This window comes from Xenopus tropicalis, chromosome 2 (genome assembly GCF_000004195.4).
Source record: "Xenopus tropicalis strain Nigerian chromosome 2, UCB_Xtro_10.0, whole genome shotgun sequence".
Classification (NCBI taxonomy): Eukaryota; Metazoa; Chordata; class Amphibia; order Anura; family Pipidae; genus Xenopus; species Xenopus tropicalis.
The window spans coordinates 83,082,600-83,154,688 of NC_030678.2; the positions used below are offsets into that span (position 1 = coordinate 83,082,600).

General features: G+C 37.8%; 2 protein-coding genes and 1 long non-coding RNA gene across 4 annotated transcripts; 2 read left to right on the forward strand and 1 right to left on the reverse strand.

Moving 5' to 3' along the window:
• Nucleotides 1-3,292: 3,292 nt before the first annotated feature.
• LOC116408692 lies at nt 3,293-6,229 on the reverse strand. Its single transcript, XR_004221156.1, has 4 exons — nt 6,050-6,229; nt 5,056-5,122; nt 4,308-4,404; nt 3,293-3,512 (listed from the first exon to the last, which is right to left on the reverse strand). It is a non-coding gene; the product is annotated as an uncharacterized LOC116408692 (long non-coding RNA).
• A 6,392-nt stretch (nt 6,230-12,621) lies between these two features.
• laptm5 (lysosomal protein transmembrane 5) lies at nt 12,622-38,576 on the forward strand. 2 transcript variants are annotated; one of them, NM_001195709.1, is given in 8 exon segments: nt 12,622-12,705; nt 27,882-27,954; nt 31,203-31,279; nt 31,755-31,892; nt 31,970-32,092; nt 33,544-33,636; nt 35,687-35,785; nt 36,975-38,575. In NM_001195709.1, coding segments are annotated over 8 exon segments (798 nt in total). In that variant the 5' UTR covers nt 12,622-12,630; the 3' UTR covers nt 37,095-38,575.
• Nucleotides 38,577-41,101: 2,525 nt separating this feature from the next.
• On the forward strand, nt 41,102-51,334 carry matn1 (matrilin 1). The gene is given in 8 exon segments (NM_001030442.1): nt 41,102-41,202; nt 44,673-45,019; nt 47,296-47,518; nt 47,615-47,740; nt 48,161-48,565; nt 48,924-49,076; nt 49,177-49,257; nt 50,096-51,334. Coding segments are annotated over 8 exon segments (1,473 nt in total). The 5' UTR covers nt 41,102-41,117; the 3' UTR covers nt 50,149-51,334.
• Nucleotides 51,335-72,089: the final 20,755 nt, after the last annotated feature.

Consider the following 72,089-nt stretch of genomic DNA (forward strand, 5'->3'; position numbering starts at 1 on the left):
TTTATAATTTGTGGGTTTTTATTAAATAATTAGCTCTTTGTTCAGCAGTTCTTCAGTTGAATTTCTGCAGCCATCTGGTTGCTAGGGTGCAAATTACCCTAGCAACCAGGCAAAGAAGGATAAGTAATAACAAAGGACAATAAAATTGTAGCCTCACTGAGCAATAGGGGCAGTGACCCCCATTTGGAAGCTTAAAAGAGAAAGAAAAGGCAAATAATTAAAAAACTATTAAAAAATAGAAAATGAAGACCAATTGAAAAGTTTCTAAGAATTGGGCATTCTATGACATACTAAAAGTTAACCTGTAGGTGACCTACCCCTTTAAGGGTAGATTTATCAAAGGTCAATATACAACTTTTATTTCTTCTTCAAAAAAAAGATATCATTCCTCTTGCAAAACTCATTTTTTATTCATTTTTCCAGAATCTATGTTAGGGCTGAGGTGATCACAATTAAATGTAAATGCAGCCCTGCAACATGAATTTATTAGACATGTCCCTGAATTTTCAAGCTATCTGGTCACACTAATCTATGTGTCTGTTCGCTGGTGTTTCTATCACTTGAACCTCCTGAATTTTTTCAGCAGGAAAAAAATATTTTGCATTCGTATTTTGACTACAACTTTTTAAAATGTTGTAAATAGCAGTAGCAAAGAATCTTTTCCATACACTTCTTTCTATTTTGTTTGAATTCTATAATTTAAAATAGGAACAACACAATAAGCATGAACATCATGTTTTCTCCCAAGTAGTGTACCCCACTGATTAACCTTGCCCAAATGCAGCTGCAAGCAACTGGTGCCACTCAAGATCTCACTGCCAATAAGCTCCCCATTCACAGATCACAAGTCATCTCACCTTGGACCTGTCAGCTTTTTTTGCCCCCAGTGTGGGTCATAACTTTACACCCAGTTCTGTTGGTTTCCCTTAAAGGATTCTGTCATGATTTTTATGATGTACTTTTTGTTTCTAAATTACACTGTTTACATAGCAAATAATTCTCTCTACCATTTAAAATTTTATTCTCGAACCAACATTTAGTTGTAATATTGGTTGGTAGGCAGCCATCTCAGTGCATTGTGCCTGAGTCTGAGCTTTCAGAAGGAATCAGTGCTACACATTAGAACTGCTTTCAGGTAACCTATTGTTTCTCCTACTCCCATGTAACTGGAGGAGTCACAATTTGGACTTCTGGATGAGGGCTATTCTGATATCTACTGGGAGCTGCTATCTTGCTACATTCCCATTGTTCTGCTGATCGGCTGCTGGGAGGAGAGGATGGGGTGGTCATATCACTCCAACTTGCAGCTCAGCAGTAAAGTGTGACTGAAGTTTATCAGCCCAATGTGAAATGTTAAAATGAAATATATATATATATATATATATTTAATATTTGAAAAACAGATTTCAATTCCATAACAGTATTCCTTTAATCAGATCTTTTTGTATTCGTACCCCCACTTGACAGATAAGTTCTGATGCATGAGGAATGAGTACTGCTGAAAAAGCTTATTTCTGATTGGCCACTCCTGCTGACCTATACCAAACTTTCCCCCTGCAGCTGAACAAACTTGTGCTGGTTTAATAAATCATTACTGGTACCCTTTAAACCACCATTCTGTATATAACTTAGAACTTTCATAATACTCTAGTTGATTAGGCTCCACCATTGTTCCTTTGCCAGTTGTCATTATAAGTCTGCCAAGTGATCATATATGTATGCTAGAAATTATAATAACCTAGAAACAAACTTATGCATCTAAGAGGAAGTATCTATGATCTTCTCAGCAAATCAGTTCTTGATTACAATATATAACACACAGTAATTTTGATCTCCACAGGACATTTAAAATCAGTGAAATTAGATCTCATGCTGTGATCACACTTCACATTTGTGGGCAATATACATGGGGATGCTGGAAAAATGTTTATAGCTGTCAGGTTCCATGTACATACCATACACTTAAGTGATCAGTCTTCACATCTGGATGTATTTGATCCTACCGTCTTTAATTGAAAACATGAACCTAAAAGAATATGTGTAGCATAACTTTGGCTTGGAGCATCTGCTGGAACTGCTAGGCAAATCCTGTCAATAGGGTTATCTGCATCAGGGAAACTATAACATTGAGGAAGCACTGCAATAAACCATTTAGACCTCAAAACAACTATAAGGAAATAATAATAATAACAATAAAAACAGCTTTAGGCCTTTGGAACACCAGGTTGTTTTTCCACCTCTGTAGAAACACAGACAGAGAAAGATTCCATCCAAGCCCATCCAATCTTTGCTGTAAATGTACTGACAGGCACAAGGTTGGCATGTGTGCAGAGGCACTCCTGCTATGAGGTGGGGGAGAACTTTGCCTCAGGCTGCACAAGTTACCAGGACCACTCAAAGTAACTTTAAGACCAAATTTCCTGTTAATAAAATGGAAATTCATCTCTTTTATTGCAGCTCACCCTGGACTACCTTCCAGAGTAGGAAGTGCTAGTGGCTGAGGGGGAAGCATTGCAAGAGCTGCCTCACAGAGGCTCAGTGGTTAATCACCCCTGTGTAAGGGGGGCATAATTGCAGAGATGCCTCAGAGAGGCTCAGTGGCTAGAATCGCCCCTGGGTAAAGGGGGTGGCATTACAAGAGCTGCCTCAGAGAGGCTTAGTGGCTAGAATCACTCCTACGTGCAAGTGTGCTGTCTATTAATGCAGGGGGCTCTGGGAACACTGGAGCTGCTGTCACATTTGGAAGTGGCGGTAGCGCCAATGTACTTCGGCTTTAATAGGCGCAGGACAGATTCAGTAGTGCCAAGCACAACTATACTGTTTTCATACCACTGAATATGGGAAAACTTGCACAATTGCAACTGCATTTAATGTTTCAGACCCATCTTGTCCATTCATTAGGCTGCTCTTCACTATACAATAAACTCTGTATCTATAACCTTTCTTTTGAGGCAGTAGTGTGCATTGTGCCCCAGGTTAAGAAGTGCATAGAATTAAATACAAAATAAAAAGGGAAGGTTGGGGATGATTCTATCCCCTTTAAAGTTTGTTAGAATGAAGATTGTATGTGGGCTTGGCAGACAAAAGCTACCAGGACATAAAAATGTAATTGAAAAGCGAAGTGGCGTAGAATTTGGTGTGTAAGTACTGTAGATGAGTATCAGTAAAGGCAGTAGAAATATTTCACTGAAATTGCTTTGATCACACTGTGAAGTTCTGATAGAGAGAAACTTTGCATTAAATTCCTACCTGTGGGTGGCCTCGCCGAATAAACAGAAACAAGGAAAACAAATGAAATTACAACATTTTATGGTGTTAGGATTTAGTTGGAAGTTAAATGAAAACAAAATGTATCTTCTCCAAAGCATCACATTATAATATCATATCTGAATTTTCCCATGGTGTATTTTCCTGTACTTTGTACCATACATTCTTCCTTCTGCTTTAACAAGATGCCCAGGCACCGCTAATAAAAAGCAATCCAACAGCTTGATGGCACCACTACCATTTCACTGTAGGTTAGAAAAAGCATATTAAGATATCTCATAAACATTAGCCTAGGGAGGCACAAAAAAAAGCATTGCTGAAAAAGAACCATATTAAAGTGATACTGACACTACAAAACTTCTTCAAAACATGAATGTACATTAAAAGTTACCTATAGGTCATGTTCATGGTTTTTGGCAAATAGGGCTGCTTTTGTTACTGTTACTCGAATTCCTAAACCTGACTGTTCTGCCAACCTGACTGTCCCTTCTCAGTCAGTTATAGCTTCTAATGCTAATGGATTCCTGTTGCACAAATATGGTGGCCCCCTCATATAGGAATATGGGGGATCAGACAGGTTTTGTTAAATCATTGGGTAAATACTTATATGGTAAAATTTAAATAGCATACAAAGACAATGTTATGATAAAATGAAAATGAATGAAATGAAAAAAGATTTAATTTCTGGTGTTGGTATCTCTTTAAAGTACACCTGAAGTGTACCAAAGCACATAAGAGAGACCCAGCTAAGATGTGTGTTTTGGTCAGATAGGAACTAGGCAGAGATTTCTGGCTGAAATTCAAAGCTATATGTGTGGTGCAAATTTAACAGTGCCCAAACACTATACTACTATGAACTATGTTGGTAGTAGCATCATTATATAGCTCTACTTTTATCAGTGGGGACTGGTGATCTTTATAATACTGAAGGTAGAATAGGGGCTCTGGATCAGTAACAGAGATTATGGGAAGGTGCAGAATGACTTGGCTAGGAAGGTCAGAAAGTGATGCATAGGACAGGTACAAATAACAATACTTACTTTGTCTTTGGATGGTCACAATGGCCATGAAACAACATCCTTCACACCCATCCCATTTTTTGTAGCCTGTTTTTGGGCTGTTGTTGGGTTTTGATTTCTGAAAGTTAGATTTTTTTAACATTGTCACAGCTCATTGTGAAACATTTGCTATTCGGGGGGTTTGGCCCATTATTATTATGGCTAAGTATCTGACTGGTATGGATACTGGTTTGCTGTAGTTAGGGGCCCCTTAACGGGTGACAATTGGTTCCTGACATCAATTGCCACCTGACCCCCTGATTAAGTAGCCTTAAAGGTGCTTTTTGGTTACTTTCACAAGTATCCCTTAGGTGGGTTCCTTTGGATTAAACCATTGAGTATTTGCAAGTTATTTGCATCTGCTGTTAAAAATTTATTTTTAGAGTATTTTCCGCACAAGCCCTGTTAATTGTACTTATGTTGAAAAGGAGTATTCTGGCCCCTTAATTATACATTTTTAGTGGCTTTATAGTTATTTTATAAATGTAATTGCTGTTAAAATCATTGTCTTTCTCCTAAACAATGTAGCATTCACCAGCAGATTACCAGACCTGGAGAGGAACTGACATATGCTACACTGTTTCAAGAGCTAGAATCAGACAGATAAGGCAACAAATGCTGCTTTCAACTGCAATTAAAACTCTGAGCAATAACATCCACTGAAAATGAATGCTAGGAAACATTGTGTAGTACTCCCACAGAGCGACCCCTACCCAGGAGTACTGCTTACATGATCATCATAGGCAGAAGCAAGAGCTCTTCTCTCTTCCTGTGGTCACACTGGGTGGGGGGCTAGGCTAGAGAAAGAATAAAAGCAGTACTCAAGACTTTTGAATGTCTATGGAAGGATCGCTCCTCCAGCCCAGTGTGATTGATGCAGCAAGGTTTCTGCTACCGGGACCTTAGGCATTGTCACAGCTGCGGTACGTACTGCTAGACTGGAGGCAGTTTGGAGGAACTATGGAAAAAAAATATAGAGCCCATTCTTTTTAGTAGTACTGCCATGTTCCTATAGCTTTTTATGGGAACATGTTGGTACAGAAGGGATGCAGGACAGGGGATAGAAACATGGACAGAAAAAAACTAGCTTTTAGGGTTTTTGCATGCAATGGGCATAAATAAAGGCCTATTGTTTCTCACATTTTCAAAGTAAAGGTTATTAGAGACCCTTGTCAAATTGTGCCCCCACTAAAGTCTTATACAGTCTCCAATGTCCACAGGGCCAAACATGGTACAGCTGCTTTTCTATTGTCTGACTGTTCATGCAAAGCATGAGGTATGTGTCAACTTTTCCTTGTCATACAGTGGAATACTGGTCAGAGAGCATAATAGACAAAGGGAGGTTTCTGTTTAGGGCCAGTTAAAGAGACCAATGGACAAGATATCATTTTTATTATGGCTTCTGTATAGTGTTACTCTTGTAGTGGATTAAAGCATTTCTGCAAAGGTGGTTTAGTAACGAGAGAGGGTTAACATGTATAAATGGCTAAAATGTGCAGCCTGATTGAATGTGAAGTGTATAAACTGTCTCGCAAGCTGCTTGTCCATAGGGGCAAATATAGGTCCTGTTTTAGTTGTAAATATAGAATTGGGATTAGATTGCACAAAAAATAGACATTGGCCATTTTCAGATATAGCACTGCAAAATATGAACCTGTCTGCTCAATTCCCCTTTTTATTCTCTTACATATGGAAAGCTGAACCACAGGAAAGTTTCTATTTACCCTTGCAATTATTAAAGAGTTGAGAATTCAGTCTGTGGTCCTCCTGAAATACTTCCTGGCTCTGATCCTCTTCCAGATTTACAGGCACAGCTTGTCTCCCCAGACTGGGGCAAGGCAGAGAGGTGAAACACACAGCACATTCACATTCCAAATGAGGCACAGGTCGTTCCTCCACCTCTCGCACCTAAGAGAAATATTTAGGGGCCCATGTACAAATAAATGGTGTTAGCTAGTTTAGCTTTCATAACAGAATCTCAAAATATAATGTTTTACCTGTTTATTGGCAGTTGTGTTGCTGCAGTTAGTAAGTTTATTTTACCAGAGGGCACCTGATCAATTCCTGATAATGTTTTGTTCGAATGTCATAAGCTGATATGGACAAGGCTGAGTCATATATTATAATGCCTGTATAATGCCTGTAGTTTAAACACATCATCCCACTTAGTCAGTACAAAGCATTGCCTTGCTGCAGATACATGCCAATGTTGGAACTATTAAACAGACTCACTGCACTCAGGTCAGAAAATGGAGGACCCATAAAACTACTATTGGTAAAGATTAAAGTAGTAGTTAGTAAATAGGTATCCTACAGCAAGATAAGAAGGTAAACTGAAGGCCACAGTGCTTGTTAATGGATGAACAACTAAGTGTTCTATTAAAGAAACTGGCACTTTCACATCTAATTTCCTGGCATAACATGTAGTTTAAAGGACATGTTGGGCAGTGGATGCTAGCACAGTGTGCTATGCCCCATTTTGTGCTCAGGTCATGATCAAGCAGCCTTCTTAGGGGTTCTTCTTGGATGGGACACTTTGCACATTTGGCTCAAACCTTATTCTGTCATTAGAGCCAGATTAATAGAACATACTTACCTGCAGCTTCAATTCATTTCCAAAATGAAGCACAGCCAATGTGCACTTCTGCATGTCCCGCAGTGCAGAACACAACTTGTATAAGTTTGAATATCACGTTGCTGGTTAACATGAACATAACATAAATCAATTTAGGGAAGAGGGCTATCAGATGTTTGAGCTCCAGGACTATAAAACTTTACACTGGGTATTTGACAGGGGCAAATCTGCATCCAACCATTCAGCCTAGTGCAAGCATACTAACCTTGGTACAGTTAGTATGCTAACTGTTAGAAGGCTCACATTTTTTACAGTTAGGTAGACATGGTAATATAACATTTCTACAATATATATTATACGCTCGGTTCTCCATATAGAGCAATTTTTGTGCTATGGCTTTTATGAATAGCATTTCTTAGACTACTTTCATGTTCCTAATCCTAGCAACAGCTTATTTACCTGTTGGATCAATGTTCCCATAGTTACACATGTAATGTTTTATGTTACATATTGCAATGTATTCCTCTATTAGTTAGCCTAAGTAGAAACCTGAGGGATCTCTCTAGACATTTACTAATACTCTTCCTGAATTGGAATTGCCAATATTTGTCATCAATAGCCAGGTAAAGCCAGCTCAGCTCCTTTATGCTGATACGGAATTTACAGAATTTTAGTAAGCGCAGTAGAACCCAAACAATCCAAGATTTATTATAAGAACCAGCACAAGATATATTACTTTTTATTTTATCTCATGGGCATAGAACATGGCTAGTACTGTAAACAGTATTTAAATGTTAAGTATTTAAATATCTAAATATATATATAAAATTAATATTCACATTTTCATCTTACTGGACTATGAATCATACAGTTGCTACTGAATACGTATTATGAGACATATGGGAGATGACAGAAAGGCCAGTTGCTATAAGCATTCAAAATTGATGTACCACTCATAAAAACATGGAAACTCATAAACAGAATGTTACAATATGAATATTAGACAATTTTCTGCATAACCTTGATAGCCCCCTTTTCCCTATGAAGCAGTTTGGTGTTCCATGATAATATTCAAGTCATTGAAATTTTATATGAACAAAAATCTGTACAAAATTGTTATAAGTAGTAAAACTTATTCTGGTACAGGGCCTAAATTACACATGCCTCATTCATAGTATGACATGAACATTGAACACGCTGTAGAAAAATGAATTGGCCCACTACATGTAATGTAGTTGGACAACACTATCCTAGGCCACTCACCCAGAATTACATTGCCACTTTTTATGAAATGTAAAATGATGCATAGTTGTAATGATATTATGTGACTGTGTAACTGTAGATGAGTATAAAAGTCTGGTGTAAGTGAGGTCTCATCTTAAAAAAGAAGCAGCAGCAGTGATTGCCCTCTCTCTTTATACAGCATTTTAAATCACACTTCAGATTTTACGTTTCTGGGCCTCTCTTCAATCTATGTCGCCCCAGGTATTTATTGGCAACAACCTGCCAAACTAGATTAAAGAGAAGCTGGCACAAAAGGGTTAGAATTATGCCCACTGATGTAATAAGGGAAGCAATAGAATAGGCTTTTTACTGTTTCACTTTATATCAATAATAGTCTTTTCCGTTTTCCCTGAAATCTGGGATCTTAATTCATTACTACATTCGATAAAGTAGCAGCATTTTGAAATCAAATTTTGTTGTTTATTACATAATACATAGTCATTTAAAGGACTACTGCTCAATTTCATACTAGAATATACTACTGTTTTTGTAAAGTATTTAATGTTATCTCCATTTTCCTTTCTGGAGAATGCCATTTAGACATTGTGATTCTTAAGGTTATGGACTTGGGCAGTGTGCAGTATACAAATACATATAGAAAGAGGCATACAAACAGATAAAAGAGAGGAAATGAGAGTAAACCTGTAAATCAAGTTATAGCAACAAAACAGTACAGTTCTTGAATTATTGTATCAGCTGCCACAGATTATGAGCTGGATGATGTGGGCTGCAGGTAAATATTCTGCGTTAAGAACCTGTGGTCTCCAGAACAAGACTTATGTACTATTACAAGGTACTGGCAATCACCGATGTTTTTTTAAGTATGCAAATGCCAAGTTAATTTTTTAGTTGGCTTTAGCTTATGTTTCCCTAGCTGTCAGAGAACTGCCGCCTGGTCCACTTGAATAAATACATTAGCTTTGGCAAACTTAGCACAGGAGGAGATAAAGAGCCTCTTTGGTTCCTTCCAGGGTTCCTTAACCCCTTGATAAACTGAGATGGCATGTCTGGGATAAAAAATATAGTTAGAGTTGGGATAAAAATATAGTTGTATATTTTTAACTATATATATATATATATTTTTTTTTTTTTTTGGAATATTTATGTTTGTCATGTATTTGGAAGATCTTAGTATAAGACCACATGTACATTTTCTATTTTTCCTATATATATATATATATATATATATATATATAAATGAATAAATGTCAGCACTCTAAGGATTTTCCCATAACTGGTCAAAGAAGTCATCAAGGCTAGTATATTTGCAAAGGTGAGTATTTATTACCAACGTTTCAGTCCTCGCTGGGACTTTCGTGACGAAAGTCCCAGCGAGGACTGAAACGTTGGTAATAAATACTCACCTTTGCAAATATACTAGCCTTGATGACTTCTTTGACCAGTTATGGAAAATCCTTAGAGTGCTGACATTTATTCCATTTGAAGATTGCTCTGCTCTAGCACCAAGGTATAGAAAATCTTTTTTGGAGTGCTCCCTATTCTGGACTTTATATATATATATATATATATATATATATATATATATAATACATAAAATAAAGGTGGTCTGCACTCCAATATCCATATTTCTTAAAAATATTTCTTATGTACATAAGTTAGCATAACCCTGTTCTCCATTGCAAGTTCTACTGAGCAGGGCCCTCTTTACCTCATATTCATTATCGGTTTCGAACATTTGCCACAACCCAGCAGCCACTAAAGGGCCAACCAGCCACTGCTGCTCCCCACTCTCACTCTGCCCCCAGTCACCACTGCTGCACTACTTATTTGGTGTTAAAAAATAAAGATGGCTGTGCTTTCAACAGTGGAACACACGTCAGCTAAGCAGCGAGCAGTGGTGCCCGACTTGAGGACAAGTGTGAAAGCCCAACAGGCTGAGGTCCATCTGGATTTTTCCCAGTGGCCTAGCGGGCCAGCCCTGCATACACCCTTCTGATGTACACCACTGAAAAATATGTTGCCACTCTATAATAATAATCACAATCATATTAACGTGTTGCTGTTGCTCTTGTTAGTTATACAAAATAATATCCTGTAGAACAGCCTACATGCAAAAATGTACTTGTATGTAGTGTTGTCATTAAAGAAAAGCAATACTCTATCATTAACAGTTCTGGAGTGTTCTAAGCACCTGTGGGGCTGTGCTGTGTTAGTAATTCTGAAACTGTACATATGTATTTAAGCCATAGCTCTAATCAAGCAAGCCTGTAATGTTAAACAACTCCCCCCTGTTAAAGATTCCATCTCTGAATATTATGGTATTTGAAAAAAGGAAACATGTACTGTACATTTCATCTAAAAGCCCTTATTCAGCTGTTCAGGATATTGGCTAAACTAGGAGCAGACTGTCACACCCAAGATGCTCTAATCTCCTGACCTGCTTTTAGACAGTAAGTATCTTATCTATAAACCAGGCAGAGGTTTAGGGTCTTATTTAGATGTAGAGGACAAACCATTGATTGAGAGAACTGGCCAAGGCCTGATGGATGCCTTTTCCTAAACAAACATCTGGGAAAATCTCTTGAGCCCAGCTATTTCCTACCGCACTGAGCAGCCATTACCCACCTTGGGGGCTCAGGAATGTGCAAACCCTGTAGACACAGAGAACTCACTCATCCATTTAGGTAATGCGACAGGCTAAGCTACGTGGCTTAAACACAAGAAGCTTCTATGTGCAGCTGTGATAGAGAAACAGAGGTGCCCACTACTGCATCTTAGTGTGAATGATCAACTCTGAACCTAACAAATAGGCCTAGACTTCAGGCAGGAAAATTTCCTATATTATTTTATGAAGCCAACTTTTGAGTTATATACAAACACAGAGAAGGAAAATGTAGAGCTTTTCATCACAAGATTTCATTTCAGCACTTCATAATATCAATTCTATATTGTAAATATTTACCATGGCGGCAAACATTGATTCTAAGTGTATGCTTGTGTGCATCTCTGTCCAGCACAGAATGGTCATTATTATAGCCAACTGGGCTTAATTCAAGGCGAGACTCTACAAATCTAAGGCAATGTTGTTGTTTCATACTGGGATGGTTTTAGGGTCACGGAGAGTGCACTGATCCCAAGCTTCTGAGTGCACCATATTGGGCTGAAACTATCCTTAGTCAAATCACAAAATATGCATCAATAGAAAAAGACATATATTTTTGGGGAGTAATATCATAGCTGCCAAACATATAGCCCTCCAGCTCTTGATAAGCTGCAACTTAATTTTTAATATTATGCCTCATTCATTATTTTCCAATATAGACTGCAGACCCAGTGGCTGCTGGGATACCTTAGGTGTAAAGAAGCTCAGTGCCATATAGCAGGCAATAAGTACAGGGCCCTGTTGGAGCCTGCATCCATTACACTCTCATCTGAACGGTTGTACATCCATATAAATGGTTGTACATCTGAATGATGCACAATTTAGGGATGGGTAGGAGGGGAATGACAATGTGGAATTTTGCAGAAAACTCCATGCCTGGCGAAAAATTTTGCTCATCACTAGTTGACATCATCAATAACTTGTAATACACAATACAAAGCAAGCTTGTAATACACAATACAAACCCCACTTCACTACAAGTCAATTAAAGGCTTCTCTCAATAAAAAATTATAATTTTAACTATATTAAAAAAAAAAGATAGTTTGACCTAACTTGTCTATAAAACCATGCTGATCGTTACTTATTTGGCCATTGTTTAAAACTTAGATGTAGATATGTTCTCTTAACAAACCCTCAAGTGACTTCCTTGAAACATTCAGGTTAATGACAAGGTTGGGACAATAAAACCTTTATGAAGGTCATGGCAGCATAACCTTTCCTCCAGTCCATTAGCAACTAAATGGAGAATCTAAGTTGCTTAGAAACAATGACTGGCCTGAAACTGAGCTTTGTTTTCATTTTGTCTTGTTAATTGTTCAACTTTTCACAGGTCAAAAGTGTTTTTTCTGACCTACTATAATTTAAGGTCTCAGAGACCTTGCCATATTTATACTACTAATAGACTTTTTGGTCTACTTTGTACTGCAGGAAACCTCTTCTATTTCCTATTCTTGTCTTCTTGACTGATATTTACAACATTTGTCATCTTGATAGTTGCTTAATGTTAAAAGGTAAGGCACTACAATAGGCCAAATGGAGGCCTTAAAAAGCTGAATCATTAGCCACTGTAATACTCAAGCTAGGGCTGTGTCATGCTATATATATATAGTGTGTGCTCCTTATTAAAATGCTGCCTTATAGTTTAAAGAAAAACCACAACTGATGTTTTTGTTTCCTCTTTCTGTATGCCACATTGATAATCAGCCTTGATGCGTCTATACTACTTCTTTATGCAAAGCGAACTGGTACAGGAAGGAAGTGAGGCAGAATAAACAAAGTATCAGAAACAAGCTGAAACAGTCATCAAGCAAGAGGAGAAGCTATGACACCAAATTCTAAGATGCCTAGCTGCTTTAATTCCCGTACTGTAGCTCAGACCCTGTCCCTCTACCATTTGGTAAGTAAAAGAAGTTATAAAAGCCAATAAGCTCTCTCTAGGCTAGGGCCCTGGGTTGGGGCCTATAATACTGGCACTCTTTGCTAAATTTCACACTGAATAAATAACACACTGAATAGTTGATCCAAACTTGTATGTGTGATTCCAGTTAGTAATAATTACAGCTGGTCTAGGCGGGGCTTGTCAAAAAGGGAGCGTTCTTGTTGAGAAATGTCCAGACTAACCATAGGAAAAAGGCAATAGAATGGACAGGTTGAAATATATGTTCAAGTGGTAAAAAGTGATTAAATTTATAACTGAATGAACAGTAAAAAATATGTTGATTACGTAAAATAATAAGCAATCAAATAACAAAATTATAGTATGTTGATATGATGTTATAAATGATACGGTAAGTGCTAAGTAGATCAGACCTGGGTGATATAGGATGTATGTATTTTATACTGCATTGAACCAATAAAGCTTCCTTCAAAATGCAGCTTTCAAACAAGGTTACCCAAGTTTCTTCGAATCTAGGTAAAATATGCAAAACCAACAAAGTTGAGCCCAACTGAGAGACTTGTTCATCCGTAAAGAATAGGACCATATATTTTTCTGAAGGTATTGCTCACATTTTAATAGGCTACATAAATATCAATGTAGACATATACACACAAACATACACTTAAACACCTTACATAATTTTATTGTTGCTTTTGCATTGATGTGGCATTTGATTTGGATAGAGGAAAGGGAGTCTGTGCTTTTATCCTATACCTTTTGACGTGACAAGTAAGACACCATGTGACTGTATAACTATCAGGTAACAGCACTCCAACAGAAAATCATCTGATGGATTATGTAGTAGTAACAGTATTAGGGGACAGTGCAGATAAGCACCTGATATCTTACATTAGACATCTTATTAAATGAGGGACCGTTAAATAGGAGAGGCTATCAGATCTTCCCTATTCATTGTACTTGTCCTGACCTAGTACCCTGCATATTTTTAATATACAGAGGGCTAAAACAGTTCCAACCCAATACTGGTCCATGATGTCAAATATTTACTTAAAACATTGAAATAAGAATGATTCCACTATATGATTCTGCTACCATGTAAGACAACATCATAACCAAAAAGGCAATTTAATCTAGGAACCAATTAATATTTTTATTTTTATGCTACATCTTTGAGGGATTTAGCAAAAACAAGTGGATGACAGATTTACTTATGCTGTAAGCAGTGTGCCTTGCTAAGTCTCTTTCCTCCTACGCTTTTATTCACCATGCCCTCTGTATTGTACAATGCAACATATTATTATCTTGTCCTGCTCTACCTACCCGGATTTTTCTATGCAGGTTCTAATTCGTTAATCTTACTTTATCATGAATAATAAACATGCCATTTTTCTTGTAAATGAGAAAATTCACAAACTGTACTAATTCATCATGTATTTACAGACCTGACAGATACTGAATTTTTGAATGTCTTATTTTATACATGTGATGTAATGTCTTCTAATTATTTATTTTCCTTTGCAAAATTCTTCACATACAGTTTTGCTAAAAAGCTGAGTCTAAGATAGTTAACCACTTGCCTATTCAGAAAGGAATCAGTCTGGAAATTAGACATCGTGAAAGAGTTTCTTTATTCTACAGCTTGAAAGGCTGTCTATTTCACATATATTTTCTCCCAAACTCCAAATGTAAACTGCTTAAAGCGTTTGTTCATCCAGAGGATGTTATGTTGAAAAATGAGAGCTTGAAAGTCCCCTTAGTCTTATCCCAAATATCAAGGTAAAATGTTCTTTCCGAACCCTACATACAGTATGGTGAGGCGCATTCAAATCTTTCTAATTCTGCCCAGTGTCCACCAGTGTTCCCTGTAGTATTCAAAAAATTTGGGATATTTTCGTTGCCTTGGAATTGTTTCAAAATCTTTGGTACAATAACTCCTTTGGTTTTGAAATAAACGACTGTATGTGCCAGCCATTTTTTTTCTCATTTTTATAATTACAAAGATGAGTACACTTTAGGACAGCTCTGCCGTTCATATTAAATAATAAAAGGTTTTAAATTGAATTTCTTAGGGTTATAGGCAACGACCCTAAGTCCCATTTTTTTGTGTGTTTGAAACTATTTTTTACCAGATTTGTCATACTTCCACTACAGTTCACTTATACCGTATATAGTAATTCAACAGATCCTTTGTATTTTTTACAGTGATATAGGGCATACACTATACAGGATATGTGCCTTTAGCGCTGTAAACTGAAGACCATGCATGTAAAGATCCACTGCAGATCTTTGTTTGCTTTGACCAGCTATGTTCTGGGTCAGATTGGACCCTGGTTGGCAACTGAGCTAACAATTGTATTATAATGGGCACTATGCAAACCTGGGAGAAGGAGAGGACCATATCTGCATGCCCTGTGCAACCCATACATGTGTCAATAAGACACTGAGTCCAGTTTGGCAAGTTTAGGCATAGGTTATAGCAAATAAACAATGAGCTGTATTTTTAATAAGTATACCTAATAACAGTATGTGTTTAGAATAAGGTCTCTTCCTGCATTCCTTATAAATCCTTATGAATTTAAGTCAGGGGTGTGATGCTTTAATTTGCACCCACGTCGGCTCAAGCAAAATATGAAGTGGCCATCTTTTGAGAACTTTACAATAAGCAATTCCCCTCATTTAAACTGTGAATGATTAGCATTCAAATGACCGTAAAAGAATGATAAATAGCACAGATGACTTATTTTTAGTTTAAAAACTCAGGTCTACCTCTCCCAGTACAAATGATTCAAGATTTGCCATATTGCCATATGATTACTTATGAGGCCCCCCCCTTACATACAAGGCTATTGTCTCCTGTATAGCATGCTTATTTCCCCTGGGTTGTGGTACTGAAACTAAATGTCATTTATTGTACGTGCACCACTGAGCTGGAGAGTGAAACAAATTCCCATAAATGAAAACACTGAAATGATGAGGACAATGCATACAAGTAACAGCTATGATACTGCGAGTGATTTATCAGTCAATCAAGCCCTCAGTCATTTTTTACTTTGAAATAGATTTAACATTTAACTAGCCTTCTGATAAGCCTTTCCGAAAATATCTGCAATTCAGCAGTGTTCTGAAATCTCATTCCTTATACAAGTGTGTCATTAAATTTTTTTCTAATTAGTTTACCACTCATTTGAGAACTGCTCAGCTAATTTGTCTATTACTAAATTGTGAAAAAGAGACATGATCCAATAAATACTGTTTTTGTGCATAATGCAATTTACTAATTAGTTTTAATACTTTGCAAATGTTTAGCAAAAACATTTCTTGCTACATTTTTCCACTCTGCACTATATTTATCAAAATAAAGCAGAAACTATCAATAGGTAATCAGGGAGCGATATCTATAAAAGCGTTTGGGAATTAACTGGGAAAATTTACTGCTCAAGATTCATAAAGTTATGCTTAGAACATTGCTTTATAAAGAGACCTACTTTACCGACAATATAAAGATACCATTATTTATCCTTACTAATCACTACAGCCATGGGCTTAAATTCAGGATGCTTGGCATATACTGTGCCCCAGCTGTTTGGATATAGTATAAAATTGTCACAAACCGGCATTTTTTTTTTTTACAAAACTTTACTTAACATAGGTCAGGCCTGATCTGAAAATCAGTGGATTCTAGCAAATGCCAGAGGGACTGCTGTAAGATGCCATAGACAGTCACTATTTATTGGAATTGTGGGGGCTGTTTGGGCCTCTGTGTACTTAAAATTCCAGGGCCTATTTTAAATCCCAGACTGATTGTGTGCCTCTTGCCAAGGGCCATGTGATGACATAATGAAACAATCTGAGTAACATACCTTGGTCCTCATTTCATTCACATTAGTTGATAACGTTGACCAGACTTCCATATATTGTAAATCAATTAACTTATATAGTTTGAGAAAGAATGCCTGTCTATGCCAGCACAGACATTTTTATAAACCCTTGCAAATCACTTAAAAGAGAATTTCAGGCCAAGAATAAAGTGGCACTGAAATGGGTATTGACCTAACATATGTCTTCCCATTAGTCATGGTTACAAGTTTACAAGTTCCGACAACAGCTGGTTCCTGTAATGACATAAAAGCGATACCATGAAAAACATCAGTTTGTCTTAAAAATAACTTGCTATTTCCCCAGAGATACAGACTTAAAGTAAATTGTAACAAAGAATGGAAACATGTTATGCTGTCAAATTTTTGGAAATTCAAAAACCTTCCAAAATTTATAACTGAAGAGAAAACATGGCAATGAGTCTATACTAATGTTTACTAATGTTCAAAAATGAGAATGTTAACTAGAAAGGGAAGTTTGAGAACAAACTTCATGTTGGGTTGAAAAACATGAAATCTGATTGGCTGTTGTTGGCTCCGCCCACTTTTTCTAACCTTTGACCACAGTTATATAGTAAAAACCACTGAGCAAAGTTTGGGAACCCTGGTTTTAATAATGTCTGAATGGCAGCAATTTAAATTTCCCCACTGAAAGTCAATGAGTGACATCTGATTGGCGATCGGTGGCTCCGCTCACTTTTTCTAACCTGTAACTGCAGTTACCCAGTGACTAACTCTGCAAAGTTTAGGGACCCTAGGATTAATAGTTAGTTTTAAATTTAAACCATTAAAGTCAATAGGTAAATTGTGATTGGTGGGTGTAACCACTTTTACGTAGTCAGCCAGTGACTGATTGTGCAAAGTTTAGGAACCCTGATATCAATTTAAACCAAAAAAATTCAATAGGTGAAGTCTGATTGGCTGTTGGTGGCTCCACCCACTTTTTAAAAACCTAAAAATCTAGTCCCTTGGTGACCCTGGTGTTAATACTGTGAGAATGGCAGCAGGTTGGATTTTCCCATTGAAAATCAATAGTTAAAATCTGATTGGCTGTTGGTGGCTCCACCCACTTTTTCTACCGCTGAACCGCAGTTACCTGGTGACTAGCTCTGCAAAGTTTGGAGACCTTAGTATTAATATTAAAAGAATGGCCGCAGTTTAAATTTAAACATATGAAGTCTATAGGTGAAATCTGATGTTTTTTCTGTTGTTGGCCCTGCCCACTTTTCTAAACTTGGAACATAGTCACCCAGTGACAAACTGTGCAAAGTTTGGGGACCCCGACATTAAACATGTGAGAATGGCTGCAGTTAAAATTTCCCCACTGAAAACAATGAAAGAAACGTGATTGACTTTTGGCGGCCCCGCCCTCTGTTTCTAACCTTGAGTACGTAGTCACGCAGTGACTTACTGTGCAAAGTTTGGGAACCAAATCAAACCAATAAAAATCAATAGGTGAAATTTGATTGGCTGTTGGTGGCCCCACCCACTTTTCAAAACTAAAACTGCAAGTTTGGGGATCCTGGTGTTAATTTTGTGAGAATGGCAGCAGGTTGAATTTCACCACTGAAAGTCAATAGGTAAAATCTGATTGGCTGTTGGTGGCTCCGCCTACTTTTTCTAACCTTGAACTGCAGTTACCTGGTGCCTAACCCTGGCGTTTGGGGACCCTGGTGTTATTACTGTGAGAATGGCAGCAGGTTGAATTTCCACCAAGTCAATAGGTAAAATCTGATTGGCTGTTCACAGCTCCGCCTACTTTTTGGCATCCAACTTTCATCATATTTTCATTCAGGCTGACCCCATGACTATGTGATTCAAGTTTGGGGAGTGTAGCCTCAAAGCTGTAAGATTGGCAGCAGTTTCAATTTCCCCAAAGTCAATGGATGAAATTTGATTTGCCTGTTGTTGGCCCCTCCCACTTTGAGGCCATCCAACAAATGTCACTGTTTCATTCGGGGTGACCTCATTATTATGTTATTCAAGTTTGGGGGGTGTAGCTTTTAAGCTGTAAGCGTGGCAGCAGTTTGAAAATATTCCCTGTCAAAGTCAATGGGAAAATTGGGGGGTTCGGAGCGGCGCCACAAAAAGACGGGGGGGCACAACCGCTTAGAAAAGCACAAGCAACCTGCTCTGCCATAGGGCGAAGAAGTGTGGGGAGTTTGGGTGTTGTACCCCTAAAACTGTAGGAGGAGTAGCGTTTAGAAAATGGGGGGCGCTAAGAATAATAATAAGAAGCGGAAGAATAAGCCAAAGTCGAAGGACAGTATGTTGGGGTTTTCAACCCAACATAATAAATGAGTCTCTTAATTTATACACAAGTGCACACACACACGCAGACACACACACAACTAGATCAAATTCTACTGAAGTATGTTGCAACAAAATAAATGATGGACACCATTATAATCAAATAATTCAAATGTTATAAAATGACTTCCTTTTTCTCTGTAATAACTAAACGTGCCTTGTACTTGATCCCACCAAAGATATGTGTAATACTTTTTTAAAGTCAAACTGTCCTATTGAGTTTATATTATAATTAAAGGATTTTCTAGTAGACTTAGGGTACGGAGATCCAAATGACAAAAAGACCCCTTATCCAGAAAACACCTGGTCCCAAAAATTCTGGATAACAGGTCCCACACCAATGTATATCATTATATATTTTCAATGTTTGTGCAATTTCAAAAGCAACAATCTCTCTGCTCCATATATCTACAGTTTGAAAGTCTGCTCCAACCTCTTTTTATACTATTGCTTTGGAACTGTGATTTTAAAGTCTTGTGGTTTTCTGCACAGTTAGAGTTGGATCTAATTTTCATGGTAAGAAGAATTTATAGCAAGCTATACCTGCGGTATGGTCTGCCAAATGATCCCATTTTGTGCAGCTCTTACTAAATAAATATGTTTTAATGTATGTTCAGAGTAAAATAGATTGGTGATGTTACTTTTTCTTGTTGTTTACAACAAAATTTAGAAGCTGGCATAAGAGATGACTGATTTCTCAACAACAGTATCTGACTTTAAGCCATCCATGTTAAGATTACTGGTGTACCTTTACAGGGACACCTATGAAAGAATACTTTGAACTCTGGCATTACCTGTAGAGGTTGCATTAAAAGGGGAGGCCTGTGACTGGTAGATGGATACTAAGATATACAGCTCTTCTTAAATATATTTATTCCTTTGTGTATTGCCGAGTTCCCCAAATTCTGCAATACTTTCCAGTGGTTAAAATAATATAAGGATTTCTGCAGGGACACAGTGTGCACATAGTGCTAAATTGGTGAACTGGGAATTGATTTATTTGGTTTTATCAGTGGGGAGATTCTGTTTTGCTTGTTTCTTTTTGTCTTGTTTTTCTTTTTTTTGTTTGTTTTTACTGGAGGAGCTGTCAAGTCAGATAATTAGGTGAAAATCTATAAGTCTGATTATGTCTATGGCAGAAAGCTATCCACAGAATACTCACAGGAGCGAATCCATTGATATCTACAGTAAAAATACAGATATTGTTTATACCAGGGCAGTAAGGCAAGGGATTTATGGATTATTTAGCTGAGAGGAAGACATAATAATTATAGCCAAAAGCAAAGCAAGGATATAGCGCTGGAAAAAATACTTTAATTTTAACGAGCTGGAGCAAGAAAGAATAAAACTGAAAAATTTAACACTTATCGAAAAATAAATTTTAAAAGATCTGCTTTATATATATGCCTCCCTGTACACTGGTGTGTGCCAGTCACAAGGTGAACCATCATTCTTAGTTCACATGTTTGTTTCATGGGCTTATGATTTAATCCATGGAATAGAAGAGCTGACCACACTGAGCTGCCTAATTGGTAAAGCTGGTACTTTTGAATGAGTTATAGTACGACTAGGAGGCTGTAGAGCTCATTTATGTCTGCAGATGCAGTGGGCAACTTGTTTCCCCACAGTGAGTTGTGCATAAAACCAAGTACTTGCATTACTTCTGTATAGTTGCGCTCAGTGCCACTCAGTCCTACCTGCTTTCTATTCCAATAAGGCGCTGCTGCACCTGTTGACATAGGGGAATCCTGGAGTTACCGCCAGCTCCTTACCAGGTTGTAGCTTCAGAGTTCCCTTCATGCCCTGTGTAAATAGGCACAGCTGAATCGAGTGCAGACATTACACACACATCAAACACAGGAAATAACACCAGGCAGACTTCAAAAATATTCAACTCAGCTGTGGGAAATTTACGACAAAGCACATATAATTGCATCAGGTTTAGTGCCTGCTTGCAGCTGAAATGACTCTTGCATTCTGGGAAAAATGATGCATTGTGGGGGAAAAAAAACATGGCGATTGTGCTTGAAATTGCACTTTGCAATCACTGTGTCTGTTAACATAAATAAGCCCTTGTGTCCAAGACCGGAACTAGGGGTAGGCAGAAGAGGCACCTGCCTAGGGCACAAAATTGGGGGGCGCCAGGCAGGAACCTCTCCTGCCTACCCCTAGGCCGCAATCCCTCCTCTTTGCCCTCCGTGCCCATGGGGGCAACGACTCTCTCCCACCCCCGCTCCTTCCTCGACGGAACTGCGCATGCGCGCACATGCGAGGGGGGGGGTGCAGGGGTGAGGTGGCCGACTGGGTTGCCTTGGGCGCCCGGTCGGCTTGGCCCACCCTGCTTGAGTCTGGTAATGCTGCTTTGCTGTGAATCATCTCTACGTGTTTTTTAGCCGAGGCAATTCTCAGTATTGTCTATGGCAGGGTATTTTCTGGCATTTAGTAGTCTTGACAAGAAGGTGCTTCTAAGTAGCTTTGTGTGTCTTTACCCTGAGATTACCTTATGCCCAGGGCTGATGTTTTATTGTCAATTCCCTAGATAGTATGAAACCAACATAAATTACATGCTAACTGGTATATGAGTCATAGAAATGTGATACCACTTAATATGACAGGGACTGTAGCACCATAATAGCTAAGAAGGAAGACAGATGGAAGTAAAATGTAAGACATCCAAAGTAATTCCATGATGCTGACCCCATGGGAAAATTTAAAGAAGAAGGAAAAGACAGAAGAGAACAGGTCAACGCACATTTATATTTTTCATATTTGTGAATACTCTACATAACACCAGACTTAAAAGGAGAGCTTAAGAAAAATTTAGTAAATTAGCATTTCTAATCTCTACATCTGCTTAGAAACTTGAATGCAGATTCCAGCCAAGTCACTGCCAGGAAAACTTGTGTCATTTGCTAGTTCTATGTGAGACCCAGCACAACAGCCAGATGCATCTGGGTAGAATACAATCAGCTTAAATTCATGGAAAAGCACAGACACACATGCAGGGACAGATTTTTGTGATTTAGAGGGTATAAGAAGTTGTAGGAATCAATATTTTCTTCCAGAAAAGGGCAATGAGAAACATGGCACCCAGAAGAATAACATTTCATAATTAGTTTTAGGTTTAGGTTAGTGTTAGAATAAACGTGTTAGAGTGAAGGTTACTGATTAAGCTGTATAGCACAGTGGGCACATTTTTAAAATGTTGCAAAGTAATTTTCTACATAATCTGCTTTATCATTTTATGCAGAAAAGCATTTGCACTCATTACCCACCTGGATATGTTTATTTAGCCAAATGCAGGAGTTGTGCCCCCTTTGTAAGCTGGTAATGAATGATACTAAAGCTGGGCGTCATGGTATTTCTGCTCAGCCTCAACCAGGGCAGTAATCTGTGAGGTTAGCATTAGCAATGGAATTTCTTCTGCATTTTAACGGTTGGTGTTTTGCTGTACTGAAATAGCATGTTTCTGGGTAGCTGTCACTTGCAACCAAGCCTTAACCACATCCTTTACACAGACTGGTGTTGCCTGCATTCTCCACCTAATTATGAACTGGGGGCTATACTGTGTACTAACTAAAATCCAAAATGATTTCACATTTTAACTCACAGATGTCTGATATGTTCAGTTCACCTATATGCAACCTTGTCTTCCACAGCAAAGCTCAAAGAGGCTACAACCTGTGCTTATTAATAAGTGAACCCCTGAGGTTCCAATTCCATAGGAAGGCAACCAAACAGTACAAATAGGCATCAATTGAAAGTCAATAGAATTCACCATCAAGCACCAGGTCCTGCCTACTGACAGCCACATGTTGCTTGGGTGAAAAAAACCTCAAAATCCTTACAACAGGAATCTGTATTCTCCCCCCTACAATTTTTTTGTGCTGCATATATATATATATATATATATATATACATACATTATATAAAGGTATATATAAAACAAGGTTGCCACCCTAGTATAATCCTAGGACTCCTTAGTTAGTTGTGAGTTACATAAAGAGCACTATACAATTAGAATGAAGTGCAGTAAATTTCAGCAGATTTACACCAAGTTCAGCAGATTTACACCATGATGCTGAAGGACAGCATGGCTAAGCAAGAGAGTTTTGTTGATGTAAAAGACATGTCCATTAAAGATAAATGCCTGGTGATCCTGTCAAATAAATATAAATATAGACCAGGGAAAAGAAAGATGAGGAGACCAGACAAACTGTGTCATGTACATGTCATTTACTGTCTGTGACAAAGCAAGTTTAATCGTTTCAAAGGGGTGATTCAGAAGGAGACAGAGTGTGAAATGCAAGATGAGAATGTTTCATGTTTGCAGAAAAGAAAGGGGTGTAAAAAAAAAGGAAGTGTAGCAGCAACTTCACTGTTCAGTCCTTGACAAATGTTATTGTAAATTGAAGTTGTTGCACTGTAGCTGCTAGGAGCTCACATAAAGTAGTACAGTTAAGCTGCTGACCATTGGGTAATGATGTGATTGTGCTTACTGTATTACTGCAGGTTCCTATTGCCCCCTGCAGTACATGTGACATCCTCCCATTACTTTCTACCCCTGCTTATGTGACTTTCATGTATATGGGAGAAGGTGGAAATATATCACCAGTTCCTAAAAGTGCTCTGTGTGCCGAGTTCATCATTATTCTTGGAAAAGGGCACTTGATATGCTCTGAGTACTACAGATGACTGCAAGTGTTATATGAAGAATTTATTTTACAGTGATACACTTCTTCCATCCTATCTTATTATTATTTTCTGAATGTATTAGACTATTTAAATCAGGTGAAAATGCCCTTAAATAAAAATCTTCAACCGGCATAAATTCTGTCCTTTAAAATCTGAAGCACATCAGGATAAATATACAATATATGCAGTACCCTGCCCTAAGGCTAAAAACTGAGCAGACTATACTGCAGGGTTAATAATGGGAAGGATGTGGATTCAGGCCACATAGCACAGGTTGGAGATAAAATGAAAAACTTCAATATAACTGCATGAGCCAGAAATGAGTCTGACAGCTGAGAGATATCTGTTGCAGAGCCATTTGAAGCTTGCAAATAAAGAGTGGGGTAGGAAAATAGAAAAGAACTAAAGAAAGGATGCAATGCGCAGAGTAAGAAAAGAGAGTTCAAAATATACTTACAGACTTAAAAGTATTGTTAGACAAAGAAAACTCTATATAGTGAGAATACAAATATATTGACATGATGTGGATAATCCTCAAAGAGGGCAGAGATGAAGGTAAGGACATTACAAGACTGTAAGAAATGTGGTCATAAAAAAGAATGGTTGGAGTGGCATTTTGAACTGTATACTCTTTGTTTGGACGTTCTGTTACAGGAGCACAAAACCCCAGAATACAAATGTCTTCATGCTGTCTGGGGTGTTTTGTAGTATAGACAAACTGTAACTATATTGCTATATAAAAGGGAAAGCAGAAAAAATTCAGGAACAGATTTATCAAAATGTGAGTTAAGAGCTTAATACATAAAAACTCACCCATGTTCTATTTATTCCTAAGGGATTTTTAGAAGCATATTTATCAAATGGGGAACTCTAAGGGGCACATTTACTAAGCAGTTTTGAGATAAAGTTGGATATTTTCTTACTTCTAGATCATTTCGAGATTTATGAATGGGTTTTTGTGTTGTTCCCTGAAATATTCGAGTTTTCCTGAAAATAACTCACATAATTTGTGATTTATTAATGTTTAATTAAATTTCTTTTGAAAAAAAGAAATTAAACAGGTTTGATCTGTTGAGCACCTCTGAGTCCTATGGAGGTTTAGAATAGTAGAGGAATAAAATAGTCAGTGACAGCCTGTCCTTGACACATTTTCAAGGACAAATGAATCCCTAGATTCAAGGGGAACATAATCCCTTTATTGTTTTCAGTTTCACCCAGCTTCAAGGGTAACTTAATCCCCTCATTGTTCTCTATTTCACACTTTTCAAGGGGAAGTTTGCCCCTCATTGTTTTCTGTTTCACCCATCTTCAAGGGTAACTTAATCCCCTCATTCTATTTCACGCTTTTCAAGGGGAAGTAAATCCTATAACTGTTTTCAGTTTCACCCTGTATCAAGTGAAACTTAAACACATTGGGGCCGATTCACTAAAGGTCGATAAAACAAGCGTTATTTTTAGCATGCGTTAAAAATGTTATTGCTTCTTATTTTATGGGACTTAACGCTCGATTCACTAAAATGACACGTGTCATAATTAATTATAATTAAGTGATGTTCTTTGCATTATTTAACTCACGATGAGCGCTTTTCTTGCATTATTTTCAGTATATTTCGTTGCGTGCTATATTTGCGCACAATTTTACGCACGTAACCATTACTTTCGGAAAACTACTGTTCTGAAAATGACCCTGCAAACTGGAGGATGCATCACTCTAGGGCCAACACATACTTGAATAAATAACACTGCAATGTCCATGTTGTGTTGCTCACGAACCACAATTCCTTCCAAGTGAGTACAACCATTAGTATCAGTTATTTAAATGGCCTTTTACCTTTTTTTTCATTCTGAGATCCTCCATAAAATAAAGTCTTACTTATCATATGCAAAGAATCATTTGTAATTCATTTATGAATAGCTGAAACTGAATGACTTGGCAGCAAGAAGCTTTGCCCAGAGTTTCACTGCTCTGCAGAGAAGTGTTTATGTGGGTTTCCTCCTTGGGCTCTAGCTTCCTCCCACACTTCAAAAACATGCATTTGTATGTCACTGATACGAACATTAGACCAGTGGTGATCAGACATTTTTTAATAACAATGTAACAGGTATATGCACACATTGTTGTATCAGCCCTAACTCATAGTTCCAAGAAAATCCTTGACGGCCAATTTTATTCACCCTAAATCTCACACAACGTGCCCTTCAAGGAGAATCTAGGAAAGTAACTAGGCATTTTCTCCCAATCTCAAAATTAGATTGCCCCCCCAAGTCAATGCTTTATTTCCCACGGTTTAGGGACCACACCATTGAACTGTGTTCTCCACTGTGGATGGGACTAATGTAAATGATTAATGATTTCTGTAATGAACTGCAGAATATGTCATTACATAAATAAAAGATAGCATTCATGAATTTGCTTTATTAACTCTTTCTTACTTTATTATTAGTCTTAAAAATGCCAGGACCTGGACCTGAGTTCAATATGATGGGGTAATACTCGAAATTTTCTGGAATCTCAACAGTACAAGATTATTTTTTAGAAATGTTTCAAAAGGGCCTGTATGGTACCACCTAGATATTGATCAGACTGGCTGAACTACATCAGGTTGGGACACAGTTTTCTCTCTACAGGCCTTTAATGTAGTTTTATCAATGACCTGGGGGTTAAAAGATCACATCAGCCCAATTCTACCCATCAAACATACAGATCTTAGGGCATATAGTTAATTTAAGAAAATGGATTTATGCACATATTTGTATACCGTCTTCACATATTATACAGGTATATATATATATACATTGTTTTATATTCGTTACTTATCCAAGTAAGTTTGTTTCTAAAAAGTTTGCTTTTCTTAATTTTCACTTGTTATAAAGTGTTTTGCCAAGGAAATGTAAATCTGTATCTAGGTAAGCTACTCAAGTGGAAGCATTATGATTTGAATCTGTCTTCATTTTATAATCTGAACCTGTTTACATACCAAATGATATTACATCAAATTATGTTGCCAGGAAACAATGCCTTGAGGGGAAACAAAATATTCAGAGAAGCCTCTATGACACTGTTCCCCCACAAGAAGCACAAGATTTGTAATAAGGAGCTGTGTCCATGATGTTCATCATTGCTCTATAAAATCATGTCGTCCGTAAGGGCTAACAAAATTGTGCAGTACAACTTAAGATACAGCAGCACTTAGCTCATAATGTGAAGATGCAGACATATATTTTTACACAAACACTCAATATTCAGCATATCTAGTTCTATTTTAGCTGTAAGAAAGCATGGGCAATCTGCAGACAACCAGTCTTTGCCTGACAGATAGATGCTAAGAATTAGGATTCAGAGGAGAGCTGCTGTGGAGCACAAAACCCACCACTTGGTTTTGGTAAGTCTCTTGTTATAGGTCATAGAAATGCTGTAGTATGTCCTAGGTATTGCAGCCCTATATATGTTATTATATACTATAGACATTCCTTGCGAGCTCACCCTTTTGTTTTCAATTGCCTGCCTGGGACTGCCCAATGTTGCTGATGCACTGTGAGTGAGCGCACTTGCCTCCTACAACTGCAGACAAGGAATTGCATTGGCTTTTAGTCCTAGTTGCATAATAGGAAGGACGATAGCCAAGGCTGGGAGATATTTGGTCTATCTGCTGTTATTAATATACAATTTACTCTGCACACTTACTAAAGGCAAAATAAACAAAGGTGGTATGCTTCTGCAGCTAAATTTCATTTTAACTTTTTGTATAGAAACAATACAACAAACTTACATACAAAACCTTTTCACAAGTGTATAGCAGTACATATGCACCACCCAGCAAATGGAAAGTAAGCTACCAGAAATCAGATATTGTTGGGCAAATGATAACCATCCCAATGTTTTAGCATGAGTCTTTGTCAACAACATGTGCCCTATACCCCATAACATGATTCTCCACTATAACTAACTTATGTTTTTTGTAGTTTTTTAAATATACTAATACTACTAATACTAATAGTTATTTGGTCATTGCCTTTTAACATTTACATTTAATGGGAATGTCTCATTCAACAACATCTACAATGGCAGTAAAGCCATTAGAGGGCATTAGAGACATTAGAAATGGTTTGGCTGATGTACAGTATATCCCAATGTGAATGCACTTTAATGCATATTTACTGTATTACTGAATTATCAGACCTAAGATGATGAACAGAAGATTTCCTTTTTTTTTAACAGTCAATTCACTTCAAGCTTCATAGTTTTTTTTATGATGAGTGACTTGTTCAACCTTTATTCTTTGCTTTGTTCAGGTGATGAGCATTTTTCTTTTGGTTGAAAAAACTCTTGATGTGAACAAGAAGAGCGACAGATACAATTCTACTGGTAAGGCTAAGGGTAATCTAGCTCCACGCCTCACAGTTAATTTCAGTCATTTGATACGAATAAATTATTTCTATAGCCGAGCATAAATTGTGTATATTTTATTCATCGATAAGAAGGCACAATTATTAAAAATAGTTTTAAAATGGTGTCAAACTGGAGCACACAACTGCCACTTTCTAGATGCCCCTGGTAGTTTTTGACAGGAACACAAAGCTTTTAATAGTAATCAACATCAATTAGTAAAAAAAATATTTACTTAATGCGTATATATATCAAAAGGTTTATTAAAGCAGGGTTCACTCGGACTGTATTTAATATGGAAATATTGTCTGATGGTTGTACCTTTGCTAGAATGCGCCTACATTAAAGAGAAGATTTTTTAAAAGGGTAATTATAGAGGAAAGATGTAAGTACATGTTTTGAGACATTTCTGACTAAGTACTCAGTTTAAATGTCAAAAAAGGCAACTGTGTTGGTTGGAAAGGAATTTTTTTATCCAGGTACCTCTTCTAAATGGTATTCCCTATCTGATGGTAAGCTCAAAAACAAACTGGGAGCTGGTGACTTCAGTTTTCCTTGGAATTCAGGAAAAGAAAACATCCATGAAAATGTAGAAACATTCCTACTTTGCTTAGCCACAGAAAACACCCATAACATCTGCCCAAGCTATGTAAAACCACAAAATGGCATTTATAGGGGTATGGAGCAGACCAGGCAACTGTTCTGTCCCTCTCTATATAAACATACAAATTAACTGCCCTGAATGTTTCTGCGCAGTACATGAACAACTGCAACCTATTTAAAGCTCTGAACAAACTATTAGTTCTCTAGTATTACTGTTCTATATGCCTTGGTAGTGTCCACACAAGGCTTAGGTGTCAAAAGGGCAGCTATACTGTCTAGCTACTGCTATAAGCTTTGTCGCTGAAAACAAAACAATCCTAAAAAAAGGTTCTGTGATGCTTTGTGTATGAATAAAAAAGTAAACTCTATGTAATCACTTTGTTCATCCTGGTAAGATATTTTGCTATTATAGCTATAGGTTTACTTTGATGATTATAAGGTCCTGAACCAGCCGTTAGGTCAATATGGTGCATGGTGATGTGTCCCTATGTGGAGGCATGTCCTTCCTGTTACACGGTTATCAATGTTATTGCTTCTTGCATAGCTCCTCAGTTAAAAGGATGCTTTTTACTCAGGCCTTGGTAATAAAGTTCTACTTGCTCTCCTAATATTTCACCTGATTCCGACCTGCCTGTCATTCCTGAACGCAAGCTGCCTGCCCAGACTTGGACCAGTTTGGCGTTAAAGTCTGTTTATCCCTGGTACCTAATTTTTGGCTCTCCAGCTGCTGTGCTTTCTGTATTCAACCCCAGACAACCCTTTAGCTAGTGTGAAGTTTTTGTGAGCCTTTATCTCAGCTACCTGCAGCTTGACGCTGATATTTTCAGTGATAATTTTCCAGATAATACACTTGAAAAGATTTCTGCAAAAACTACCCACATATTATAGGTGGGGTATATTCAAAATCATTCTGTTTCATCATAATTTGAGATTCATTGGCAAAATCTGTAACAAGCCCCCTTTTACTCCCCAAATACCTATGTAAACATCTATGTGCCCAATGACCTTCTGTATCTTACTCCCACCTATTCCCAATTCATAAGCCCCTAAATGAAGGATTGTAATTAGTCCCCTTTCCTACAGGTTTGACCCTTATATGGTTACATTTTTGTTTATAGGGCCTGGATGAAGTTACAGTGTATGCAACCCTTGAAGCCATGTCCCTGTCATTTTACAACTCTATTTCAAAATGCTATAGTAGACCATGGGGCTGATTTACTAACCCACGAATCCGACCCGAATTGGAAAAGTTCCGACTTGAAAACGAACATTTTGCGACTTTTTCGTATTTGTTGCGATTTTTTCGGCTTCTTTACGAATTTTTCGTTACCAATACGATTTTTGCGTAAAAACGCGAGTTTTTCGTAGCCATTACGAAAGTTGCGTAAAAAGTTGCGCTTTTTGCGTAGCATTAAAACTTACGCGAAAAGTTGCGCCTTTTTCGTAGCGTTAAAACTTAAATGGTGCAAAGTTTCGCGCAAGTTTTAACGCTACGAAAAATTGCCAGATTTTACGCAACTTTCGTAATGGCTACGAAAAACTCGTGTTTTTACGCAAAAATCGTATTGGTAACGAAAAATTCGTAAAGAAGCCGAAAAAATCGCAAAAAATACGAAAAAAATCGCAAAATACCGATCATTACGAAAAAAACGCAATCGGACTCATTTCGACCCGTTCGTGGGTTAGTAAATGTGCCCCCATATATTGTAAAAGCCCCTTACCAGTAGAAGAGATGACCAAAGATACTTTTTTTTAATGAATATAGCAACCATTTTCTGTATAGGTTGAAAGATTGTGTGGCGTAAAGGGGAATATTTACATATTTAAAGATGTGTATTTAAAAAGCTTTAAAATTATATTCTTTAATGGTTTGCCTGTGTGTAAAATTCTGGTATAAAATAAATTCTCATAAATTTGTACCTTTGACAATGATTTACCTTAGGTCTAGAGTAGAATGTGAAGTAGTAATGGTGTAAAATATTGGCATCATTTTAGGTGTGAAGCCTGGCAAAATACATATCTTTTTTAATATGTTGATGAGTTCTTTGTAATAAATGAGTTCTGTGATTGCAAAGCACTGTGTAAATCCATGCCTAAGGACTACAACATCTTTATTAATATGTTGATGTTATTTTCAGTATTTGGGGGCTCATAGTAGGGTTCATCATCAGCAAAAGGTAGCTATGGTGGACTGGGTTAGGCATAGGTACTACACAAATTTTCACCAACTTTTACAGCATTTTGTTTAAAGCAAAATGATTTTCCCACTGATATAAATATGCCCCTACAGACATGAGATAGATGAGATTAGATGTCAGACAACTACTATAGGTCATGCAACATTACAATGATTGTTGTACCACCTGTAACTGATCTCATCTTCATTCTTTAGCAACCTATGTAAGTTTAATTGACTTGTTACACTCCATTAATTGCCTTGAAAACAACAACTATATCACCGTTTAACATTTCATATTAATATGTCATAAAGTCTGGATAGCTGCCTCAACAATATCTAAGTTGTAACTCTGTTTAGTGAAATCATTTGAAATTCTCTATGTACTACATAATCTTGTTTTCATTGCTATATGTATTAATAAATCTGAAATGTGTCCTTTTTCCAGCTGAGGTTCTTTCCAGTTACATACTCTTGGCCATCCTATTTGTGATCAGCCTCTTGCTCTCATGTGGAATACTAATGGTATGTCAAACATTTATATATTTTTTTCCAACAGATTCAAATGAATAGCATTTATGGATGTGTGCACTAATTTCCAACCACTTAATAAAGTAGATGGATGGAAACAGGGTAGGAAGCAGAGAAGTGGCTCATCATGAAAAACTGATAATGAAATTAAATAAGAGCAATAAGTTAATGAAACAGGAGCAATAACGTAAAAATAGGTCTGCTCAGATGCTAATATTGAGCCTAAGCTCACCACTGTGCTAGCTTGCCAGCCAAACTTCACTTTCCACCTCTTTCCCTCCCTGTAAGGATAAACTTAACATGGAAATAGGACCAGGCTTGCCCTAAATGACAGAATAAATATTCTCTATAAAGGAATCTGAATTATCATGAATGAAATATACCTTCACATCAGCTATGACAATATTTCTGCATTCTTACTTTTGATAGCACTTACATGAATTTATGCCAGATTATGGTCCTTTCATAGAAACGTGGTCCCCTGGTTATCCCATTTCTGGCCCTGCAGTTCTTGGACCTTATCAGCAGTTCACTGATGTTCTGCAGCGTTTATATTGAACAACCTTCATTCCAAGCCTCTGAAGGAGTAAAAATGAAAGACAAAATGGTGGGTGACCTCAATTAATTTAGAAACTCTGTAGGTCCTTAATATGTGATCTTAAAACCCATGTTCCTGTATTACAGTCAGAGCGCCTGCTTCAAGCTCCAGCACAAATGGCCTTTGACATATGCCTCAACCTGCTGATTCAGTGCAGTTCTTTCTCTGTATTCCCATCTTACTTAAAGCTTGAGTATATCAACCCCATGGTAAGTAGAGGTCAATAACTTCCTTTGATGCTGTGTTTACAGACCTATCATACTGTCACTTTCGAGGTTACCCTTAAAAGCAGCATAATTTGTGATTCTGGTGGCTGTAGATTGGGAGCACTGATCCACAGCAAGTATTAAGCCTGTGATTTATTTCAGAATGCACTCTCTCAGCATTACTGAAACAGTCTTACTGTGCATAATGCTAATGTTATTGTCTATGCAGAAAAAAAAAATCAGCTGGAATGTTGAAAGAGTAATATTCCGTTTGTTAAGGTTCGGAGGTTCGGATCCCCTCTATAAAATACAGCTAGCAAGTTTAGTATTCATAACATTGCCATTGTCTCAAGTCTGTTTTGGATTGAATGGTAAAGTAACAACGATGCAATCTGCCATACTGGTTGTTTTAATGATATCTCATTCACAAACTCACATAAAATGTGTGCTTACATGAAGTATATGTAACTAGCCCTTCAGGAAAGGCATATAAACATACATATTTCAATATCTACTATTGGTCAGTATAGTTTTATTGCCCTTTAAGCAGTGAAGATCTAAACTGTACATGTTCTATGCTGCTGTCAGTTACTGAGCTAAGGGACAGACTCATAATATATTACATAGTACATAGAGAATGTAAATGTCACAATATAAGGCTGATAAGTAATTAAAATAGATAATTATTACATGGCAACTCTGAAACCAGTGCAACTAGCGTCAGAATTTAATATTCATCTTATATGATAGGCAAACTTCATTTTTTGCTTGATAATTTGCTACAACCCCTAAACTTAGCTTCTCAACAGCTGCTCAGAGCGCACTGAGCATGTGTGTGTCACTGACACTTCTAACAAAATTCAAGATGGGGAGCTCCTGTGACGATTGTAAAGGCCTGGATCATTGCTGCTATAGAGATGCTGAACCTTTAGGCTGGTGCATTAGCACACTGATTTTTTTGCTGCCATTTTGCAGTTTATGAGAAAACTGAAACATAACATGTTTAATATAGACTTCCTTTACAACTGATACAGGCACTAAGCATGTTTCAATAGAGCACCAAGGGCTGTTAAACAAGCCCATACACAGGGTACTGTACCAGTGGTGGGTACAAACTCTGCCCTATGCTTTATGCTTGTATAAGCAACAGTGAGCAGCTCAAACAGCTGCAAGTTACCTAGTAAGCACATGGTTCCTTTTGACGAGAATCATCTGGTGTTCCTGTCTTAACATTTTGGAATGATGTTCAAGGTTGAGTTGTGCCTGGGGACACATCCTGCCCACACCCTGCCCATTTAGCTATCAGCAATGGCAGGTGCTGCCAACACAAATGGGCAACTTTGTGCCACATTCGGCCTATTCATATTACGCACACATCTCAGGAGAGCAAGTACAAAGTTAAAAAACAGATGGTGCTAATGAAGCCCAATAATGATCCATGTTTGTTTTTTTAGAATGATTTTCCTAAGAAAAATATGTCTTCCAAGAAATACGTCCTGGACCTGGTTCTCTTTAACATCATGTACATTTCTGTTCTCATTTTAAAGGTAAATTGTCTACCCATTAACTCCTATGCACATGCATCCACGTTTTCTGGGGAAATTAGACCCTCAGCATGATTTTCAGCCTAATAACATTTTTAGGAGCAAAATCATCAGCATGCGTTTTAGGAGAAGCTGCAATTTTCTGTTCAACGGAAGGCATGTTTAAAGCTGATCTTCTCTCCATTTAAATATATAGCGTTTCCATTATTAGTCAACACAAAATCAAGGAGAAAGCAATGTCAACTGATTATACAACATGTTGCAAGCAATTTTCTCACAAAGAGGTTAAATGAATAGCTTGAATATCACTGCGTGTATCCTCCTAGCTACCTTCGCTGTGGATGATTTGAAAAGCAAATGTACTGCTCCATTAGCAGGGAATAAGCACAACACTGCATTTTAGTAGAAGGAAACTAATTTTGGACAAAGACTCTTCACATTGTTAGATTTTAAAAAAATTATATGGATTGAACTCTTTCTTTTGTGTGTGTGTGTGTGTGTGTGTGTTGCAGAACACTCCACCAATAAATATTTATATAAATATATAGAAAAATAGGTGTTGATTGGCACTGGTTGGGTATATCTAGAATGACAAAAACTGTCTACTACTTCCATAAACACTTGTAGAATATACTTGCAGGGCTAGAACCTATCATGACTGACTAATAGGTTAGTTGATATTTTCACAGCAATAGCACATTTCACAAAAATATTTTTCTTTGCTCCATGTTGTGTCCTGAGATTGAAGCATGATATTTCTCAAAGAGAAGGTTCCTTTTGAAACAGTATTAATAGTGCAGACCAGCCACTGGATTTTATTGAAAGAAGACTTGTTTGTGTGTTTGGGTCTCAGCACCTTCAGACTTGTTTATATGGAAAGTAACACAAAGTCCTTTCTACACATGTCATTGTGTCATCCTACTGTGGAGATGACAGAAGCCATGTACCAAAGCAGACTTTTATCACTGCTTCGTTCTGCAATAGAAGTGGCAAATACTGTGTATCATAAGTCTTTTCTGTCTGCTTTGCTTTGGCCTGATTCAGTGGCAGTGACAGCTTACATGGAGAAAATATGTATTTGAAAACATGATTTTGATTTCAAAATTCTTTCAAAGCATTTCTTTTCCTTAGCTGTTTATCAGACTGTCTCATTTTGCTATTTAATAGCACATCAATATCAGGAAGAAGCAATGCAAGAACAAGGGAACTAATACCCTTATATCCTACAGAGCATTATGGTAAACATACACATACTGAACAAGCCCCAGTCAGATATTGATCAGGGAGGCCATAGTTTTGGGTCAATGCATGGGCCAACTAGCTTGCAACTTGGTCCAGAGTGTCTGTGTATTTGCCCTTGTATGGGTCCTGTGTACCAGCATAGGTGTAAGATTCCACTAAGGCTTTAATTGAGATCTGGGGCCTTTGGCTCTGCATGTCTAGTTGTTGATTACAGGCCATACCCCCCATTATTCTCTGAATCCTGGCCCTATTTTTTCCTTTGTTCTGTGAAATGATATCTACTTATTTTTTTAAAATAATGTTTGACTTCCCAGTGTGTATTTTCCTGTATTTTAAAATTGTACAAAAAAAAAATTAAGTTATACATACATACAAGGTGCCCCTTTTTAATCCATTTGTTGTATCTGTGTGATTTGGAAACAAAAAATATTTTATTACCAGCCTCTCCTAATTCATACTTCTGAATTTTCATATGCATTATATGCATTATATATGCATTATTATATGCAGTATATATGCATTATTATATGCATTATATTTCATATGCATTGTAAGCTATGCTTTTCTCAATGAATTGCATCTGGCCCATTGCTGGCTAAAGGGCATTGTTTTTTTTTTGTTTTTTTATGTACGGGCCGACCAGCTTAATTCAGTCTGTAGAGGGTTATTAGCAGCTAGTATCTACCTATGTATGGACATCTTAAAAGACATGTAAAACATCTTGTTTGCTTTTAAAGCTCCATAAATGCTCAGCATAATATCCCTTAAGTTGCTTGTATGCAATTTGTAATAGCTTTGCTTCTGCCTCTAGGCAATTTTTATTTCACACATATGGAGAGTCTTTGTATCCCTTCATCATAAAAAATCTTCCAAAGATGAAGATGCTCAAAAGCAGCAGGAAATCTCAAAGGTGAGAAAGTTAAAATGTTGTCTAATGAACTGTAAGAATCTGTCTGGGATCAGGAGGACTATATTCATATCATTTCTTTTGTTAGCACATCATTCTGAAACGGCTGAACACTTCAGCGGTTACCTACGTCAGAGCCTGTTTTGTCTTCCCAGCCTCTGTCTGCTGGGTACACCTGTGTTCCAGAACACAAAAATCTACAGCTAAAATGCAAGATGTTTTCATAACATTACAAAATCTATATTCAATACGAAGAGTGCACTACACGAGGTTCTTTTATAAAGAAATGGCAGCACTGAAAACCACTATAGGGCTGTGCCTCTATATTTCTTGACATGCTACTTAATCCCATTCTTAGCAGACAAATCTAAAAAAATTGACCAATTTTTCCTGAAGGGTTTTGGAAACTCTATTTTCAGGGTCTATATTCAACTTAATATAAAATGCTGCAACTTGGGGGGGAGTGGGACTTAGCACTACCTAAGAAGAGCTAAGAAGGTTCAGCTGCTGTTAAAGTACAACTCCCAACAACCCACTGGCAGCCAAAAGCTTCTATATTTTGTACTGGAAGACAGATCCAACTGCTCCAATCTTTAGAATAAAAATCTGCAGATTGTTTCTTGCAGTGATGTCACTAGTGATGAGTGAATCTTTCCCGTTTTGCTTCCCTGAAAAAATTTGCAAAAGCGCATGGAAGTCAATAGGCGACTTTTTTTAAGCACAACAAATCATTTATGTGGGTGACATTTTTTACGAGCAACTTTTTTCAAGTCAGTGGGTGGTTTTTCTCACTCCAAATGCATTAAAGTCAATAGGCGTTTTTTTTTTTTTTTTGCTAACTTTTTTGTCTCTGCGACATCACTAGATGTCACCAGTTGTCCATCAGATAAGTTTTACCATGAAAGTTCAATTGATACAAACTCACCAGTTGAAATTTTGGGTGTCTGGCCCCCTACAGGGAAATCCAACTATGACTTTTCAATAAAGTAAAAACGTATATATATTATTACATTATTGCATTTCCTGCTATAATGCACTTCATCATAGGCTATGTAATGGAGCACATGTTGATAACAACTCTAGACTTGGTGGTTGAACTATAAATACCGACCAATTTACTTTGCTTATTGTGTTGTAACTTTCTAATTTTCACTTCTCTATGTACCCACAATTTTATCTCTTTTTGTTACAGGGAGTTTTGCCCTCTTATGAGGAAGCAGTCAGATCACAAGCCATTAAATTCCCCGTTCTTAAGTCTGCCACAGAGCCAAACAAGCAGTCCGTGTCAGATACTGGCCCCACCCTTTGCTAGGATGGAAGAAGACAGACAATAAGCAGACCAACGTGCAAAGAGAAAAGAGCAATGGAATATTCATGTCTTCCCTATAAATTCATTAAGGGAATATATATATATACGTACACTTATCACACTTGTTAGGCCTACACACACCTAGGAAACATGGAGGACACAAAGATAAATATACTAATTGTGAAGTTAGTAGTTTTGGCATTGTATTTAGACTGAGACTAAAAGTGGTTGAACTATTTTTATATGCCAAAATGCTTATGTGAATTATGTGTATGTGAGTTACACATGGGCCAAATTTGTTGCTGAACTCACACTTTCAATTTACTCTTCAATTTACTTCAGCTTTGTACAGAGCCCCAAAAACCCAACTTTAAACCATTCTAATCAAGAATTCTCCTTATATATTAAAAAAAATATAAAATTTCAACTGAATTGCAAAGAATAACATTGTATGTACCTGGCAAGAAAAAACTACAAGGTTCATAAATTCAAGATAAATAAATCATATGACTGAGAGACACTAGGCCTAGCTTTTGAAGCAGTTGAAAAGTAGTCAATTGCAAGCCTTTTGGGTATTCCCATTGCTTTTTGCCCCAGATCCCTATTCAACAAAATAATTGGGAAAACTATACGCTAGATGCTATAGATGTACTAAATCTATATGTTTTTGATTGGCCTTAATACTAGATATACTAGATGGTGGTAAATACAGTAGAGAATAATGTCACTGACATGTGGGAAAGTTAAGAGCTATGCCATATGTACTATAAAATAAGGGACCACAAGTCAAATACTTGAATAAAGAATCATGAGATATGGCACTTACAACAGTTTTGCTTAGTGAGACTCTAGTGCTGTCATACCTTGCTAACTTCACTTCAATTAAAAATAAGGTCACAAAACCTTTGAACCCTCCCACAGGTCCTTGCCGAAGTTCAGAAGTACTTGCTTTTTTATTCTGCATTCCCAACCTACTTTTATGTAGACCTGTTATGGATGAAATGACTGCCTTGTGAATTCACTGATGAATTTAGCAAAAGGCAAATAACCATTTTATCAGCTATAATACAGTTTGGATGATTAGCCATGGAATGCTGCCTTTTGTAATTCTTTCCCACTGAGTAGAGAGTGTAGATCAATCACCCAAAAGTAAAATTCAGAAAGAGAAATATGAATGCAAAATTAACAATTGATATCTACCCTGCTATGTTTGCAGTGTAAAGTATTCAAATTCTGTGGATTTATTTTTAGTTTATGAGATTACCTTTTGTGCAAACTCTTTTGTTGTAACTTCTTCCTGTATAAGAAACTCTGCCCATCTTGTATACAAAATAGTGAATAACCCTCTTAATAGTGTTTATTCCCAGTGCACAAAGAGTCAACGTGAATATTGCCATAGAAAGATATCTATAAATTTTATACAGATACAAAAAAGGGCAATCTGTTTTTTCAAATTCAGTGAAATAAAATGTCACTTTCTAATACTGGGTTGTTTCTCTTGTGATGTTTATTATAAATTAGGTGAGGTTTCTTACTGGAAGTCTCCCATAAAAATATAGGAGCAGTTACAGTAAGAGGCTATGATTTAGGGGTGCTGTATTGGGAGAGGAGGTGTGATTGTATGGCATGACAGAAGGTGTTACAGCAGTCTTACAAATGCATTCAGTTCTGCTATTCAGAGGCCTTAATTAATTCAAATATGCACAGCTCAAATGGCTTTCATTCATGATCTGAATCGTGTACAAAAATATGCATGAATGGAAACCATTTAAACCATGGGCTTTTAGTCTGCAAGTAAATTAGATTTTTTTTCCTTTTTCCAGCCCAAAACACAAAAGGGCATATTTATGAAAGGTATGTAAAAAATGGCATTGAAATACACTAAACATCACCACTTTAACACTGCAAAAGGATGTCTAAAATCATGCATATTTTTAATGCAAATAATTATTCTATGAAAAATTGTTGTCAAGGCTAGATCTAGGGGCAAGCAGATGATGTATCTATCCGGGGCGGGGGGGTCAGTTAGCAATGTACCACCATGCTCTCTCCCCAGCCCCTGTTTAACATTTTATTTTGCACAGCAACACGCTCCATGTATAACTACAAAATTATGTTTAAGGTAAACAATGACATAAAATGGGAAAAGAAAGAAAGGGGGCATTAAGGAAGAATGGCCCGTGGCAAGAAGAATAGAATTGTTTTTGAGTATATATGAGCATACACATACAGTTCTTTGCCTGAATTGGCCAATAACATGCTGAACCAAGTCAGACTCTCCCAGTCACTTGCCCCCCAGATTATTTGGTTCAGCTGCATAATAACAGAGGTCTATGCAGAGCCATCAGGAGAGGATTGCAGTAATTGGCCAAGGCTGTTCTAACTTGACAGGATTTTCTAAGCTGCCGTGTGTTTCACACTTTGTACCCTCTCCTACCATGAGCATTCCACAATGGAGCTGAAGGAGTTACACTTTACAGATGAATACAGTGCTGCCTGCGTCCGGCCCTCAGGTAGGCAGTTGTACAGAGCTGCACTGAACCCACCAGCACTGCGGTCTGCACCTCATGATGGAATTTCAGAGTGCACTGGGACCCAGTAATTGGGTCTGTGATTATGCACCCCCTAGTGCTCTTAGGCATCAGTAAATGGACCCTTTAGTTTCTGCACAGAATTATATAAAAAGCTTTAAAACTAGCATTGAGAGCTGCAGCTTTCAACAGTTTACACAAACAATGGCATGACTTAAAGCATTTAGGCTGTCATAAATTAGCATGATCAGCAAGGAAGTTAAAGAGAGGGATTATATATAGAGATGTGTGTAGAGAAAAGAGGACTATTATAGTGAGTAGAGGTAATATGAAGAAATCAGAAGAGTTATAGGGAGATGGGTGGAGCTATAAGGGGAAGTTATATGAAGAAATATGAGTAGTTATAGGGAGAGGTTATATACAGAGATGGACGAGTTGTCGGGAGGACTTATTTAGAGATTGCAGAATTATAGGGAAAGGGTATATGGGGAGATACAGTGACAGGGGAGCTTTATAGAAAGTTATTCTATAGAAAAATGCATGAAAATCATTGAAGGGGTGAGAGAGATCAGTCATTTGGAGCAGTGACAGGGCATTGAGAGGGATTACAATGAAGCATACAGTGTATGTCAGTGCATGTGACTTACATGTAAGAGGTTATAAGGAGAAAGACAGTGTTGTTTTGGGTATATTTATTGTAAAAAATAAAGATATATGTACAGTGTCAGTTCAAATTCATCAAAGAATATACATTTTAAAGAAAAGTGTAAAAAAGACTTGTTCTAAGGTATAGCAGCAGAGTAAGCACTGTAACTCATGATGCAGAGGGTATGTTGTGCCTTTGCTAGCAGCCTATTGCCTTATGACAGTAAACTCTGGTGTGGATATTTTGTGTACGCACTAGCTGGAATTAGCCCTGCAGCTGAATAGACACCTTTATGTTCTTCTACTAGATACAGGGCTCTTTTATAACACACATTGAAAGGTTCTCATTTAGGGCCCCTCAAACTTATTAACCTATGGTGTGCAGTAGCAGGCAGTGATGAAGGTACAAGTAACATTCTGTGCATTCCAGCTCCCCCCTTCCCAACACTCCTAGATGTGTCCTGACACTGCAGCTGCTGCTGCCCTCTGTACTCTCACTTGCTCTCAGCAGATGTGATGCTCCCTGTAGTATAGGTGGTTAGGGTAACATCCTAAGCAAGGACCATTAATAGCTATTCTTGCTTGGCACTTTTTTAAGTGGCCTCTGTGTTTCTATGTTCAGATAAAACAGTTAACACTGATGTTTTCACAACTTTTAAATTAGATACCTATCCCTCCTCCCCTTACCACACAGCCATGTACTTGGCCCCCACCCATTCCACACACACACCCTCCCAGCTCTATCAATCAATCTGTAGGTGTGTTTAAAGGGGTGTAGGTAGCATACCTTGATACTCACACTCCCCACTCCATCACCCTCACTCTGCTTTCTGACTCCACTACAGACAACATGAGGACTTCTCTGTGTCTCCTGACCACTCTTCTCCTCTGCTATCACCATGCCACTCATGGAGTTTCTCTTCAAGCGCAGAAGGGTGAGTGATTGCCCCAATTAAACCCCCAAATATGCCACACTGAAATCATTAGTAAAGTATAACATTACATACAGTACTAACCACATACTGTAGACAGAGTCCCTTAGGTTAATTACCAATCTAGCCTATTCTCTTCTACCTTATTACAGGAGTGAATAGGTTGTATAAGGATATTATGGCAATTTAACCCATTTTAGAAGCAGCGTACTCCTCAAGTTTATTTTAGTCAATATGAAAGCCTCACTTTAATTACCACAGATTTCTTATTTTTTTTACTGGTTTGTTATATACAAATGCTTTGGAGTTTTGACTTTCTCAAATTATCACTATATTAATATAGTAAAAGTTGACTAAAAGAAAAGTTAGAGGTGAGCTACTGCCAGCATCCCTTGCCATTTCAATTACAGGCATATGCTGGGAGTTGTACTTCTGCAACATCTGGAGTACTGAAGGATGCCTATGTCTGAATTAGATTTTTAAGAAACAGCCTGTTCTAAATTTGATTTGTTCTGCTGATTTAACCTTTGAGTTTAGACCTTGGAAGCTGTAGGGAAAAGGACGATTCTGGCACTGAGGCAAAATGACTGTTTGGATTTCTGCTACGGCCAATATTACATTCCTTTTACAAACTTCATAGTGTTTCACCACACTAAAAGCACAAGCTCAGTGAATCAGTAAATAAAATTAAGACTGGTGTTTTTAGTGTGTTAGTGCAATACTAACATTAATTAACATTAATGCCACAAATCTCCCTAGCAAAAATAGCACAAGAACCATCATTGGCCAGGAGGTGAAATGGAGCCATTCTTGTATTACCGTATGATTGCATATGTCACTTTAAAAATCATAAATTCCCGATGCATTGATGGGGAATGACAAATGAATGTGGTGTATGTGCTTTTTTGTAGATATAATGCATGGAAATAGCAAATAGGAATGAATTGCTGTATTTATTGTATATCTAGAAAATTGAACATAACAGAAGATGCCTTTTTTAATACTGAAGCCTTTTACTTACACACATATATATATATATATAGACAACAACAAGAGATCCTCTGCACTCACCCATTATCAATATATATGGACATTAAGACATTCTGTGCATTAAGCTACTAAGAAATGCCCTCCCCTTTACACAAAACAGGGATTGTTTGTCCATATATTGCAATATACTTCAAGCTGGCCAACTACATCAAAGTCATCCCTTCTGGTCCTACACTGACTTATGGGATTCATTAAGAATTCTACTTCTTCAATATACGTTTAGCAAAGGGACAAAGTTTTACCTGCAACTTACTTGCTTTCAAGGTTAAAACCCCCAAATGGTTGCTCTTTTATTGGCTCCACTGGAATCACCTGACTGTAGCTGGGAAGAGTGGGAGCTACAACATGGAGCTGGCCACTGCTCCTGTATAAACTATAGCAAAAAAGGGAAAGTTGTGCTCAACCACTAAATTTTAAACCATTAGATGGGGGTGCAATGAGGTTGTGACCACAAAATACATATAGACAACAACAAGAGATCCTCTGCACTCACCCATTATCAATATATATAGGACATTAAGACATTCGGTGCATTTAAGCTACTAAGAAATGCCCTCCCCTTTAAACAAAACAGGGATTGTTTGTCCATACATTGCAATATACTTCAAGCTGGCCAACTATGTCAAAGTCATCCCTTCTGGCCAGTCCTACACTGACTTATGCGATTCATTAAGAATTCTACTGCTTCAATATACGTTTATATATATATATATATATTCTGAAAATTATGGCAATCTTAAAAAAAAGTTAGCCTTTTCATTACATAGAAAATGGGGCCATTTATTAAGAAGGCATAGTACAGACACACTATGCTGCCACGTTCCTGTTGCAATATGTGGATTTGTAAAGTGTTGCCATGGAGGAAGAATGGCTAGCACAGATGCAAAAACCTTTTATTCAAAAAGGCACTTGTGCCTATACAAACTCTATTATTAACAGTAGCCTTGAGCTGAAGGTAACTCAGGGTTCCTTACTGGGTTGCACAAGCACATACAACTGACTTGAATCCAGTAACTGGTTCCTAATGCCAAGAGAATTCTGGTAAAAAATATCGCAACATGCATAAAATTAATGGTTATTTGTGCCTGAATATTGGGCTTTGCACATAGTGGTGCATTTGTATATGATCCTTGAGAACATTATTTGCATAAAGCTTGGTATCACTGAACAGTATCACTAAACAGTAGGCATGCAGTTACTGCATTCTCACCTTATTTTCTAGACTACACATAACCCCTTTTTTATTATATATTTGGATAATGCAAGCCATCTTGAATCATCGAAGCTAAGCAACAAATCTGAATGAGAAGCTTAGCAGCAGAATTTCTCACATTTGCGCTGATAGCAATGTAGGTTAAAGGGGTTGTTCAGGTTTGAGTTAATTTTTAGCATGATGTGGAGAGTAATTTTATCAGACAATTTGCAATCCGTCTTCATTTTTTATTATCTGTAGTTTTTTAGTTATTTCATTTTCAGTTCAGAATCTCTCCAGTTTGAAGTTTCAGCAGTTACTTGGTTGCTAGGGTCCAAGTTACCTTGACAACCAGGGAGTTGTTTGGATGAGAGACAGGTATATGAATAGGAGTGGGCCTGAATAGAAAAGAAAATTACAAAAAGTAACAATAACAAAAAAATTGTAGCCTCATAGAGCATTAGTTTTTTGCTGCTGGAGTCAGTGACTCCTATTTAAGACCTAAAAATATTTGGGAGAAGAAGGCAAAATAATCTTAAATATGAACCACCCGTTTAAGATACTCCTTGGCAACAAAGTTTCCTTTTTTTGTATTTCTTTCCATGGGAAAAGATGTACCAACAAAAATGCAAGGAAGTGTTACAAAGTGCTTCCCATTATAGATCATAAATTATTGGGCTTATGGCATATTCAGGTAACTATAGCTGGTACACACAGTCAGGCAATAGCAGCACTATGTAACTGTAGCAAGTGTTAAATTATCTAAAACAAAGTAATGTTGCGTTGTGGGTAAAAACCCAGAAAAGAAATGCTTCTTATAATCTATATACCCACATAATCACACTAACAGCAGCAAACTAACTGTATTAACATTGGGCCTGCTGTCTTAGAAGCAAATGCAGTGAATCATGTTGTGATTAGCAGAGACATGTAGATACACACATTTTCAGGTGTTTGATCCTATGTGTCTGGCATTGCATGTGGCAAGTTTAGGCACATACATTTCTTGAGATTTGTGTGATTGTTTGATTTATAGATGAGCATCCTATGGAGACTTATGGGTAAAAGGCTCATTTCTATGTTTTGAAGTATTTCTGGGGGATCTTCTCAGTTGCAGTCAACTAGATCAAATTAAACTTTTTTCTGTGTTACCTCTTCAAATTTTAACTATTCCATAGGCAAAAATTCTGTGCAATACAGTTATTTTTGTTTTATTTCTTTCCCAAAAAAGGGCCCAATTGTAGAACCCGACCCACCGACATACTGTTCATCATAGACAGCTCACGTAGTGTCCGCCCATCTGAATTTGAGCAAGTCAAGGTCTTCCTGTCCCAGGTCGTCGAGTCACTGGATGTTGGAGCCAATGCGACCAGAGTGGGGTTGGTCAACTATGCCAGTACCGTCAAAAATGAGTTTTCTCTCAAAACACACAAAGCAAAGCCAGCGCTTCTTCAAGCTGTGAAAAAAGTTCAGCCACTCTCAACTGGCACAATGACAGGCCTTGCTATTCAATATGCTATCAACATTGCCTTCACAGAGCCTGAGGGGGCCCGGCTAAAGTCCCCTGGCATCAATAAGGTGAGAAGGTTCAAAGTGATACTATATTCTTTGTTAAAGGAATATATATTGTTCAATATATCAGAATGGTGTGGGGGAAAAAATCAATATTTGGATGAATAGGGCAAAGTATATAGTTGTCTCCTTCCTTTTTTCTAAAAATTGTGTAAGTCTTTTGGGCTTTATACTTGATATTCTAGCTGTCTTTATAACAGCACATTCTAAACTGTCCTCTTCTGTACTGCACAAAACTGATCACTGTGTAGCACAAATACAAGAACCTAAGAAAAGGAAGAGAAAAACAAATGATAATATCTCAAGGTATTAAAAAACTACACAGAACTATTTATTTATGGGGAAAGAAATCCTGCTTGGAGTGTTAAGAATAGAATGCAGTATTATGAGACGATAAGGCCCATAAGTCATAGCTAGGTGAACATATCTTAACAAAAAGAAAATCAGTGAACCTGAACTATTTATCAGTGCTAGTTTAATTAAAGAAATTAAATTAGTACTTTCATCTTGTCAACTGTTTCTACACTCTATTTTGTCGCTATGTTCAAAAATTAAACTTAATGCCAACCCGCTGCAAAGATGCTCAGCTGAAAAATATAACTTTGATAAGGAAAAACAGAGAACAGAGGAGTTTTTATTTGGTTTAGCAAAGCTTGGCAGAGCTGACCCCTGATAATGTGTAGGATTGCTGGATATGTGTATCACAATGTTTTCGGAAACACAGAAACCATTGTTGGCAACTCAGCTTAACAGGGGAAAATAAGGACAAACCAGTGCTACTCACATACTTTATTCTTATCAAAGATTCATGGGACAAAAATAAAGAACAGTATTATAGTATTATTATTATTTATTATATAATAATGAGACAGAAGTGGTTGACTATGGGACATATACAGTTGCTGTAAGACTGCCAAGATATAGGTGAACTTTCTTTCAATTCTCTGAAGGCCTTTTATCAGGATCATCAAAGGTTAGTGTGTGTTTTCTCCAGTAATCTGTAACCTATGGTGCATAATAATTAGGCTAGGCTTGACGCCTGCTGGTATGTATAGGTATATGTACAGCAAAGTAGAAAACAAGATATTATGAGCTTCACTTCATACAAGTAATACTGCTTCTTGGATGAGGAGGTAGTTGACTTATTAAGTATAGGTGGACACCATGCCAGCCTTGTGACAGTTTTTACTAAGGGCACATACAGATCCAAGGCAATAAGAACAATAAAGCGTTTTGTTCAAGTGATGGTTTAGTTAGTACTTTAGTGAAAATGTTCTAATCAGTTTGTTTATAAAAAAAATCCAGTAATCTACAAACACTGTATTGTAAAAAGACATAATCAGTGTTGTTTGATATAGAATTGGGACTGGATAATGCTAGTTCCATAAGTAGCCTATTACACTGGCCTAGAAATTATCATATTTTTTAACACCATTTTCTCACATATCAGAATGTATGACACATAAATGTGCTGCGCATGTGACTGTGCATGTTAATGTTTGTAAGTAACTGAATCATAGAGGTCCAGATGTTTTATTGGGTTTAATTGCACAGGCTGATGTGTTTTGACATGAGGATTTTTAGACAGATGTTTCTTCAAGCGTGACTGGGACTTTTAAGTCGACACATACGGTTGTGTAATGTGATGGATGAAACCCTAGGGGGATCCCAACCTTGATGAGCACATTGACCATTATAATCTATGTCTGTCATATTAAGAGCTCACAGGGGTAAAGATAAACCATTTGGCATGTTTGGGCTAACCAGCTCTTATAGATGCCTGTTTTGTTGTTGTTAGAATAATAAGATAATTATGCTTGTCTCTTTTTAAAAACAATACTGTAAAATTTTGAGCACATTGGTGGTATTGTGTGCAGTCATTATGCTATCTGTATATTTGGCTGGTTTGCATGAATTCCAGTGCAGGTCTTCTTTGTGCAGCTTTATTGCTTATTTTCTATTCCTTATATAAGACAGTGGAAGTAGAGAGCATTTGTGAAAATGGATTGTTTGAAATGACCAGCTTATAAATATCCTTAGGCTTTCTTGCCTGATACAACGTGGGCACCAAGGGAATTTCGAGGGACAGCACAGAGACCAGAGATACATGGTACAACTTGGTAAAACATTAACTTGATTAATAAGTGCTATATGGTCTAATCATTAGATATTGTAGTAAATAAATAAAAATAATGGACTGAAATGGGCAGACAATGAAATCCCACAATTGTATGTAATAGTGCTCCCATAATTTGGATCCCTTCATTTGTCTTTATCTTCAGGTTGCGATCATTGTTACAGATGGCCGACCCCAGGACGCTGTGAAAGATATCTCTGCACGGGCAAGAGAAAGTGGATTAGAAATATATGCTATTGGAGTAGGACGTGTGGATAAGAACACCCTGCGTCAGATTGCCAGTGAACCCTTAGATGAACATGTTGACTATGTGGAAAGTTACAGTTTGATTGAGAAGCTTAGCAAGAAATTTCAGGAAGCATTCTGTGGTGATTAAAGCATGTTTTTACTATATAAAAAGTGGTTATTATATTTTGCATATAGAGCTGTATATTTATTTTGCTATGATTTTTCTTATGTCCCAGTAACGGCTGACCTATGTTCTACTGGAGATCACGACTGTGAACAAATCTGTGTCAGCACCCCAGGTTCCTACACTTGTGCCTGTAGGGATGGTTTCACCCTAAATGAAGATGGCAAGACTTGCAATGGTGAGAAGATAGAGTATACTAACATACAAAAAACAAATGCTTTAAGACTGGGGTTGGTGGAAAATGAACCAGTGGTGGAATAGCAAGCACAAAATCAAAAGCATGATAAAGCACTTGTGCTTTGTAAGGTTCAGCAGGCAGAAGTCCTGTACTTCTGCATATTGCTATGTCCATTGCATTGCACCCAGGATTGCTATCTTTTCCATCCACAAAACCATGCACAACTGAAGGTAGTGGGAGAATAAGCCCACAACCCACCTGTGTGCACCCAGAATTACTCAAGTCCTTGGACCTTTTTACAAACAGATGCATAACTGCCTAGTTTAAGCTTAATGGTGTGAAAAAACATTTGCAACAAATGTTGGTGTATGCTACTGAAGAGATAATATTGATTTATGCTGTTCTTTTATCCTGTTCCAGCCTGCGGAGCTTCTGCTGTTGACTTGGTTTTCCTTATTGATGGCTCTAAGAGTGTACGTCCTGAGAACTTTGAACTCGTCAAGCAGTTCATCAACCAGATTGTGGAGTCTATGGATGTAGGCGACCATAGGGCTCATGTTGGCTTAGTGCAATATTCCAGTTCAGTAAGGCAAGAGTTTCCCCTTGGCAGGTATACTTCTAAAAAAGACATTAAATCTGCAGTAAAGAAAATGTCCTACATGGAAAAGGGTACCATGACAGGTCAGGCCCTGCAGTATCTTATCGACAACAGTTTTGCCATTTCCAGTGGAGGTAGACCAGCTGTACCCAAAGTTGGCATTGTCTTTACTGATGGGCGGTCCCAGGATTACATCAATGATGCTGCTCTCAGAGCCAAGGAGCTAGGTAAGATAGTTCACATTTCCTCAACTGTTGCTTTCTTTTAAATTAAAAAGGGTATTTATTAGAACCACAAATGTATTTCTCAGACAAAACAGGGTGTGATGTACCATATATGTTAACCTACAGTGTAGGTATATTTTGAATTGTGCAATGCATTGCCAAATTACAACAACTTATAGAACCCCTCATTCTTCATACATGCAATACAGCATCATCTATACTTATAGAAAATTGTGGCTGACAAAGTCAATGGAGGGTGGGACAGTTTTCACCAGGGAAAATTTGAAATAGGGTCTATCAACGGGAAACAGGGACTAATGGGAACTTTAACTTAACCACATATTTTTCTGCACTACTGCAGGTTACAAGATGTTTGCTGTTGGCGTTGGCAATGCTGTGGAAGAAGAGCTCAGAATGATTGCTTCTGAACCTGTGGTAGAGCATTCCTTCTACACCGCAGATTTTAAAGCAATGAAGGAGATTGGCAAGAAGCTTCAAATGAAAATTTGTGTGGGTGAGTACATTTTACCAAAATGAAAATAGGCCACTTTTAATGAGAGAATATTAAAGACAGCAGTTGTCTGCAATTAATTTTTGTATTTGTCCAATTGCAGAAGAAAACCCATGCGAGTGTGAGTCCATAGTCAAGTTCCAGACCAAGGTTGAAGATCTCATCCAGCAACTTACAAAAAAGAATATCCTTTCAATATTAACGTAGCATATGTATAAGGCTGTGTCCCCCCAAAAGTGCTGAAGATAGGCCCTGAAACAAATATATCTTTCTTTTTTCCTAGTAGTCAAAAAGTCAATTAGCATGTCACAGGGAGATTAGTCACCAACAATAAATCTTTGTTCCATGGGCGACTAATCTCCCTGTAATGCCATCCCACAGGCAAGAATGTATATCGCCAGTGGGATGGCATAAGCATTGCTTCAATTTCCCAAACTCACCCAAAGTTCAGGCAACTTCGCAAAACTGAAGCAATGTGTATCCCATCCCACCTGCGATTACATTCTTGCTGGTGGGATGGCATTACAGGGAGATTAGTCACCCCCAATAGCAAAGATTTATCATGGGTGACTAATTTGCACATGTGCCACTGCCTTTAAATTGCAACTAAATCCAGTGAAAAAGAAGTTAAGGTTATTTCCACTAAGAGCATACCACTTCCCACAGTTAGCAACCCTGTGTCATATAAGATAGTTCCCCTAATAACTTTCTGGCACAAGTGCTTAGTGCTTGGGGCTATATCATATATGCCTTAAGAGATAAAGTAACCTTTGTTTTTCTTGGGCTTTGGTTGCCCTGTAAAGTAAAACAAACGTAAAGAGAAGATATTATGAAATATTTCATTGTTTAAAAATACATTTATAATTATAAGGAGAAGGGAAAAAAAGGACACAATATTTAGTTTAGTAAAGCTTTCTACCTATGCCTGTGAATTATTTTGTACCAATGCAAGAACATATCAACATGCTAAGCTAAAAGGTAGGTACAAACAATGGGCTTTTTTTCTTTAACTCATATATCACTTGAGGCAGTATCCAAGAAACTTGCTGCTTTGGAAAACAAAATCACAGTGTGAGCCTATCATGCCATGTTGGAATCTCCAGGACCAAAAAGAACCTTCTCAACTCATCTCAACCTTTATCGTCATTTTGAGACTATACCAGCAAGCAAGCAATCCCTTTTGGCTACATAAAACGTGCCTTGAATATCAAAATGCTAACCCACCATGTGGTAAATGCAAAGTGTGAGAGACCTTCTACTTCCAGCTTTAAAATGTCCCTGTTGGTGAAAGGACATACTGCACCATTAGGTGCTGTACTTCTTAGTGTGCAGTAATACATATACTTTTAGAGATACCCATTCACAAACATGCATACATATATTTGTGTATCCAACATATATAAATATGTATAAGCATGTATTTATATGTATATAGAGACATGTATGTACATACATAAGTAATTACACACATACAGATATATAGTACATACAGCATTTCTAAAAAAAAGAACCTTAAACATAATATATATATATATATGTGTGTGTATGTATGCAGTATCCTAATGCAGAACTGGTTACACAATACAAGATATTATCTAGTGACAGATTCATATATTGCTTATGGATTATTACTCCAGCCAACCTATAATGTAACCTGGGCATATCGACTGAGACTAAAGCCTTCTTCTTAAGGCAGGTGTGAAATAAAAATGCACGATTATTTATTAGCGAATACCCATGTGTAGGTACTACATTTGCACATGTGATGAATGTAATGGAAAAAAAAACTGTCTCCAGAAAAAAAAACAATTTCTTATATTATCAGTATAAATAAAATAAATGATTTCCTTTTAGAAGATGAATTCTCAAAATCCCACCGTATCTTCTTGTACTGTGGTTTTCTATAATGCTCTTAAAATGCTTTTTACTGCCCTTTTCTTTAAGTATACAGAATGGAAAGTGCTCAGTAGCTGTGATATCACTATGATGTCATTAATATGATGGTGTCATTCTATTTGAAAGCATTCTACCCTCCCTTAATGCAAATATATCTATGCATGCATATCTGTGTATATAAATATATTTGTTTGTGTCCCAGAATGTTTCTGTGTGCAAATAGCCCCTAAAAAGTAATATATAAAATTGTATATACATTAAATATATTTTAATTTTTTTTAATGCCTATTTTTCCTCAATTTGTGAATCATGTATTCGCTTTTCAATAATTTATTTTCAGATTGAATAAAAAAAAAATATCAGTTTTAAGTTGTAAAATCCTTTGTGGTCGCAAACATTAATGACATTCAATAGTGCATATCGTATAGCACTGTTCTGCCCTCTGGAGTCATAAGTGGTTCTCAGTCTGTGGTCCCTTGTGAACCACAAAGATAAGTAAGTCAATCAAACAGAAAGACAAGGAACCAAAGAAGATATACCATTAAAATGATTCATTACAATTCTTAAGAGCACTCGTTTAAAGATTATACAACTCGTTTAATAATGCCAGCTCAAGTGCAAAGCTAAAAATATCTCCCATTAAAATGCTATTCACCAAAGTCTTTGCCCCTATACACACTCGTCTATATGTGGGTGGGCCTGCTTTTCTGCATAAGATGCTACCTGCAAAATACAGAAAGCACTGAAGCAAGAAAGCCCTGAAATAAACACCTGCCTTGAGGAGATAGGTGTCCATTGTGGTATTGTAATGATGCTTGACACTTATGTTTTAACAAAAAAACAAGTAGCATGAAGGGACCCAAGAAACACACAGAGACTAGTAAGAGGCTTGAGTTTTTCCAATTAGCTGGAACCATTATTGTTACAAATCAGACATGAGAACTCATGCCATCCTTATGACATATGTTATACAGCAGGGATCCCCAACCTTTTATACCCATGAGCCACATTTAAATGGAAAAAGTGTTGAGGAGCAACACAAGTATGAAAAATGTTCCTGAGGGTGCCAATAAGCTATAATTGGCTACTTAATAGCCCCTTTGTGGACTTGCATCCTTTTTATGCAACCAAAACTTGCCTCTTTACCAGAAATTCAAAAATAATCACCGCCTCTGAGGCCACTGGGAGCAACATCCAAGGGGTTGGAGAGCAACATGTTGCTCACGAGCCACTGGTTGGGGATCACTGTTATACAGATATGGGACCTTTTATCCAGAATGCTTGGGATCCGTGGCTTTCCAGATTAGGCATCTGTAATAAGGATCTCCATACCATAAGTCTACTAAAAAATAATTTGAGCATTAATTGAACCCAACAGGATTTTTTTGCCTCCGATAGGGATTCATTGTACGGGTATGGGATTCCTTATCCCATTATCCAGAAAGTTCCGAATTATGGAAAGGCCATCTCCCATAGACTCCATTATAAGCAAATAATTCTAATTTTTAAAATGTATTTTCTTTTTCTCTGTAGTAATAAAACAGTACCTTGTACTTGATCCCAACTAAGATATAAATAATCCTTATTAGATGCAAAACAATCTATGGGGTTTATTCAATATTTAAATGATTTTTATCAGACTTAAGCTATGGAGATCCAAATTACGGAAAGATCCCTTATCTGGAAAACCCCAGGTCCCGAACATTCTGAATAACAGGTCCCATACCTGTATCTTAATTAGAATCAAGTGCAAGGTACTGTTTTGTTATTACTGAGAAATTATTATTAAAAACTTTAATTATTTGATTAAAATTGAGTTTTCCAGATAACAGATCTTAACGTGTACCAATTCTCATAAGTTGGTGTTACTGATATTTTTTTAATTTAAGAAAAGCTTCTGTTATGATAGGATATTATCTACTGTCTGACTGCCCATTCAAACTGCAGAGGCGTTCTCTAATACAGTGGCTAGCAGACTTGTTTCTTGAAGGTTCCTTGAAGGTTGAACTTTTGGCCAGGGCTCCTCTTAGCTCATAACCATTAAGTCACAGTTCACATAATACACATAATAGTTCTATTGACCTTCATACCACCAGTATATAGGAGAGTAAATAAGCATCCTATCCATATCTCACCCTAACTGACCTTAAAGGTGGCCATACTCCTTACAATTTACGATCTTTCCATTGGTTGCACGAAAGATCATTCATTCCCTCCACTGACGTTCATCAGATATGGAGGTAGAAACAATAGGAATTCTAACTCCACCTGACAATTCAGCCCTAAACACAGATTTTGCTCGGGCGCCTTTAACGGCACCCAAGCAAAATCTTTCGCCCTGCCCAATTGATGAGACAACCGATATCCGACACTCTTGCAATATCGGTTGTTTTGTCAATAGCCATACACACACCGAATATTGTACGAAACTAGGCTCATGAAACTTTGCGCAGCTTTGCTGCATTTTTGGCAAAGTGAAACAGGACAGATTCGCTCATCGCTGCATATATAGCATGACCGACATTGTATAGTCATACACAAACACGTGCAGTAAAAATATATATTTTCTATAAAATGTATTCATGTATTGCACTCCCTCCCATAGCAACACCCTCTGCCATGTAAATTCACACTTAGTGCGTCAGTTTGTTAATGGATCCCAGCAGAGATATCACCTCTGTTTTACTTTAGGAAGTCATCAACTAAGAATGAATAATGAGCTCATTACAGTGGTATTACCTTTTGTGTCAGTCATGGAAGCAGATAACTTTCTGCATGCCTTGCTTAAATGAAGCAGAGTACTCCTACTGTATACAGCAATAGAACAGTGCCACCATTAATAGGTACTCTGCATACAAAATACCAGTTTAAAATATATTAACTTTTGAAATGTTTCCCAATGTTAATGTTTCCTTTAATTCTAAACTTTTTCCAGAGCAAAGTACATATTAGCCTTTTGCATTTCTTCTACTCAAATTATAATGTCATTGTTTAATACGTTCTGTACTCTCTGTGTAAGTGTACAGGGTGAGTGCTTTAACCTGCAGCTGGTATTATTCATGCAGCTGATAGTTTTTCCCTGACAGATCAATAAAAGCCTTGAGAGAGGAATAAATAAGAGCTAAATACACAAAAGTAGCGCAGAGAACGAGAGAGGAAATGATGCAGACAGACAGAGACAACCAAAAGGACGCAGGACCCATGTGTGCATCAGATTTGACCAAAAAAGAACTCAAGGGTCCTATAGCAATAAACCAATAATTCACAAGTTATTCTCCATGTGCTATCCTTATATTATAGAATGCATCCCCCTTAAATTAGAAGGGTTAATTTACAAATATAGTCTATTTACAAAATATGGGCAAATTTGCAACAGAGTCAAAACTCATAGCACCTGGCACATTGCTGTGCTGCTTAACCCATGGCCCTGAAACTAAAATCTGTAATCTGTAAAGTAGAAATTGGGGGCTATATAGTATTTAGTGGTTCTTACAATACAGAAGATAACAGGGCTCACTACTACTGACCCAGGAGAACCCTAGATTCCCTTTGTGGCCAACATCAATAGGTGCATCACACTTGGGGCTATAAAATCAGGCACAGACATCATTTACATGCCAAACACTGCCTTTTAGAGCAGGGCATTGAGCCTTCATCCCATTTTGGCAGCATTACATAGCAGCTTCCCAGGGCATAGATGCCATACCTAATATTTACTTGGTAATACAAAACGCCAACCCATAGAAGGCCCTCTTTTAACAGTTGTCAAGGATTAGAAACTCCTTAATATTTAAAGGGATGGCTGTACCTTCCATTATAAATCTAGACAGAATCCCGCTTGCCATAAAAGTGTGTAATGTTTTTTGATGGCATTATGTACTACTCTATATACATAAGGGATCATAACAAATGTTGTGGCCATATTTGTGGCCATTTTGTATGCTTTTCAGCTGCAAGAGCTCTACAAAAATATCGTATATGTTTGAAGAGGACCCAAATGGTCAATTCCTATACAGTCCAGAAGGACCTGGTTCTATAACCAGGAGGGAGGTTTCCATAATTGGCTCAGGGATCTAGTGACCATTTCCTGTCACTAGTTTGTTAAATAGGAAGGAGCACATAGCTTTTTTTCTTTGATCTCCACCAAGCACCGGGGGTGGATGTGATTGGAGCCAGGAGCATAAGCACCTGTATCAAGACTGGAATGTTAAGGAGACCAGCAACCTAACAGAAGTCTTGGAACAGGGACCCCATGAAGAGGGTAAAGGTAATGAATAGTATAAAATAGGCAATACTTGTTGCTATTGCAAAAGGCAATAAAGCTAAAAAGCTTTTGTAAGTCACCGGCGGGATGGCAGACGCGGCGGCGCGATTTCGCGCAAATCGCCCCGCCGCGTCTGCCATCCCACCGGCGACTTACATTGTCGCCGATGGGATGGCAGGGGAAGGCAACTCGGGGAGGTTAGGCGACTAATCTCCCGTGTGCCAGAGCCCTTAGGGCTTTTTGTTATCATTTGTTATCATTCTAATCATTTGATCAGTTGAAAGCAACCAAACAGCAGATAGCATTTACTGATCGCCTGTTTAAAAGCAAACAGTGGTTGCTATAAGGTACTCACAGATGGAATGCTGGAAGTTTGTCTCTCCTGAATCATGCCACACAGCATTATTCCATTTGATGCAAAATGCCAGAGCTAAAGAGACTTTTTATATAAAATGGTGAAGAGTGGAGTTTAACTTCAGATAAAAGAAAAATGTTCTGTCTGGTTCTGACTAATCCTTGACCCTAACATTGTGATTGATCTCCAGCTCTCATGGCATCATCCAACAGCCAGAAAGAAAAGTATACCCAGAGCAATAACAAAACAGTGATATAAATAGAAATTGCTATATCTCTGTGTGTATATAGGCTCCACAATCACAGGTTTCTGCTTTGTATGTTTGAATCATAGCTCCAGTCATACATAACACTAGAATTAACAAAGAAAATGCCTCAAATCTATTGGAATTCACCACAGCCCAACATTGTGTCATGGCATTAAAAATATCAACAATGATGTATTTCTTGACCATAAAATACACATGGTATATGTACCTAATGTATAGTGAATTAGCAGCACACGACTGTGGAACACTTGTGAGGTTTGCAAAATTTCACTTGGATACTTATGGCCAGCAACATTCTTCTTTAATCATTTTTGTAGGTCATCCGTCTATCATTGTCAATGTCACTTCAGACTCATTTTGCCAATTACACGAATACCCTGCAGCCACAAAACAAAAGCATCCTTTTCTCTATACTATTACAAAGGACAAGTCAAAAGAGCAGGTAAAATTAAGAGAATTGGCAGATTCCCCAGAAAGCAAAGGTTAAAAAAAAGAAAAGCATTCAGCAACAAATGTAAGAAAAAGCAAAGTTTGCTTTGGTCTTTTCATATGAGTACTGTCTGTTTTTACAAATGTTTTCATTGTATTTTATGTACAGTAGTAGGCTTTAACCCCCCAACTTATGGGTCTGCCATGTGAAAAAAAAGTTTTAATTTTCTACTCACAAGGCATATAATCGGTGGTCATGGCTGGCAGAGTTTAGCTATACCAAATATTGTGAAAGAAGTGATTCCCTAGTCCCATCCCTAGGCCCAGACTAGGTTCTGGTAAATGCTAAAGGGGCTGTTGTAAGATGCCATAGACAGTCACTAAGTAGTGGGCCTGATGGGGGGCCGTTTGGGTATCTGTGTAATTGAAATGCCAGGGCCTATTTTGACTCCCAGCCTGGACCTCCCCCCCCCCCCCCAACTTTAGTTATCATTCTGCCAATTGCAATATGCAGCATTTCCAACATGTGAATGAAATGTGCTGTGTTTTAGATGAACCTCACTGATACAGTATGCAAGTGGGAGGGGTGGCAACATGATAAAATGTGTTTTTCACACCATTCAATAGATTATTAGTGAAATGATTTGCAAAATGTTAAGATTATCTGAACAAACTGAAAGAAACAGTTTTCTCTGTGTCCTGCTGGGAAGCATGCCAACAAACAGTCAAAAGCAGGTGTTCAGTGCATGGACTCTATTATGGACACCTCTTCTCTGTGCTTGTAAGAGAAGGGAAGGTGTTGCCTGAGTCAGAAAGCCCTTAGGCTTTATTGACCACCACAAATAGCAGCAACAGATAGGTGCCATATATACTGTACATCAAAAATATTTCTTTGTTTCATTGGGCATCAATAACACTATAATTATCAGTGGCCTAAATCTGTATGTATGTTATGACTGTTAGTACTGAGGAAATTTAAAACTCCTGCCCAATCATTTAGTGCTTGTTATGCTTCCTTCCCCACATTTCCATGTCATGGTGGGTGTTCAGGGAGCCAACAACCTCCTTTTTAAAAAAAAAAAATCCAGAATAATCCTGGTTTGGGGTCCTCTATTATTCTATGTTTTGAAGCTGTAACCTCTATTTCAGCTCAATAGCTGCTTTCCCGGACTAGTACCAGTAGAACATGGGTTACACTGTACTCTCTTACCCAGAATGGGCCTTCGCTAAGTGGAAGAGGAAGGTGAGGGTGTTGTGCAACTACACCTCTCTTGCTGCTATGCAGAAAAATGAAACCAGAGGGCGCCAGAGGTTCTTGCAAATAACAAAATGATAAGTGTTTATTGAACATCCACAGGGTTTACTTACAATACAGCTTCAGAGGCCATTGGTACATGCAACATATACCGAGTGTATATTCAGACTGACACTCTCCTGCGGGCAGACTGGCAGGAATCTCCCTTCACCTCTGCGACACACCCTGTAGTGGATCCCTCAGGGAATTCTCTATCCTGATTCCCTATTCACTTGGATCCCTACACTACAGGCAATGTGGCCTGGGAGAACTATCTCCAGAAAAACTGCAAATCCTATGCAGGAGCTCATGCTGCTCATTCTATCTCAGCCCTAACTGCCTTACACTCCTAGGGGCTGATTTACTAACCCACGAATCCGACCCGAATTGGAAAAGTTCCGACTTGAAAACGAACATTTTGCGACTTTTTCGTATGTTTTGCGATTTTTTCGGATTCTTTACGAATTTTTCGTTACCAATACGATTTTTGCGTAAAAACGCGAGTTTTTCGTATCCATTACGAAAGTTGCGTAAAAAGTTGCGCATTTTTTGTAGCGTTAAAACTTACGCGAAAAGTTGCGCATTTTTCGTAGCGTTAAAACTTAAAAGGTGCAAAGTTTCGCGTAAGTTTTAACGCTGCGAAAAAAGCGCAACTTTTTGCGCAAGTTTTAACGCTACGAAAAATCGCCAGATTTTACGCAACTTTCGTAATGGCTACGAAAAACTCGCGTTTTTACGCAAAAATCGTATTGGTAACGAAAAATTCGTAAAGAATCCGAAAAAATCGCAAAAAATACGAAAAAATCGCAAAATACCGATCATTACGAAAAAAACGCAATCGGACTCATTTCGACCCGTTCGTGGGTAAGTAAATCAGCCCCCTAGAGTGTACTATGAAGGGAGCTACACCTGCCACAATCTAATGCCTCATTCACGGGGCCCTGTTCCCCGACTTCACTGGGCCTGGGCCCATGCCCTGGGCTCTCAGCACACATCCACCTTGTCCCTAAGGTGGAAGCAAACAACAGGAAGGTGCCACTCCTCTCCCAACACTATACCAAAGTCAGGCAGGATGTGGTCACTATACCTTCTAACCAATAGCACACATGTTAATGAACTCACTTAGATACATTCCCTTCTGCCCAGCAACTAAGGGAACTGAACCTGTAGGGATTTAAAGCCATAGGGACCATTTAACCCTATGGGTCCCTACAAAGCATTCCTGATAGTGGGTATGTCCAGTACCTATATAAGAAAGATTATAAAGGCTTCCTCTCACGTTTAGAGATATATTTTGAAAATTTTGAAACAAACAAGACCTCATTTTTTTAATAGTGGAGGAATTCTAGGGTAAAATGATGTAGCAAAAAATACCTCTGGTAACTTTAGAAGCCAGATTTCCATTTTTTAAAATTGAAAGTTGGCTCTACTAGAGTGCAAGATGTAAGCATGGAGCAGGAGAGTGGGGGTGGCAGAAGAATTACGGAAAGACCCCAGGTTCCAAGCATTCTGGATAATACATCCTATACCTATATAATAAAGCTTCAGGCCAGCACTCTTTATGTATCTAAACCGGTATTTGCCAGGAATTGTTTCTTAATATAGTTTATTTACACTGGCCTGATTTCCCAGTCAAAAGTTGACAGGATATTATTGCACATGTAAAGGACTTAACACCATAAATGTAGACATCAGTGTTTTGACAGTTGATTGCTGGATGTGCCATAACCACAGAAGTTTTTAAAGATATTGCCTAGTATTTTGTCCTGGTGACTTTTCATTGTGAAAAATTGCCCCACGCATCAATGCATTCCAATAATGAGTTTTTGGAAAGTACAGCAGTTAGGAGTGCTGGGGGATATTAGAGCACAGATATCTCCCAAATAATGGGAAATAAAGAATTTGGCCTAGTTTTCAGTGGCGTGATTTACTGCATTTTGTTTTCACATGGTACCTTTCATTACATGATCACCCAGCAATGTCAGAAAAGTTCTCCATATTTCAAGAAAGGATAAAAAAAATCATTAAAGTTCTGTTAGGCTTCTGGTACAGAATGCAGCTAGGAAATACCATGCAGTTGAGGCATACTATTATAACTCATTCATTTTGCCACTATATTGAGGACACGGAAACAAACATTTGCTAAAACTGGAGATATAGAGAGACTTGCTCTTAGCAACTATTCAGTTGGTCTTATTAGTATTATTTTTGCATTCTATTTAAATTATTATTATTTTTATTCTGCTGCACCTTAAAAATCTCCCCTCTTCTATCCATCTTTCATGTGGCTGAAAAAACTCTGCCTGGTGGGAAGGGTAATTAAGCACTAACAAACAGATAGCAGGTGATATTATAAACATAAGAACAACTGGAGACTAATTGCACTTTGACCTCTTATTTTTGCATCTGCTGTCCTTGTTTTAAATTTGCCTTCTTGGTCTCAGCCATGTAGGACCATGGTAAAGGTGGTATCCACCTTTAATTTAAGTAGTCCTTATAAAGGGCTGGTCTTGTTTCCGAGGAGGTTTTGGGAGGGGTAAGCTATTTGCCTTTTCAGATAGTTAGGAATGCAGCCAAATATTCCATCAAGGAGAAAAGAAAGACTTAGTACCCTGGTTGTAACTCCTCAGCTGCCATTCTCAAGGGCAGGGAGACCTGTGGAGGAGCATTGGTGTGAGGGCCTTGCACTCTGGGGACTGGAGACTTGCTTGAATTCTGTTAAGAGAACTAAATATGTGAACTTATATGAATCATTTGGGCACAACAATTTTATAATGCGTAGTGGGCCAGTCTCTGCCCACAGCCCTCCCAGCCAGCAGCATTAGCTTGCCCCTATTCCTCTGATGTTGCTTATCTATATACTAACATCGGCCATACCCCACCGCTGACATCAGACGGTGCAAGCCAAATGTAGATATTAGTGATGAGTGAAATTTTTCAGCAGGTATGGATTTGCTTTAAAATTCCACATTTCGTCACTGGCAAGAAAAAGTTGCAGTTGCATAAAGAAAAAAGCAGCACGTGTCAAAAAAGTCACGCAGTAGCCACATTTCACAAAAATGTCTTCGATTTTTTATATTTCTTATCTGCCCATACTGACGGAGGTGCATCCATGCATTGGGCATTTCAGCCTGGCTCCCCTGAGGTAGAACGCAGAAGAAATCCACTGCAGGGTGAAAAGCCCTTATAATATTAGTTCCAGGTATTTGAGCAGGACTGTCTGGTTCCATTCCTGTTCTGTAATTATTCTTTGTAAATTAATTGTAAGACCCCTGTTTATTTTATATATATAAATAAATATCTAAATGTATATGTTGCTACAATAAACTTTTTTGTTTTCATAAGTCCTGTGTGAAGCGGTCCAGGTTCCTCGGTTTAAATATATATATATATATATATATATATATATATATATATATATATATATATTAAGCACTGCATGACTTGCTGGTGCTATATAAATTGATGATGATAACCTGTAGATAGCAGGCCCAAAGGGGTCCCTGATGGTTGACCAGCTTTAATATTATTTTTTAGGGGTGCAGTCTGAAAAAGATTTTACTGTGGAAGCCAGGGTATCTAGTTATCACAAGTATCTTTTATAAATTAAGGATAAGGAGCTGTAAGAACCACTTTCACAGTACCTGAGCTTGTAATAGGCAGGAGGTTTGTGACTTGCTTGTTTTCTACATGGGTGTTGGAGCTTTCTTCTTCGTAGAATATCAGAATATATTGTAAAATGCTCTTCTCCATTTTAGGATGCATAGTTTTTAGTATTTTGCAATTGTAACCTATTGAAATGAAAATATTGAGGTCCTAGGGATCAACATAGTATTTTTCCGACAGTACTAGTGCTTTAAAAAAATTTACATATAAAATATACAAATATTACAAAATGACAAAAATTTGGAAAAAATAGTCATTAACAATATACTATGTAAATGAACTTAATGAGATTTCAGGACAGAGGCTTAGGGAAATGAGCCTTAATGGCAGAAAAGGGTGGCCATTTGCCATGCAGAGAGACCACTGTATCTAGAAGCAATGTCATTTACACAGCCAAAGCCTGTGGTAGTGAGAAAAACAGTTTTATTAACTAAACCTTGCAAGCGGCGTACGGTAGGAAATTATAGGCAGAGTGCAATAACGAAAAAGGGGACATTTATTTAATTGCTAATTACTCTCTAATTACACTGCAGTCTGTAAAAAGAAGCAAGTGTTTACTCTGCACAGTCAGCTGGAGGGTAAGAATTGCTTAAAAGAGATTTTAAAGGGACCTTGCAGCATGAAATGACTAAAACATTTCAGGTATAAAGGATTATAAAAGCAATAATCAGAATTAAATCCAAGGTCCATAAAACCAGTACCAAAGAAATGTTACCATGAGGCAAGTTAGTTCAATATATAAGCTGTGTGCAAATGAAATAAAAGACTAAAGGGACAATTATCTGAGAAAACTACAAAGCTCAGGCTTGGAAAGTGAATTAGGATTTAAATTTGAAATGTGATAAAAGTTGCACCAGGTATAGTAACCCATAGCAACTATCGGATGTTTGCTTTCTAACAGGTGACCAACAAAGGGTACCAGCTGATTGGCTGCTGTAAATTACTAGACCTGGTACAAATTTAGAAAAGTTAATTTTATTACCCATTTGGTCAGGGAAACATAGCTTTATCGGTCAAAGCAGTAGAAGAGCTGTCCCGCACCTTACATAGAAATCTAAGTATTCTGGAATTGTTGCCAGGGCTACTGACCATAGTAAAGTTATGGGATTGTGAGCCTATATTTCTCACCTTTTTAGTATAAGCTTTCTACTATTAATTTTCCAATTTCTAATAGTAAAGTGCATATTCAAACAAGATTAGTATAACTGTTACATCATGGTGAGACTATTATAGCTTTCCATCAATTACAAACCTATATGAGATCAAGTGGTTACACCATCATACTCAATATCCCTGGCTTTATGTTAGAATACATGTGGAAGAAACACATAAAAATATACCAAGTGCACAGTTTGTACGACTTGTAGCCCATGTAAAGTGAGTTAGCAGACCTAGTAAGCTGTGTGTTTGTATAAAGTAAGATACAGTGAATACCTCATCTCTGATTAAAAGTACAAGCACAGAAGGAGCTCCACAAACACACACCCCATCACTGTCATAATGTCACATTTCTGCTCACTGGAACTGATGCCTTATCTCAGCAAACACATTCTTGTCACTAGGTCACCTTGCTGCACAGCGCTACTGACTGTTTAACCCACAAATACATGCATAAAATAACATAAATATCCTTTAAAGAATGAAGTATGAGAGATAGCTGTGGATTTGTTTAGATGCAGAATTCCACTTTTCACCACTTGGTGGACTCAGAGAACCACAAACCAAGCGCTAATCTAAATCAATGATTTTTTTTTAGCAGGTCTTTAAAGTCTCCGTTTTGCTTCATTTTCATTTCCCCAAAACTCCTACCACTCTATATAACCACCCATAATTACATTCCCTGTTTGTTCAATATTTTCCCATCTCTCTAGATCCTTTTTCAATTTACTTGGCCTATGAGGGCCAAACATAAAACACAAGAAAGCATGAATTGCTATGGTCTAACCAAGGAAATTATGATACTGACACAACATCTGTGGAGAAGGAAAGGCCATAGACTTCCTTAAATGTTTAACTAATTAGTTAACAAAAAACATTATTTCCAGCTGCTAAAGGACACCAGAGGGTCCAGTTATGGGGCGCAAATATGTATCCTATAGAAATATTCATAGATTTATGTTATTTATGTACATTTTTAGGTCTGATATTGCAACTTCAGATTAAAGCTGGGGTTATAATTACAATCAATTTTCATGTGACAATGTTATACATTTCCTGGAGAAACGTTTTCTACATAGTACTTAGTAAGGACAACCCAAGTTTGAAGGTGGCCATACACTATAAGATCCCCTTGTTAAGCAACGTTACCAAAGAAGCAAATCTTACAACCTATGAACCCACCTAAGGTGGGTGATATCACAGTAATCCAATCAATTGGATTTCGTTGATGGCCAAATAAACCAATCTGGTCCCTGATCCAATGGGAAAATCAAACCTGTCCAATTGACATCTGGTCAATTTTCAACCCGGACAATGGTTGGGTAAGACCATTGGGTGTCACCATACATGGGCAGATAAGCTGCCTTATCAGTCTGAAGGACTAAAATACCTATACCCTGAGAGAACCATGGTTGGTGGGAAACCCCCAGAGCAATTCAAACCTGTCCCATCCACCCTGGTCCAACCAATCAAAACAGATGTGTTTTATTATAGGTAGCCCAGCGGCCATAGCCTACCATGCTACAGTTTGTGATGTTACTAAAGAAACTTTCTTCTGCATCTGCTTTCATATAAACCTTTTCACCTCCCTATTGCTAATGCATCACAAAGCCACAAAGTTTTACCATACATTTCTTTCTTCTTAATTACCCCCTGTAAATCATTATTTAACCCCCCCCCCTGAATGAATGTGTTTAACCATACTCGCTGAAATTGCAACTTCTGCTCCTTTGTCATAAATAAATAAAAGGAAAACATATTTCTTACAATCCTCAGCTATTCAACAAAACAGCTGCAAATCATTTCAACTATTGTGCCATATATTTGTTTCAAAGCACAGAGCAGGAGGAGAACAAGCTGAGCTTCAAATGACATCCAAAACATTGACTTGAACTCTGCAACCACAGATCTCCCAGAATCCTTCTGCAGCTCAGCGCGCAAACAGCCTGCGGGGGAATTTTAGGCTATAGCTGCTTCTTTAGCTAAATCCCTTAAGTAACATATAATGAAGAAAAAAACACAGCTATAAAGCAGCTTGTGTGCTTAATGGTGTGGTGACCGTTTATTAAGATCTGACCCCTTACCATGCCAGAAGGGCCAGAGTTTTATGAGGAGGGATAATGCAGAGAAAGAAAGGAAGACATGATGTGAAAGAGCTAAAGAGAAGGGATAGCAAAGGCATAGGGAGTCTGATATACAAAGATGCGGAGAAGGAAAGGGGTGTAGAGGAATAGAAGAGAAAGAAAAGGAACTGAGTCTTGTAAGAGAGATATAAACTATTTTGTTCTACTGAAAATCACTTACTTACCTACCTTACCTAACCTAATTAATCATGGGCTACCCAATTAATTATGTGGATCTAACATGTGAGCCACATGTATTTAGCACTGCCAAAGCCAGAGACACGCACACGTCCTTCCCCATGAACCTCTCTCAGGCACTGCTCGAACATCACAGGTGATTGCCTGTGGACTGCAGGCTTCTAATCTTGCCACAGAATTGCTAACGGGTAGAAGTCTTATGGGGGAAAGAAATAAGTCGTAAACAGAAACAGAAAAAAAAATGCACACAAATAAGAATAGAAATTTGCATTTCATAATATTGTTCATTAGAATGTTATAGCCTTGCAAATTTTAATTGTGCGTTGTGGACTTTTTAAGGCATGCTTGAAGGTGGCGTAATTTTTTGTAGCAAACTTAACTTCTTATTTCGTTTTATTACATATGCTGCTCACTGTCACAAACAATAAAATTGGCAAACTTTCTTCCACTGTCAGAAGTGATCACTAAACAGTTTCAAGCCCATATTAAATTCGCGCACAGGCAAATTTGTTGACACAGAGACATAAATTTTCGCTTTGCGAATAATTTTTCGGTTGCCAACTTTTATTACATTGCCCCCTAAGGTTTTTGTTTAGCTTTTCTATTAATGCTTTATGTTTGGGATTTGCCCCGCTGCAAAATGAAGCACCTGAGATTAGTGTAACAAGCTAGCTTCTCTGTCATGAACTAAGAAGGGCTCTACTTCAAAAGGATTATACTTAACAGGTAAAACCATGAACAGGTTAAAATGAATATAACCCTACTTATGATTGGATATAAATATTTATATTTTATTATAGAATCCATTCTTTTAGGGGCTTTCCTTTGTGTCAAGAACTCCCTGGTCTAGAACAAGGGACCCAACCTGAGTTTTACTGGCTGCTGTTCCTCTAGGCTGAGACACAAGAGTCAGTGCGGGCTTAGCCCTCCAGTTTTTAAAAAGAACAGTTTTCGGTAGCTTTTCGGTAGGGCTCTTCGGGTCAAAACAACCTGCCTGGTTTCTTGAAGATTGACGTGGCGATTGACCAAATGTCGATCACTGTAATAGCCCCTCCCCATGACGGTGCAGCCTGCAAGGTGGCAACCCTAAATTAAGGGGTTAGTTAACATACCTAATACCCCAGTCCTGTACAGAAAACTTCCTTGGCCCAGGGTTCTTCACAGCAAGCACCATGGAGCGATCCTCTTATTCTACTTATTCTTATCCTTATTCTACATCCTCTTTCTTTAATACCCCGGGGGCAGTAAAATAAAGAGCCAAAGTTTTTGTTGAAGTTCCACTTTATTGTGCATGTACACCTGAGCAAAGAAAGAAGAAGCAGGAAGAGGATTGCTTTGGGTGCTCACTGAGATGAACCCCAGGCCTAGGCAGTTTTCTGCTAACAGGAGCACCCGCCCAGGTTATCATGTAAGTAAATACAATCACTGGTGGGGCACATAACTTTTGGTGTGCCCCCCTCCCCTAGATTTCAACCTTTCTTTCTCCTTTCTTCTCGCCTGTCTCTCCCATAACTGGGTGTTGAATTATTAGCTCTTCTACTTTGTCCAAGCTTTGAGTTCCTGTATTCCTGAGTTCCTGAATGTCCTTTTCCTTATAGATAGTGTTTGCCTGCTGCCTTCCCAGACCAATTGCCTGTTCTTCGGAATTGTTTTCTGCCTGTTACTGTTTTTCCGTTTATCATTATTAAATCTCTAATCTCTAAGCAGTATGTTTTACTCAGCACGTTGGCTGTCTGGTAATTCAGTGGGCAATTCAAACACTTTGTATAATTGAAATACAAAAAATCAAGTGTTTGCAAACTAGTAAATATGAAGAAAACTTGAGAAATGAAAATTACTCTGATATATAAGCGGGTAGTGGTTTGCCTTTTAAAAGCAAACATATGATTGACTATTACTAGAACTTAAGTAAACTTTGCACCTGTTACAACATTAGGCTCGTTAGATCAATAGGTCAATAGACCCATGGAGAGATTTGTTTCCCAAGATAAATCTCTTCTATCGTGGGCAGCTAATGTTTCCTGTTTCCACCGGCAAAAGTATGAATCGCCAGTGGAAAAGCATACACAACACTTAGTTTTTCCGAAGCCAAACAAAGTGTCCACCTGTTGGCAACTTTGCATGACTTCAGAAAACAAAGTGCTACGTTTACCTTTTTCACTGGGGATTCACTTTGTTGCCAGTGGAAAGACATTTCAGAGAGATTGGTCACCTTCAGTAGCAGAGATTTATCATGGGCAACTAATCTCTCCATGGGGCATTAGCCCTACACCACTTCAAGTGACCCTCAGTTTGATACCAACCAGGGCCAAATTCACAAACATTAAGGGGGAGATTTACTAATCCACGAACTGACCGAAAGCGTTCGAATGCGTTTTTTCGTAATGAACGGTATTTATGTGACTTTTTCGTCGCCGTTGTGAATTAGACGTATATTTTCTGCGACTTTTTCATCGCCTTCGCGGAAAAATCGTATTGTCGCAACGAGTACAAAAGTTTCGGATTCATTCAAGCTTCGGAATCTCGACTTTCCTTGGGCCAGGTTGGAGATGCACAGTGCCATTTATTCCTATGGAAGGCTTCCAAAATCATGCAGTCGGAAAGTTTTTTCTGCCATTCACGATCAATACGAAAAAGTTGCGCAAAATACGAAAAAATCACGATGGCGACGAAAAAGTCGCAAAATTTTCGTTTCCAATCCGATTTTTTCCCTTTCGGATTCGTGGATTAGTAAATCTCCCCCTAAGTGTGTGCCTGATATACATGTGAAAGGGAACCTATATTGCAGTTTCACCTGGGAAGGCATTGATGTAAATAGTGAACATTCCCTGTAAAAATAGTGCACAATATAACTTTACTATAGATAAAAATGTAAAAATAATAACCTAAAAGATGTGAAAATGCTTGTGTTTAACACACTCTGTGCAATTGCTCCTAACTGATTATAATAATGAAGCATTCTGGCAGGCAACACAGTTTTATGTGGGAATAACCAGCTCACAAATATATACCCAAAACCTTTTAGTTTCTGTAAATTGTATCATGCTTTGTATGCAATGCACACAGATCTTCACAAGCTGAATAAGTTAGGTGCTTTGCCACACACATAGTTCATGTCTTATAAAGAATCATGTTGTTGTCAGAGCTGCCACATCAAACAGGCCTGCTGAGATGCTGAAACTTAACCCCTTCCTATGTAAAAAAAACATATATATGTCAATACATACTGTATATACATATACGTTCTAAAACCTTAATTGCATCTCAGAAGTGCTACTTCATCATTAAGTAGACAAGAAAAAAACTACCAAACATGCTTTAAATCCTCTTTTATCACAGTTAGGAAGGGGTTAAGTAAAGGGCTTCTGGGTAATATTTCCTGAAATATCAACAGGCATCAGGAGCTTAGATAAAGAAGCTCTTAGCTTAAATCGTGGTGGAACGAGGATGGTCTGGGGTTTAGACGAAATATAGAAGAAGGAAGCAGTGGGAGAATATGTAAATATAAAACCCTCCTCAATGAGAGAAGATTTTAAAAGAGAGATTATTGATCCTGCAGGTTTAACAATGTAAAAATAATGAAAATATGCAGAAACGTAGTTTATAATAAATAGTCTGATAAACTAAGCTCCTATAGCAAATGCAATAGGAGTCTTAAGTAGTCCGGGTTTAATAACAAGAGATTTTTAATTACCTAGAAATGAACTCCAGTATGAATGCCTGAGGTGCAGCTAGAAAATAGGTTTATTGGCATACTGAATTGCTGCTACTAGGTTTAAGCTCTTGAAAGCAAGTTGTGTTTAAGGGATCCAAATAGAGCAACATGGTAACACGTAGGATAAGACTCTCAAAGTAGTGACAGCAGGGCAACATGGAGACAGTAGGGCAAGTCAGTGGCAGTAAAGCAAGGAGGAGAGTGGAGACAGAAGAGTAAAATAGTACCAGTAGTGTAAAATGGTGACATTATATTTTATATGAGTTTTTAACGCAAACTACAGCCTTTCTGTTATGCTCTCTAAGGCAGCTACTGTGTACTCTGCACTAGTGATCCTACCCCAAATCACACAATCATGCAGACCAAGCACAAAAAAGAAAAATGGGTAAGGATGGGTGTCTGCAGCCTCAGGTGCCAAGGAGGACAGAAGTGCTCACATTTTCCCTGGGCTCTGCCACAACTGAATCTGAACGAAGCAAAAATAAAGCTAGTAAAACAAGGCTGTATTTGGTAAATAACTGTCTCATTTAAAATGTGCTTGGAGAAGGTGTTGTATGGGATCAACTAGCATGTTTAATTTTAGAAAAGCTAATTTTACGCTACTCAAGTCATCAATATGGCACATTGATTGGGATGAAATCTTCAAAGCAAGAAAAAAAGCACACAGAGGAAAAATTGACTTTCTTTAAAATACCATGGGATTAATATATTCATCAGTGTATATACTATTGGAAACAATATTCTCCAGCCAGAAAAAACTACTATTTGCACACACAGGAGCATTTAGCTCAAGGGGACATCAAACATTAAAATTAAATACTTCACATGTTTGGGGGGGTGGGGGGGGGTTCTGATGAGTAGTTTTGTAGCATCCGTCATATAGATCTACTTTACTGGTTTCCATCCACACAGGGATACATGAGCTGGCTCTTTTAATTTCAATAATAAGCAGCAGAGTGGCACCTAGAGTAGAATGTAACTTTTTGAATATTTAATGGAGAATTTACAATACAGTATATACAGACACAACTAATAATGTAAGGGATGCTTACATCAGCTAATAAATAATTGTAATGATTATTTCCTGGTCTAGGCTGAAGGTTTATTGTTAGAATTTAAGAACATGGCAGTGTAACCCCAGCCCATTATACATGAGACCAAGGGGCACTAGGATCTCCAGCATATTACCCTGTGACAGCAATGGTGGTATCCATAGCACAATATATGTGGCAAGTGAAATAGGTAATAGCATTCAAAACATAAAGTAAGAGCAATGGGAAAGGGCATAGAATTCCAGGCATACACTTAAACTAGAGTCATTAGAAATTGCATATTCAGCATACTATACAGTAAAATCTGTAATGTCATCACCATAATATTCTAACAATGCAAGAACAATGCAGTAAGAAGTAGAGGGTACTGGAACACAATTATGAAGCAATGGGCATGCAAGCACATTATACAGTGAAAGACATAATAGTAAAAATATGATATACAGGAAGCATGCTCCCTTATGCAATGCCATAAGCATTTTATCTCCACAACTGCTTTTGCTCATTTCATTCATTACCCCAAAATTATTTTCTTATGATCTCCCATTCACCCACTGCACCCACTGCAGACTATCCATATTCTCTTCCCATTCCTTTCGTCTTGACACCTTGGCTTATCAGTGTACCATTTTCTACTGTCCCTTCATTTTCCTCACCATTTATAGAAGTCTTGCCTGCAGACATAAAAGTACAGGAGAGACCACTGAGCTAAAATAATAGTAATAGTAGTCTAAAAATGGGAATACATTCAAAATTAGGCGCTGGATTCACGTTTTCCTGTATTTTACACATTTTTCTTAGTCCTGTCAATAACAATGCATTTCTATGGGCCCTTTTCCTTTTTTGTACACAGCTACATCTCCTAAACCTTCCAAAACTGCTTTAAAAATATTCCTGAAAAGTTCTTATTTTTTTTGTTTATCTGTCAGTTGTTTTTACAGCACGGCTTTCGGCCACCATCTTGAAACAGTACAGAGCTTCAGTGTATGTTGCGTTCATGCCCCCCCTCCACACACTGTTCACTGCTCTTCATGATAGAAATGGACACATCTTATAGTTTATAATGTGAAAGGAGGGAGGGCAGGTAAGCAATGACGCACGTCTATATTGAAGGAAATGAAGGATAAGCAGAGTTGAAGTATATGTACAAAACCCAGGGTTAGGAGTCATTACAGTTCAATTAGAGCTGTTGGGATGTGTGGCATGCAGAGTAAATGAAGGAACAGGTAGTTACATGTTCTTTAATGGATACTTGGCACTTAATTGCCCTTTATACATTTTACTGATTTTCCACTTCCTAGATTTTGCACCAATTTCTTTTCATGACCCCCTTAAAACCATAAATTGGAGTGTCTACTGTATCACAAAAACTGCAAGAAACTGAAAATGAACATAAACTTCCAACGTGCTCAGTTCCACATTCCTAGTATTAGTTTACATCAATCCATTTTTTGTGTTTAGGTCCCCTTTAAATACAGATTAGACTTAAGCTGTAGAAGAAGAAAAAGAGAGAAAGAAAATCTTTTTTAAAAAAAAAAACGACATTACTATACCGCTTAGTGCTGACACATGATTTATAGGCACAAATGAAAACTTTTTATAGCATTTTCTCCTTTTTACTGTGTTTTCCTACAAGTGACATATCCACAGCACTAACAGTACATATATCAGTCCAAAAGGCTGTGATATAAAACAGCTCATCTTGGAATTAAATTGCACCTAGATTGGGTACAAGTGCATACAAGGTATAGCAGCTAAAGGGCAAAGTGTGGAGAGGCTCAGCTGGCTGGAGCACATAATTCTGGAAAGATATATTACTAGGCAGATAATAAAGGTACAGATCTTAGGAACAAAATGCGGGTGAGATATACCTTTGGACAGAAAAAACTTGGCAGACATACTAATGGAGATGTATAGCTAGAGAGATGTACTGTTTTGTAAGCATATCCCTTGGCATGCAGTATTGCTTTCTGCTGCTGGAGACTAAAGGGGAGTTAGTGCTGAATAGACACATTGCTAAACAGTAATACCACTGGCCAGACATAGTTCACTATGAATATAATGCTAAGTAATCATACTGTTGGAAAGATAAAAATGAGCATAGTTGTAGGGACCCATAGGGTTAACATGCTTTAAACCCTGCAGTTTCCTTGGTTTGTGCTGTTACTGGGCAAAGACCCATGTATCAGTTTAGAGTTTGCATATGTGTCTTATTGGTTTAAAGAGAGACCACTCCCTTGGCACTCTGATATAGTGCTTAGCAGGCAGGGCCGCTGCTGGCCAAATGGGTGCCCTAAGCAGAAATTTACTTTTGTGCCCCCTCCAAGCCCACTTTTGTGGCCACACCCCAATTACCACACCCCATTTTTTTTCAAAAAATACTCCTTTTATATAGTTGAAATGGTGGGATCAGACGCAAATTGTACTATACCCTCATACTGTACTACCTAAGGAAAACATAGCAACTCCTACATATAAATACAAATATAGAGAGAAGGCAGACAGTTATAAGTGAGTTATAACTATGTACGAGTTTTGCCCCCCATACACAGTGCCCCCAATGGCCCAATACACAGTACCCCCCATACAGAGTGCCCC

What these genes read in the sequence shown, in the direction of transcription:
- laptm5 (XM_031895929.1), top strand. An exon ending in TTGAGTATATCAACCCCATG is followed by an intron (nt 32,093 to 33,543) that starts GTAAGTAGAGGT and finishes TTGTTTTTTTAG; the next exon opens with AATGATTTTCCTAAGAAAAA. An exon ending in TTTCTGTTCTCATTTTAAAG is followed by an intron (nt 33,637 to 35,686) that starts GTAAATTGTCTA and finishes TTCTGCCTCTAG; the next exon opens with GCAATTTTTATTTCACACAT.